This window comes from Triticum urartu, chromosome 7, assembly GCF_003073215.2.
Source record: "Triticum urartu cultivar G1812 chromosome 7, Tu2.1, whole genome shotgun sequence".
Taxonomy (NCBI): Eukaryota; Viridiplantae; Streptophyta; class Magnoliopsida; order Poales; family Poaceae; genus Triticum; species Triticum urartu.
The window spans coordinates 621,070,099-621,142,187 of NC_053028.1; the positions used below are offsets into that span (position 1 = coordinate 621,070,099).

General features: G+C 47.3%; 3 protein-coding genes across 3 annotated transcripts; 2 read left to right on the plus strand and 1 right to left on the minus strand.

The window, feature by feature from the left end:
* Positions 1–18,520: 18,520 nt before the first annotated feature.
* LOC125521055 (protein IRX15-LIKE-like) lies at positions 18,521–20,156 on the minus strand. The gene is made up of 2 exons (XM_048686116.1): positions 19,116–20,156; positions 18,521–19,007 (listed from the first exon to the last, which is right to left on the minus strand). Exons 1-2 carry the CDS (start codon positions 19,859–19,861, stop codon positions 18,728–18,730), a joined length of 1,026 nt encoding a protein of 341 aa, XP_048542073.1. The 5' UTR covers positions 19,862–20,156; the 3' UTR covers positions 18,521–18,727.
* A 9,564-nt stretch (positions 20,157–29,720) lies between these two features.
* Positions 29,721–30,997, plus strand: LOC125524423. The gene is made up of 2 exons (XM_048689478.1): positions 29,721–30,439; positions 30,572–30,997. The coding sequence occupies exons 1-2, from the start codon at positions 30,153–30,155 to the stop codon at positions 30,726–30,728; spliced, it is 444 nt and encodes a 147-aa protein (XP_048545435.1). The 5' UTR covers positions 29,721–30,152; the 3' UTR covers positions 30,729–30,997.
* A 23,709-nt stretch (positions 30,998–54,706) lies between these two features.
* On the plus strand, positions 54,707–57,706 carry LOC125521784 (F-box protein At5g06550). The gene is made up of 2 exons (XM_048686847.1): positions 54,707–56,093; positions 56,994–57,706. The coding sequence occupies exons 1-2, from the start codon at positions 54,802–54,804 to the stop codon at positions 57,235–57,237; spliced, it is 1,536 nt and encodes a 511-aa protein (XP_048542804.1). The 5' UTR covers positions 54,707–54,801; the 3' UTR covers positions 57,238–57,706.
* The last annotated feature ends 14,383 nt before the right edge of the window (positions 57,707–72,089 follow it).

Below are 72,089 nucleotides of genomic sequence, written 5' to 3' on the forward strand. Positions count from 1 at the left end.
GTGATTTGGCTTTCCAGATCGCAGATCATGTTTGCCTCTGTGTCTCTCCTATGGAAGGTACTCGTCGCTTCGGTATCAAAGGGAAGCTTGCCCCTAGATACGTTGGACCTTTCAAGATTGTCAGCAAGAGAGGCGATCTCGCCTATCAACTCGAGCTTCCTTCAAACTTTGCAAATGTTCATGACGTGTTCCATGTCTCTCAGCTCCGAAAGTGCTTCAAGACTCCTGACCGCACTGTCAACTTCGAGGACATTGAGCTCCAAGAAGATCTATCCTATCATGAGCACCCCGTTGCTATTCTTGAAGAGACTGAACGCAAGACTCGCAGCAAGTCAATCAAATTCCTCAAAGTCAAGTGGTCACACCATTCCGACCGTGAAGCTACCTCGGAACGTGAGGATCACCTCCGTTCTGAGTACCCGGCGTTCTTTCAGTCCTAGATCTCGGGACGAGATCCTTTCGTAGTGGTGGAGTGTTCTAACACCCCGGATGTAACTTACCTAATATGTATTCCAACTCTTGTCGTTTCCGGCGTTAAGTTATTTTATTTTCTCGGGTTCGGGTCTTTGTCTCCGTGTGTCATTGTCGTCATCATGCATCTCATATCATGTCATCATGTGCATTGCATTTGCATACGTGTTCATCTCATGCATTCGAGCATTTTCCCCATTGTCTGTTTTGCATTCCGGCGCTCCGTTCTCCTTCGGTGGTCATTTCTACCTTTCTTTCATGTGTGGGGACTAAACATTTCCGGATTGGACCAGGACTTGCCAAGCGGCCTTGGTTTACTACCAGTAGACCGCATGTCATGTTTCGTACCATTTGGACTTCGTTTGATACTCCAACGGTTAACCGAGGGACCGAAAAGGCCTCGTGTGTGTTGCAGCCCAACACCCCTCCAATTTGGCCCAAAACCCACCTAAACCTCTTCCATCATCTCGGTCGTTCGATCACGATCGCGTGGCCGAAAACCGCACCCCATTTGGACTCTCCTAGCTCCCTCTACCTATAAATATGTGCTCCCCTCCCGAAATTTGCGGATGAACCCTGACCATCTTCCTCCTCGCGCCGCCGTACAACGTCCGCGCCGAGTCAGACATGTCCGGCTAGCCGCCGCCACCACGTGTCACGCCCCCGTTGGCCCGGCCGCAACCCCCGCCGCCGGCCCGCCGAAGCCCGGGGCGGGCCCTCGTCGCCGCGTCCCCGCGCCCGCGCCACCAACTCGTCTTCCTCACCGCGCCGCCCGCGCCGGCCGGTCACTCCGCCGCGTCGCCGTCGACGAACCTCGTCGTCGTCGACGTGCCGAGCCCGCCTCCGTCCATCTCCCGCCGCCCAACCTCGCCGCGGTCGCCGCCAGCGCCGCCACTAGCTCCGGTCGACGACCCCGGCCTCCTCCTCCTCGATCTCGGGCCGGCCACCGCCGCCCCTGCCTTCTCCGGCGCGGATCCGGCGAGATCCACCGCCACCTCGGTTCGCGTGCCACCGAACCCTAGATCTGGAGGTCCAAATTTTCTTCTAAGTCCCCGTTTTCCCAGATCCATATGCCCTTTTTCATCATGCTATATCTCCGCATCCGTAGCTCCTTTTTGGGCATATAGCATATCAAAATGTTCGTCTCAGAGAGTACATCATTTCATTCCATTGCATCATTTTCATTTGAGTTCATCTTGATGCCCGAAATGCTGTTAGAAGAGGGCTACTTGAGATAATTGTCAGATCTGCTGCTCCATTTAGATATTTGTCATTTTTGCCATGATTATTGTGTGCATGATATGCCCATGAGCTCTACATATGTTTTGTTAAGGGTTTTGCCATCTTTCTAGAGGTGCAACCCATGTATTTTTGTGATGTGTCTGGTGACTAGCACAAGCTTGCAAAGTGGGGCACTTGGTAATTCTGATATCAGGGACTTCGCATTTCCACTAAGTCCTTGAGCTGTTTATCTCATATGGCCATATGTTCATGTTGTTTCCTAGTGATCCGTGCCTTTTTTGAGGATGATCAGTAAGGATGTTCTGTTAACCTTGTAGTGCTCTATCCATCCATGTCTTTGTTTGCAATTATGGAGCACCCTAGCTTGAGTCAATCGAGCTCTACTTTTGTCATTTCGTGAATCTAGGCAGATTGTCTACTTGTTAGCGATTTTGCCGATGATGTTGTAGTTGATCCGTGCATGCTATGCTATTGTTCTTGCCATGTCTAGCTTGCATTTTGTGTATTCTTGATGGGTGTATGCTTAGATGGTCATGACTTGCTCTGTGGTGAGTGCATCGAGCTCGTAAACATGCGTACTTGATATCTGTTTTCAGCATGCTCCAGTTTTCACAAAGTCTGAGAACTGATTATGTGTTTGCCATGTTCACATGCTTGCAATTATATTTTCTGATCCATTTTGGCTCAAGGTCACTAAGGAAATTTTGTTAAGCTCTTTGAGTAGCTCCATGCCATGCTTTACTTTGCCATGTTCAGGTCCTGTAGCATGTAGTTTTGTTGCTCCGAAGAGTGCTACCGATCTGAAATTCCAGACAAGTGTTAATTTCACTAAGTCTGAGATCTGTTTACCATATGCATTTTTGCCATGCTTGTTTAAACCTGTTAATGGATGAATTGGCCGTAGCTCAGTGCTAGACTTTTGTTAAGCATCATGAATGCATCCCTACCATGTATTTTGATGCCATGTTTGGGTGCTGTAGCATGTTCATCTTGTTGCATTTAGATGGCTACTTGCTGTAAATCGCAGAACGTGGTCATATTTGAATTGCTTGCCATTTCTAAACCGTAACTCCGATTCCGGCGTTCTTTATATCGTTTTCAAGCGATTTCATCTCATCTTTCCAGTGGCACACTTGGATTTCCAAGTGGAGGCCAGGTTCTTGCATCCCTTGTCAAATCTTGCATATGCGTCCCGCATAGCATACCATCCTTGCATCATATTGTTTGATCCTTGCACGTGGTTGATTGTTGTCCTTGTTGCTTGTTTGTCTTGTTTGGGTAGAGCCGGGAGACTAGTTCACTAACGAGGATCCCGTTGAGTTTGCTTTCGAGGATCCAGTCAACTCTGACAACTTTGCAGGCAAGATGATCATACCCTCGAAATTACTACTATCTTTGCTTTGCTAGATGCTCGCTCTTTTGCTATGCCAATGCTACGATGCCTACCACTTGCTTTTAAGCCTCCCAAATTGCCATGTCAAACCTCTAACCCACCATGTCCTAGCAAACCGTTGTTTGGCTATGTTACCGCTTTGCTCAGCCCCTCTTATAGCGTTGCTAGTTGCAGGTGAAGATTGGAGACTGTTCCTTGTTGGAACATTTATTTAATTGTTGGGATATCATTATATTGCCATGTTATCTTAATGCATCTATATACTTGGTAAAGGGTGGAAGGCTCGGCCTCTCGCCTAGTGTTTTGTTCCACTCTTGCCGCCCTAGTTTCCGTCATATCCGTGTTATGTTCCCGGATTTTGCGTTCCTTACGCGGTTGGGTTATAATGGGAGCCCCTTGATAGATCGCCTTGATTAAAGCTTTTCCAGCAATGCCCAACCTTGGTCTTACCATTCACCTAGCCTCTTTTTCCCTTGGGTTTCCGGAGCCCGAGGGTCATCTTATTTAACCCCCCCCCCGGGCCAGTGCTCCTCTGAGTGTTGGTCCGACTGAGCTGCCTGCGAGGCCACCGCGGGGCAACTTGAGGGCTGGTTTTACTCGTAGCTAGTCTCATCTGAGTGTGCCCTGAGAATGAGATATGTGCAGCTCCTATCGGGATTTGTCGGCACATTCGGGCGGTGTTGCTGGTCTTGTTTTAACCTGTCGAAGTGTCTTGAAGAACCGAGGTACCGAGTCTGATCGGAACGTCTCGGGAGGAGGTCTATTCCTTCGTTGACCATGAGAGCTTGTCATGGGCTAAGTTGGGACTCCCCTGCAGGGATTTGAACTTTCGAAAGCCGTGCCCGCGGTTATGGGAAGATGGGAATTTGTTAATGTCCGGTTGTAGATAACTTGAACCTTAACTTAATTAAAAGAATCAACTGAGTGTGTTACCGTGATGGCCTCTTCTCGGCGGAGTCCGGGAAGTGGACACGGTGTTGGAGTAATGCTTGCGCAGGTTGCCCTCTAGTTTCTCGCTCGCGCTTTGCCTCCTCTTCTCGCTCTCTTTTGCGAACAGGATAGCCACCATTTTTTTGCTAGTCGCTTGCTGCAGATCCACATATTTACCTTGCCTTACCTATAAGCTTAAATAGTCTTGATCGCGAGGGTGCGAGATTACTGAGTCCCTGTGGCTCACAGATTACTATTACACCAGATGCAGGGCCTGATGATTCCGCTCCAGGTGACGCGCTTGAGCTCAAGTGGGAGTTCGACGAGGACTCTCAACGATACTATGTGTCTTTCCCTGATGATCAGTAGTGGTGCCCAGTTGGGGGTGATCAGGACCGTGTCGCATGTTGAGTTATCTTTTATTTTGGCGCCGTAGTTGGGCCATGAGTGTTTGAATGATGTAATGTTATTTATGTACTTGATTGACGTGGCGAGTGTAAGCCAACTATGTTATCTCCCCTTTTATTATCTATATATTACATGGGATGTTGTGATGATTGCCTAACTTGCGACATATGCCTTCAATGCGATTATGTCTCTAAGTCGTGCCTCGACACGTGGGAGCTATAGTCGCATCGAGGGTGTTACAGCCGCTTGTGTCTCCTCGGCGGTACTACCACTGGGTACCACGGTACTACCACTGGGACCCTGACAAAAACCACACTCAAGAAAACCAGAACTGCCATAACTTCTGCATATGAGCTCCGAATTGAGCAAATTCAAGCTTGTCGGAACAAGACGACGAGTAGCATCAAAGCAGCAAAGAAGAGGCAGGGGAGGTATGCCTAACAAAAAGAGGAGTGAAACCTCCAACCGAGAAGAAACGGCAAAACCTCCAACATCGAAAACATCATAGAAGATGCATGCGAACTCCGTTTTCGATGAACTCAAGCTTGTCATCAAGATGACCATAAGCTCTAAGACTCACAAAGAGAACCAAACAATAACCAAGAAAGATGATGCAAGGATGCAATGGTTTGAGCTCTCAACGAACGATACAATCAATATACTCATCGAGAGCCCCCCTTGATAGTACGGCAATCGATCCTATAATCCGGTCTCCCAACTACCATCATGAGACCGGTAAAATAGAAAACCTATCAATCGCAAACCTTTGCCTTGCACATGGTCCACTTGAGCTAGATGATGATGATCTTGACTTCCTCAAGTTGGACCACCTTTCTTGATTGTGTTGGCTCGATGAAGACTAGTTGATTGCTCCCCCATACTTCACTATGGGTGAGCCACTCTTCCGCACATCTTCACATGTCCATTGTGTTGGAAATATGCCCTAGAGGCAATAATAAAATGATTATTATTATATTTCCTTGTTCATGATAATCGTTTATTATCCATGCTAGAATTGTATTGATAGGAAACTCAGATACATGTGTGGATACATAGACAACACCATGTCCCTAGTAAGCCTCTAGTTGACTAGCTCGTTGATCAATAGATGGTTACGGTTTCCTGACCATGGACATTGGATGTCGTTGATAACGGGATCACATCATTAGGAGAATGATGTGATGGACAAGACCCAATCCTAAGCATAGCACTAGATCGTGTAGTTCGTGTGCTAAAGCTTTCCTAATGTCAAGTATCATTTCCTTAGACCATGAGATAGTGCAACTCCCGGATACCGTAGGAGTGCTTTGGGTGTGCCAAACGTCACAATGTAACTGGGTGGCTATAAAGGTACACTACAGGTATCTCCGAAAGTGTCTGTTGGGTTGGCACGAATCGAGACTGGGATTTGTCACTCCGTGTGACGGAGAGGTATCTCTGGGCCCACTCGGTAGGACATCATCATAATGTGCACAATGTGACCAAGGAGTTGATCACGGGATGATGTGTTACGGAACGAGTAAAGAGACTTGCCGGTAACGATATTGAACAAGGTATTGGGATACCGACGATCGAATCTCGGGCAAGTATCGTACCGCTGGACAAAGGGAATTGTATACGGGATTGATTAAGTCCTTGACATCGTGGTTCATCCGATGAGATCATCGTGGAACATGTGGGAGCCAACATGGGTATCCAGATCCCGCTGTTGGTTATTGACCGGAGAGTCATCTCAGTCATGTCTGCATGTCTCCCGAACCCGTAGGGTCTACACACTTAAGGTTCGGTGACGCTAGTGTTATAGAGATATTAGTATGCGGTAACCCGAAAGTTGTTCGGAGTCCCGGATGAGATCCCGGACGTCACGAGGAGTTCCGGAATGGTCCGGAGGTAAAGAATTATATATAGGAAGTGCTATTTCGGCCATCGGGACAAGTTTCGGGGTCACCGGTATTGTGCCGGGACCACCGGAAGGGTCCCGGGGGTCCACCGGGTGGGGCCACCTGCCCCGGGGGGCCACATGGGCTGTAGGGGGTGCGCCTTGGCCTATATGGGCCAAGGGCACCAGCCCCAAGAGGCCCATGCGCCAAGAGAAGAGGGAAAGGAAGAGTCCTAAAGGGGGAAGGCACCTTCGAGGTGCCTTGGGGAGGAGGGACTCCTCCCCTGGCCGCACCCTTCCTTGGAGGAAGGGGCAAGGCTGCGCCCTCCCCCTCTCCCTTGGCCCTATATATAGTGGGGGAAAGGGAGGGCAATCCAATCTAAGCCCTGGCGCCTCCCTCTCCCTCCCATGACACATCTCCCTCCTCCCGCAGCGCTTGGCGAAGCCCTGTTGGAATCCCGCTACTTCCACCACCACGCCGTCGTGTTGTTGGATCTCCATCAACCTCTCCTCCCCCTTGCTGGATCAAGAAGGAGGAGACGTCGCTGCTCCGTACGTGTGTTGAACGCGGAGGTGCCGTCCGTTCGGCGCTAGGATCATCGGTGATTTGGATCACGACGAGTACGACTCCATCAACCCCGTTCTCTTGAATGCTTCCGCGCGCGATCTACAAGGGTATGTAGATCCACTCCTCCCTCGTTGCTAGATGACTCCATAGATTGATCTTGGTGACACGTAGGAAATTTTTTGAATTTATGCTACGTTCCCCAACAGTGGCATCATGAGCTAGGTCTATGCGTAGTTTCTATGCACAAGTAGAACACAAAGTAGTTGTGGGCGTTGACTTTGTTCAATATGCTTGCCTTTACTAGTATTATCTTGATTCGGTGGCATTGTGGGATGAAGCGGCCCGGACCAACCTTACACGTACGCTTACGTGAGACCGGTTCCACCGACAAACATGCACTAGTTGCATAAGGTGGCTGGCGGGTGTCTGTCTCTCCCACTTTAGTCGGATCGGATTCGATGAACAGGGTCCTTATGAAGGGTAAATAGCAATTGGCATATCACGTTATGGTTTTTGCGTAGGTAAGAAACGTTCTTGCTAGAAACCCATAGCAGCCACGTAAAACATGCAAACAACAATTAGAGGACATCTAACTTGTTTTTGCAGGGTATGCTATGTGATGTGATATGGCCAAAGGATGTGATGAATGATATATGTGATGTATGAGATTGATCATGTTCTTGTAATAGGAATCACGACTTGCATGTCGATGAGTATGACAACCGGCAGGAGCCATAGGAGTTGTCTTTATTTATTTATGACCTGTGTGTCAACTTAAACGTCATGTAATTACTTTACTTTATTGCTAAAGCGTTAGCCATAGTAGTAGAAGTAATAGATGACGAGACAACTTCAAGAAAACATGATGATGGAGATCATGATGATGGAGATCATGGTGTCATGCCGGTGACAAGATGATCATGGAGCCCCAAGATGGAGATCAAAGGAGCTATATGATATTGGCCATATCATGTCACTATTATTTGATTGCATGTGATGTTTATCATGTTTTTGCATCTTGTTTACTTAGGACGACGGTAGTAAATAAGATGATCCCTCATTAAAATTTCAAGAAGTGTTCTCCCCTAACTGTGCACCGTTGCTAAAGTTCGTCGTTTCGAAGCACCACGTGATGATCGGGTGTGATAGATTCTTACGTTCACATACAACGGGTGTAAGACAGATTTACACACGCAAAACACTTAGGTTGACTTGACGAGCCTAGCATGTACAGACATGGCCTTGGAACACAAGAGACCGAAAGGTCGAGCATGAGTCGTATGGTAGATACGATTAACATGAAGAAGTTCACCGATGATGACTAGTCCGTCTCACGTGATGATCGGACACGGCCTAGTTGACTCGGATCATGTAATCACTTAGATGACTAGAGGGATGTCTATCTGAGTGGGAGTTCATAAGATGAACTTAATTATCCTGAACATAGTCAAAAGGTCTTCGCAAATTATGTCGTAGCTCGCGCTTCAGTTCTACTGTTTAGATATGTTCCTAGAGAAAATTTAGTTGAAATTTGATAGTAGCAATTATGTGGACTAGGTCCGTAAACTGAGGATTGTCCTCATTGCTTCATAGAAGGCTTATGTCCTTAATGCACCGCTCAGTGTGCTGAACCTCGAACGTTGTCTGTGGATGTTGCGAACATCTGACATACACATTTTGATAACTACGTGATAGTTCAGTTAAACGGTTTAGAATTGAGGCACCGAAGACGGTTTTGAAACGTCGCGAAACATATGAGATGCTTCGAGGGCTGAAATTGGGATTTCAGGCTCGTGCCCACGTCAAGAGGTATAAGACCTCCGACGATTTTCTTAGCCTACAAACTAAGGAGAAAAGCTCAATTGTTGTGCTTGTGCTCAGATTGTCTGAGTACAACAATCATTTGAATCAAGTGGGAGTTGATCTTCCAGATAAGATAGTGATGTTTCTCCGAAGTCATTACCACCAAGCTGCTTGAGCTTCGTGATGAACTATAATATATCAGGGACATATATGATGATCCTTGAGATATTCACGATGTTTGACACCACAAAAGTAGAGATCAAGAAGGAGCATCAATTGTTGATGGTTGGTGAAACCACTAGTTTCAAGAAGGGCAAGGGCAAGAAGGGATACTTCATGAAACGGCAATTTAGCTGCTGCTCTAGTGAAGAAACCCAAGGTTGAACCCAAACCCGAGACTAAGTGCTTCTGTAATAAGGGGAACAGCCGCTGGAGCAGAATTACCCTAGATACTTGGTAGATTAGAAGGCTGGCAAGGTCGATAGAAGTATATTGGATATACATTGTGTTGATGTGTACTTTACTAGTACTCCTAGTAGCACCAGGGTATTAGATACGGGTTCGGTTGCTAAGTGTTAGTAACTCGAAATAAAAGCTACGGAATAAACGGAGACTAGCTAAAGGTGAGCTGACGATATGTGTTGGAAGTGTCTCCAATGTTGATATGATCAAGGATCGCACGCTCCCTCTACCATCGAGATTGGTGTTAAACCTGAATAATTGTTATTTGGTGTTTGCGTTGAGCATAGACATGATTGGATTATGACTATCGCAATACGGTTATTCATTTAAAGAGAATAATAGTTACTCTATTTATTTGAATAATACCTTCAATGGTCTTGCACCTAAAATGAATAGTTTATTGAATCTCGATCGTAGTGATACACATGTTCATGCCAAAAGATAGTAATGATAGTACCACCTACTTGTGGCACTGCCACATAAGTCATATCGGTATAAAACGCATGAAGAAGCTCCATGTTGATGGATCTTTGGGCTCACTCGTTTTTGAAAGGTTTGAGACATGCGAACCATGTCTATTGGTGTATATGCATGAAGAAACTCCATACAAATGGACCGTTTGGACTCACTTGATTTTGAATCACTTGAGACATGCAAATCATACCACATGGGCAAGATGACTGAAAGCCTCATTTTCAGTAAAATGGAACTAGAAAGCAACTTGTTGGAAGTAATACATTTTGATGTGTGCAGTCCAATGAGTGCTGAGGCGTATAGTGGATATCGTTATGTTCTTACTTCACAGATGATTTGAGTAGATGTTGAGTATATTTACTTGATGAATCACGAGTCTGAATTATTGAAAGGTTCAAGTAATTTCAGTGTGAAGTTGAAAGATCGTCGTGACAAGAGGATAAAAGATCTATGATATGATCATAGAGATGAATATCTGAATTACGAGTTTGGCACAGAATTAACACATTGTGGAAATTGTTTCACAACTAATACAGCCTGGAACACCATAGTGTGATGGTGTGTCCGAACATCATAACTGCACCCTATTGGATATGATGCATACCATGATGTCTCTTATCGAATTACCACAATAGTTTATGGGTTAGGCATTAGAGACAACCGCATTCACTTTAAATAGGGCACCACGTAATTCCGATGAGATGACACCGTATGAACTATGGTTTAGGGAAACCTAAGCTATCATTTCTTAAAAGTTTGGGGCTGCGACGCTTATGTGAAAAAGTTTCAGGCTGATAAGCTCGAACCCAAAGCGGATAAATGCATCTTCATAGGACACCCAAAACAGTTGGGTATACCTTCTGTCTCAGATCCTAAAGCAATAAGGGATTGTTTCTAGAATCGGGTCCTTTCTCGAGGAAAAGTTTCTCTCGAAAGAATTGAGTGGGAGGATGGTGGAGACTTGATGAGGTTATTGAACCGTCTCTTCAACTAGTGTGTGGCAGGGCACAGGAAGTTGTTCCTGTGGCACCTACACCAATTGAAGTGGAAGCTTATGATAGTGATCATGAAACTTCAGATCAAGTCACTAACAAACCTCGTGGGATGACAAGGATGTGTACTACTTCAGAGTGGTGCGTAATCCTGTCTTGGAAGTCATGTTGCTAGACAACAATGAACCTACGAGCTATGGAGAAGCGATGGTGGGCCCGGATTCCGATAAATGGCTCGAGGCCATAAAATCCGAGAGAGGATCCATGTATGAAAACAAAGTGTAGACTTTGGAAAAACTACTTGATGGTCGTAAGGCTGTTGGGTACATATGGATTTTAAAAGGAAGACAGACAATGATGGTAAGTGTCACCATTAAGAAAGCTTGACTTGTCGTTAAGAAGTTTCCCGACAAGTTCAAGGAGTTGACTACGGTGAGACTTTCTCACTCGTAGCGATGGTAAGAGTCTGTTGGAATTATATTAGCAACTACTGCATTATTTATGAAATCTTGCAGATAGGATGTCAAAGCATTGTTTCCTCGACATTTTCTTGAGGAAAGGTTGTATGTGATACAACCAGAAGGTTTTGTCAATCCTGAAAGATGCTAATAAGTATGCAAAGCTCCAGCAATCCTTCTAAGGACTGGAGTAAGCATCTCGGAGTTGGAATGTATGCTTTGATGAGATGATCAAAGATTTTGGGTGTATACAAAGTTTATGAGAAACTTGTATTTCCAAAGAAGTGAGTGGGAGCACTATAGAATTTCTGATAAATATATGTTGACATATTGTTGATCAGAAATGACGTAGAATTTATGGAAAGCATATAGGGTTATTTGGAAAGTGTTTTTCAATGGAAAGCCTGGATCAAGCTACTTGAACATTGAGCATCAAGATCTATAAGGATAGATCAAAACGCTTAATGGTACTTTCAAATGAGCACATACCTTGACATGATCTTGAAGGTGTTCAAGATGGATCAGTCAAAGAAGGAGTTCTTGCCTGAGTTGTAAGGTATGAAGTTAAGACTTAAAGCTCGACCACGGCAGAATAGAGAGAAAGGACGAAGGTCGTCCCCTATGCTTAAGACGTAGGCTCTACAGTATGCTATGCTGTGTACCGCACCTGAAGTGTGCCTTGCCATGAGTCAGTCAAGGGGTACAAGAGTGATCCAAGAATGGATCACAGGACAGCGGTCAAAGTTATCCTTAGTAACTAGTGGACTAAGGAATTTTCTCGATTATGGAGGTGGCAAAAGAGTTCGTCGTAAAGAGTTACGATGATGCAAGCTTAACACCTATCCGGATAGCTCTGAGTAGAGATACCGGATACGTATAATGGAGCAACAATTTAGAATAACTCCAAGTAGAACAGTTATTTCAAATGGCTCCAAATAGAGCGTGGTAGCTGCATCTAGGAGATGACATAAAGATTTGTAAAGCACACACGGATCTGAAAGGTTCAGACCCGTTGACTAAAACCTCTCTCACAAGCAACATGATCAAACCCAGAACTCATTGAGTGTTAATCACATAGTGATGTGAACTAGATTATTGACTCTAGTAAACTTTTTGGATGTTGGTTACATGGCGATGTGACCTGTGAGTGTTAATCACATGGCGATGTGAACTACATTATTGACTCTAGTGCAAGTGGGAGACTGTTGGAAATATGCCCTAGAGGCAATAATAAAATGATTATTATTATATTTCCTTGTTCATGATAATCGTTTATTATCCATGCTAGAATTGTATTGATAGGAAACTCAGATACATGTGTGGATACATAGACAACACCATGTCCCTAGTAAGCCTCTAGTTGACTAGCTCGTTGATCAATAGATGGTTACGGTTTCCTGACCATGGACATTGGATGTCGTTGATAACGGGATCACATCATTAGGAGAATGATGTGATGGACAAGACCCAATCCTAAGCATAGCACTAGATCGTGTAGTTCGTGTGCTAAAGCTTTCCTAATGTCAAGTATCATTTCCTTAGACCATGAGATAGTGCAACTCCCGGATACCGTAGGAGTGCTTTGGGTGTCAACGTCACAACGTAACTGGGTGGCTATAAAGGTACACTACAGGTATCTCTGAAAGTGTCTGTTGGGTTGGCACGAATCGAGACTGGGATTTGTCACTCCGTGTGACGGAGAGGTATCTCTGGGCCCACTCGGTAGGACATCATCATATGCGCAATGTGACCAAGGAGTTGATCACGGGATGATGTGTTACGGAACGAGTAAAGAGACTTGCCGGTAACGAGATTGAACAAGGTATCGGGATACCGACGATCGAATCTCGGGCAAGTAACATACCGATAGGACAAAGGGAATTGTATACGGGATTGATTAAGTCCTTGACATCGTGGTTCATCCGATGAGATCATCGTGGAACATGTGGGAGCCAACATGGGTATCCAGATCCGCTGTTGGTTATTGACCGGAGAGTCATCTCGGTCATGTCTGCATGTCTCCCGAACCCGTAGGGTCTACACACTTAAGGTTCGGTGACGCTAGGGTTATAGAGATATTAGTATGCGGTAACCCGAAAGTTGTTCGGAGTCCCGGATGAGATCCCGGACGTCACGAGGAGTTCCGGAATGGTCCGGAGGTAAAGAATTATATATAGGAAGTGCTATTTCGGCCATCGGGACAAGTTTCGGGGTCACCGGTATTGTACCGGGACCACCGGAAGGTCCCGGGGGTCCACCGGGTGGGGCCACCCGCCCTGAGGGCCACATGGGCTGTAGGGGGTGTGCCTTGGCCTATATGGGCCAAGGGCCCCAGCCCCAAGAGGCCCATGCGCCAAGAGATAAGGGAAAGAAAGAGTCCTAAAAGGGGAAGGCACCTCCGAGGTGCCTTGGGGAGGATGGACTCCTCCCTGGCCGCACCCTTCCTTGGAGGAAGGGCCAAGGCTGCGCCCCCCCCCTCTCCCTTGGCCCTATATATAGTGGGGGGAAGGGAGGGCAGCAACACCTAAGCCCTGGCGCCTCCCTCTCCCTCCCATGACACATCTCCCTCCTCCCGCAGCGCTTGGCGAAGCCCTGTTGGAAATCCCGCTACTTCCACCACCACGCCGTCGTGTTGTTGGATCTCCATCAACCTCTCCTCCCCCTTGCTGGATCAAGAAGGAGGAGACGTCGCTGCTCCGTACGTGTGTTGAACGCGGAGGTGCCGTCCGTTCGGCGCTAGGATCATCGGTGATTTGGATCACGACGAGTACGACTCCATCAACCCCGTTCTCTTGAATGCTTCCACGCGCGATCTACAAGGGTATGTAGATCCACTCCTCCCTCGTTGCTAGATGACTCCATAGATTGATCTTGGTGACACGTAGGAAATTTTTTGAATTTATGCTACGTTTCCCAACAGTTTGACCTCTGCAGACCGACGAGTCTTGATGCGTTGTTCCGTTCCAAGAAGACGAGCATAGAGATCACGAGGAGCAATCGGTGTCTCACGGCCATGGACCGCCTCAACAAGAGGGTCATAGTCACTGTCAAGACCGTTGAGCACAAACGAAGTAAACTCCTCATCGCCGAGCGGTTTTCCGATGGAGGTGAGCGTATCGGCGTGAGACTTGATTTTGTTGAAGTAGACCGAGGCCGAGAGATCCTGTTTCTTCAAGTCCTGGAGTTGACCACGAATAGCCATAGAGCGCGCCGTGGACTGAGATGCAAAACTCCCATCAAGAATGGACCACGCATCCTGAGACGTGGTGGCAAAGAGAACCATGCCGGACACAGCGTCGGTGAGAGAGGACCGGATGGCGGAGAGGATCGCTTGATCTTGGGCGATCCAGGCTCGGTACGCCGAGTTGAGCACCGTGACATGAGTACTGGCAGTCATAGTCTGTGAGACAAATAGCGTGGGGCACGGCAATGTCCCATCAATAAAACCCTCGAGATAATGGCTGCGAAGGAGAGGTTGGAGCTGCGCACGCCAGTAGATGTAATTGTCAGCCGAGAGCTTGACGGTGAGAAGATGGCCGAAGTGAAATGGAGGCGGCAGAGGCGCCTCGCCTGCCGACTGGACTGCGAGGTCGGGTAGAGCCGAGGCAGGCATGGACTGTCCGATCTGGGAGTTGGCATAGGCCCTCCCCCCGTGGTTTACGATGGCCGATGCAGCAGGTCCGTTGGAGTAGCTAGGCAGGAGTTGCCCGATCTGGGAGCTGAGCCCTTCGTGGTTGATGATGGCGGACGAGGCAGACCCAGTGGAGAGGAGTGTTGGCATGATGGTGTTGGTGTTGAAGAAAGCATGGCCCGGCAGCTGAGAGAACATCGGGCCAGCAGCAACGTTGGGAACGACGCGGATGTCCCAGCAGCAGTTGTGACGCCGGCAAGCAGCGTCGAGAGAGTTGCAGGAAGAGAAAACCCAGACGAGGAGCTTGAGGAGGGGCGGTAGTGGAGGACATCGCGGCGGCGGCGGCGGCGGTAGCGGCGGCGGCGGAAGCGTGAGTTAATCACGACCTAATCTGATACCATATTAGGTTTAGAATATTTTGGATGAAGGGTCGTACCCTCTAGGGGTGGCTTTTGTATTATATTTATAAGAGAATACATGTACAATTAGAAGGCAATACAATATAAGAGACCGTGTATAACTACAATTCTAACACCATGCCTGCTCCGATGAGATGCCGGCATGGACTGGTGTGGGCGTTAGCACTGGCTCGTTGTCGGCCGCCTCGTCCGTCGTCTCGTCGGCGTCGGTGTCCTCCGGAGAGCTAGCCAGTAGGTCAGACTGTATTCGGTTGTCTCGGCGGGCCTGACAGACGGCCACAATGTCGGATAACTCCTGCTTCTGTTCGGTGGAGAGGTTGCCCCACTATGCTTTCGAGCTCAAGGCCATGGCGAACGTGGTGCACAGAGGGGATCAGGAGTGAAGGTGTGGTGTGGATCTTGTTGGGAGCCTGTCCACGTATAAATAGTGGGTATCGGCCAGGCCAACCGTGCCACATATTAATATCAGCGAGCGGACGAACGTCGGAGTAGGTTTCTAGGAAACCGTGATTGTTTAATGCCGGCGAGCGGATGGGCGGGTGACGTTTGCATGCCAAGGGAAGGTGCCTACATAGGGATACGGCGTGGCGCGACGCTCTCACCCGGCGCGCCACTTCAACGTTGGCTCTAGTGCGAGGCCATGTCCGCTCTTGTCCGGCATCAATGCGGCGCTGGTGCTCTAGAGCGGCGCTGGCCGGCATAAATGCGTGACAATCGCTTCACAGGGGAGAGGACGTGAACGAGAGAGAGGCTTTTCTGGTGGGTCCGGGGTGTCGGACATATTTGTGGCATTGGCCCAGCCTCCTGCAAGCCCCGCCCCCTTATTTGCATCCAGTTTACGAGAAAATAGGCATCTGAATCAGTTCTTGAATCAATGGGTGCCACGTTGGATGATAAATCAGACTCGAACCTTCCAATCTGAATGATTGTGGGCGTTTTGAGGGTCTGTGTTGGAGATATCCTCAATACGGGAAAGCATCACGTGCTCCAAAGACTCATAGGTGTCCTCCCATCTTAAAAAAATGAATTTAAATTCCACAAACATGTAAAATAAAAAAATGTTGGTTTTGTCATTTTTATTTCCCTATGTATGTTTCCAATTTATATTTGACATTTTAGGGATTGTAGCCACGTGTCTAATGAACATTCACCTTTTAAAAAAATTGAAACATTTCACTTAACTTTTATTTTAACATTAAACCATGTGAGTATAGCGAATACTATATATTCTCCCGTCATCACACTGGAAAAGTTGATGGCCTCCCGAATAGTGAACTTTTTCACGGATCCTTTTCCTTTCTGAGAGCTGCTTAGATGTTCAAATTAGTTGAAATTTAGTACAGACCTCACACTCTAACACATCTTTCATGTATAAAAATAGATATTTTTTTTTTGAATTTTTCTAGTATTTCTTTTGATTTTACTGTTCATGCGCATAAGCAGATGAGCTCGGGAGCCATTTAGCCGCTCTCTCGATGAATTGATTATTTCTGAAAGAGGAATTTTCTATTGTTGATTATAAATTGGATAATTAATATCCCCCTAAAATGGGATAATTAATATTATACCGAATAGGATCTTGTTTTGGCATGGCAATACGTGTCTCATTTATATCATAAAGATCAAAGTACAAATCACGTAAGGACCAACGTGACAAAACTGAAAATATAGCAGAACATCTATGAATAGACCCAGAGAAATTTATATTCTACCGATCAAATACAGGGATTAGTACGACAAATGAGTAGACATCAAGCGAGGACTCTCTGCACGTACGTACATGTGGAAGGATTAGGGTATGTGTTGCTTAGTGGACAAATTTACCCTGCCAAATCTTACCTAATTTTTTTGTCAACAAAGGTTTGGCCAGCCAATGGTTGGCAAAACTTGGCAACGCATACGACGGCATGAACCAAACATACTTGGATGCATACACAACCGACCAAAGTCACACGGATCAAACAAATGAGCGGCTCGATCAAACCATATCATATCATACACATGGGATTCAACTCAGGATGCCGACTGCCGAACCTTGCTGGCTAGTCAGAAGAAGGAAGTTTCTGCTGAGCGGTTGCATGTCATGCATCGTTGGTGCCATGGATACACAATTGGAAACGCCAAACCTTCGTCGATCGTGCTTCGCCGATCAGACATTTTATATTGGTGAGGTTACATGGCGTGCGATTCCCGCGTGACCTGGAGGTTCGCCAGGCGGACTGACAGTGAGATGGCACCGACGGTACAGCATCCGATCCGACGTGCGTTGTTGGACCGCCGGAGCAGACGAGACCAGCAGCATACAACGATCCTCCCGTGCTCGCATCATACGTATCTGCCTTAATGCGTCCGGCCGATCTAGCAAGCTCAGGTTTCCCAAACTGAAGAAGAGGACAGTGGTTAGCTACATCGCACTCGGAAGCCGACGCCCCGCTCGGTTTGGCGGGAACCTGTTCTCCTTTTCTTCGCTTCATTTCGTAACTCGTCCTAGACGTGACATCGCGCATCTGCTCTCCTGAATGGGCAATGGCGTCCAATGCTCTTTTTATTTTCTGGCGGCCAGGTTTTTATCGTGTTGAGGTGATGCATACTTGTGTGTTTTTTTCTAATGAAAAGGCGCACATATGTTTCAGGAACAAAGCAACCAACACGTAGACACAATATACATAGCTAGAATGCTGCAGATTTCCAATCGAAACCTTAAACACAACAGGAGAAACAATGGTTAAGCTAGACCGGGCTGTGAACTGGGACCATCATCTGAAAGATTGTGTGCTTGGAATTTTCTGAAGATTCACAGCATGTGAACCTCCAAGATCGGGTGCACCACAACACCCTGTGTACAAGACGTTTGGCATCTCCGTCCATCAGCCCCGACCGAAGCAGACAGAAAACCACAGCGATTTCAGGCGATGCAGGCCCAGGATCCCTCTCTCTATCCGTGGTGCCAGCCAGCCAGCCAATACGCCCACTGCCGCCGTGCGTGTCACCGCTGCACGGCTGCCGGCCGATCACCATCCGCCCGCGTGACACACCTGCCCCCACGGGCCGGCAGCGCCTCGCGTACACTGTCCGCGTCAGCAGTTGGCTCCCCGTCACGAGTCACGACCATGTCGACGGCCGTGCTGCATCAGTAATGGCAGCACCGTGCCACCGGTCGCCACTCCCATCTCCGTGCTGCCGACTAGACCGGGCCGCCATGCGATCAATGCAATTCAATCCAAGACACCACTGCCCATCACATTTTGGGGGCAAAAATATACAGTAGTGCCCTCCGGTGTTAATCATTCCGGTTCACTTCTTGTCTTGTGCACATGCGACGTGAAAAACCGACGACGCGGAATAAATTCATAATAGAATATACACTGAGAAAAGGAGCAACGGAGGCCATGGCGTGAGCTGTGAGCACAGCAATTCATTCCTCTCATCACCGATTTTTACAGCTTGGTCGAGCTTTCACAGGCGCCCTTTTTTCACCACATGCCGACATCATCATTGGCTATCAGACGACGGTAAAAAAGACACCACTAGGAGAGAGAGAAGGGATGGGTTACCGGAGTAAAAAAAAGAGAAAAGGAAAACAAATCTCTCTCTAATCTACTGCGCGGCGGTGTCGGTGGCGGCGGCGGCGCGGCCGCAGAAGGCGTCCCGGCGGACGGCGCGGCCGCCGCGGATGACGAAGTGGGCGAGCGACCGCGTGCTGCTCGCCGGCACGCGGTTCTCCTCGCACAGGAACTCCCTGGAGCACGCCCGCTCCACCTCCCGCTCGTAGTCGTGCACCAGCACGTCCGTCGCCGCGCCCTCCTCCTTCCGCGCCCGCGCCAGCACGCCCGCCGTGAATATCGCCGACATCCGCCCCGGCGACGACGCCGTGTACCTGCCACCATCATTCAAAACCCGACGAGATTCAGTCAGGGCCCTGCTTCCTCTGCTCGAGCGAGAAATCTGATCCCCAAAAAACGAAAATTGGATCTTGGATGCCTACCCGCGCGGGCCGTCGACGAGGATGACGTCCCAGGCGACGTCGTAGAGCTGGTTGGGGAGGTCGTTGATGGCGAGGCGGCAGTCGGAGAAGAGGAGGTTCTGGACGGGGCGGCACTCGGCGGCGCGGGCGGCGCGGGCGGCCTCGAGGAGGTCCGGGAACTCGCGGACGGTGGTGGTGTAGGCCACGTCGTAGGCCTCCAGCCCCGGGTGCCGCCCCTCCAGGTGGGACACGTACCACTGGTTCTCGTCCAGGAACACGGTGCGCCCGCCGTGGTTGAGCGCGCGCCACAGCGGCGTCTCCCCGCCCAGCCCGAACACCAGCAGGTTGCAGGGGGCCCGCCGCTTCAGCGCCGCCGCGATGGCGCGCACGTCCGCCGCCGGCATGCTCCCGGACGTGTTGCCGCCCACCGCCGCGTACTGCACCAGCGCGTCGAACACGTACGCCGGCAGCCCCGGCCCCGCCGCCTCATCCCCCTTCGCAGCCGCGGCCCTCCGCGCGCCCGCCGACACTGCGAGCCTGGCCCCCGAAGCCGACCCCGTGGCCCTCCGCCTGGCGCCGACGGCCGAGGACGCGTCGCGCGCGGCGGAGAGCAGCGAGGCGAGGGACACGCACGCGAAGCAGGCCAGGAAGACGAAGAGCCACAGCCGGCGCCGCCCCATCCACGGCGACCCCGACCCGCCGCCGGACGGCTTGTTGGACGAGGAGTGCACCAGCAGCACCTTCGGCCCGCCCCCCAGCCCCTTCATCCCCCGCCTGCCCCCCTCCCCGCCAACCAGCCGCCCGACCAAGAAACGCGGCGGCGATACGGATTGGACTGAAGAACGGCAATCTGAGGCGGCCGCCCGGATCGATCTGCTCCGGGTGACAGCGAGTGGGCTGGGATAGTTATGGGGAGGGAGGAGGCGGTGGCGGTGTGGGTGGGGGTGGAGGTGGAGGGGAAGCAATGCCGGTGGAGGAGGGAGGGGAGGGGATGGGTCTGCTCGGCCGGCCGCGGGTGGGCTGGGTCGGGTTGGTAGGTTGAAGGGGAAATCGATCCCGCCGGGGGTTGCGGTGGGTCTCGGGTCTGTTTCGTGTGTGTTTCTGGCAGTCCGGCCCCAAGGTCTCCACGGAGTCAAAGATTTGTAGTAACCCAAGTACTGTAGCGGGCGGCAGCAAAAATGAGTAGTCTTTCGGGTAACAATTTGGCATAAGTTGACCTGGGCTTTGTACATTGCAAGGTGTTGAGGCTCTCTTTGATTTGCAGGATTTTCAAATCGTAGGAATAGGAAAAGTATAGGGTTGGAGTGGCATGCACACATGAATCCTACAGGATTAGCATGGAGTGTTTGATGGCACAGGAAAAACAAAAAAATTGTAAAAAGAGATTGGAGTGGATGTTAGATTTCCTATGAAATGTAGTACAAAAGATTCCATAGGAAAAATTCCTATGAGATCCAATCCTATGAATCAAAGGACCAACACAGGAAAAATTCTTAAGGATTTCAATTCTCCAAAAATCCTATAGAATTCCTTTGAATCAAAGAAGCCCTTAGAGGAGTGCTTGGTAAAATATATTTTTAAACATTGATGCTTACCTCTATAAAAGAGGTGCCCAATTAAATGTTTACCTCTACAAATAAACACCAGCGCTAGTATTTCTTTATGCACCTCTTCTAAGCACCTTACGTTCGACAAGGCCTTTGAGCTTTATTGATTTTTGCATGTGTGGGATAGTGGCTGTTGTTGTTTGTTGGGTGAGGAGTCATCGGCAGGAAGAACCGACCGGCTGGGCTAGATGATGTTAATCCAACAATTCGGTCAAATCGGCTGACACCAAGTCATTTTTGTAGACAACTTATAGATACTAGATGGTCCTACGATTATGCTCAAAGTTTTGATATCACCGTTTACACATGAGGAAACACGAGTCAATCAAAGTCATGGAATAGTATACAACAAAGATGAAGAAGGTGTAGCGCTTGTCGATGATGGGGTGCTATAGCGGCGAAGATAAGGATGCAAAACATGAGATGGACCGTCGCAACGAATTGACACTGTTATTCGAAATGCATGCTCGCCGAGGCAAGCGCATGAGCTCTGTCATTTTATAAAATAACAAAAGAGTTGTCCGGTTAATTGGGGACACAATACATACGCACCCGTGCACAACAAAACAAAATAAAATCAGAGCATGTACAATACTCGTGCCTTCGGGGACCAAGCGAGGTCTTTTGTGCAGGGGAATGCTGGTATAATAAGCTTTGTCCGGCTCCAGCTAGGAAGGGGCGACACCTCGCTCAAGTGCCTGTACTCACTCATCGTCAGGTGGTCTATAAATCTTGATGTAATGCTTAGTATTATTTTTGGTGTTCGTAGTATTGCCAGTTAAGAAAAGTGGCACTTGCTTTTTCTTAGACGAACACCTTGCTCTTATAACACGTACACATAAGTACAATAGGAATTACGCGGTGCCATATTTAGTATCTCCTCGGCGCCGAGGGCACGTCGAGATGGCAACGTTTTTTTTTTGAGCATCAGTACAGACACAAACGCTTATATACATATGCATACACTCATCCATATAAACGCACACACGCACGCCCTACCCCTATGAGCACCTCCGAGAGACTGAGCCGGCATATCATTTTGAGATTTATGAAGTCACCGTAGGCGCCTCGTCGTCGACGGGAACGTCTCCTCCCACTGAAAGCACATCGCCGAAAATCCAGAAATAAATCCAGAAATAATGCGAGCACCAGGATTTGAATCCTGATGGGTTGAGATACCACTGTCCACCTAACCATTTCAACCACATGTTGATTCGATGGCAACGTTTTGGCCCGTGGACGCGACCGGCGTTAATCAAGCGAGGACTTTGTGGGACTTTGTTGGGGTCTCGACTTTGGGTCCCGTCACCGTATAGTGCAACTTTTTGCTCCGTGGAAAATCACTCCCGTTCTGGGTGGCTCGTTGCGGCTTGGACGGGGCGGAAAGCTGATGTGATCGGCGCAGCGAAAATCCGTCGCTTTCTGCCTTCACTTGGGTTGCACAAAACCCAGGGCACCACCACGACAAGGATTTGGACGCTACACGCGCGGTCCAGGTCTACGTCGACTGACCGACGTATACGTAATCTGAAGCAACACCGCGCCGTATTTCATACGGCCAATACGGCCTCCTCTACATTTCGAGACGCGCAGGACCGAAGAGGAGCCACCCAAAACTGTCTCAGAAGCCGGCAATACATAGAGGAGCACGGCCATGGGTCATGTGGGCGGTCGCGTTGCTGCCGACGGGAAGGACGAACCGCCCTGTTGGGGAGTCGTCAGCAAAGGAAAGCTGTGCCATGCGCCCATCGGTACTACTACGAGTGAGCATTCAGCAATGAAGTTAGGGTGATGCGATGCCTTCAGTGTTTGGTGCCGCCTCCCAAAACATGCCCAAGAAGCTATCGGCGGCAGGTGGCATTGAATGGATGAATGCGGTTGGATGCGGAGACATTATCAGGGGGAGCGGCATACGCTTGGATTAGAATTAAAGCCACGGGACGCCTGACACGCCCGCGCCACCGCCCGGCCGGCCGGCGCCGCGTCGCCTTCAAGTGCTCCGCGGTCAGACGATCGATCGACGCCGGCACGCACGGCACGGACAGATGGGCGTACATGCGGATGTGCGATGTGGCTGCCAGGCCTCATGACGCTACATGCGGGTTCCTGAGCCATTTGGCATTACTAGTGCGAATTCTGCTCTACATCTACATGTTGCGTCGGTTTCGTCCTTTGGACCCGGCTCCTCCGTGGGTGTGCCGGCATTGTGCCAAACGCTTTTATATTCTTCCCAGGGAAGGGGGGAGGAGGAGGGCTTGTGTGGTTAGGAGTACAGTCTTTCATGTGGCTGATTAAGAATGATGATTCTCAGGGCCGTCAACGTCTCCGGTGACGGAGCCATGATGGAAACGAGCCCCGGGCCAAGACTAGACGCCTGTATAATATCCCCAAGAGTACCACCGAGCTAATTTGAACTGCAATGTCTGACCTTCCTTTTATGTGAACTAAGCAACGTGTGGGTTCCCTAATCCTTAGCTCCCTCCCGTCTAAATGTAAATTTCTAGCTCGCGCAGTTTCCGTCAGGTATTTCAGATAAACAGGCAAATAGGCAACTCTCTTCTTTTTAATTAATCAATCATGTCTACATATAGAAAAAATCTAACTCCCTGCACAAACGCGTCCAAGAAACAGCCAAACACCAACCCAAAGACAAAGAAGAACCTAACCTAGCTACCGGCGACTCCAACATTCCATGAGCGCGTACAATACTATGACAATCTCTGCAATTCAAATCCCACAATTTTTTTTAACCATACGAAGCAGTGGGTCCCCCCCCCCCCGCCTCATTGAACCAAGCAGATGTTGTCTAGCTCCGCCAAACATCTGGGTCTGGAGGCTAGCTTGAAGCCTTCAAATCCCACGAAGAGTACCACTAGCAACATACTAAAAGTTGGATTGACAGTCATCTGCGATGGTCTAGTCACAATTCCGGCTTCTACACTGTAAATGTTGTTCATAATGTTGGAAAAATAACAATTGATAGCTCTTCGACAGAGATATTTTTAATATAACTTTGTTATAAATATTTGGTTTATTTAGTACTGAAAATACCACATGGCCTTCGTTCTATGGTTCTGGGTTGAAAAAAACTTTCCATGTAACTTGGGATGTGTTTTAAGCACCCCCCCCCCCTCCTCCTCCTTGATTTTCATTGACTCCTCATAATAGTAGTGGTTTCATATGACTCAAAACATAAGTAAACGAGTGTATGACATTAAACACGTTATCTTTGTAAAATATATTGCTCGCCTCTCTTCACTAGTTGGGACTTTCGGAGCAACTGGCTGATGCACGGATTCAATATGATATCCGAGCCATGAGGTCTTGAGTTCACGACCCTGCCAACATAGTATTAAAAAAAGTATTATGCGGCCTACATCGATCACGCAAGTACTAAAATGACCTATATATTGCCCGCATCTCTCCATCAGTTCAAACTTTTGAAACAACTGGCTGGTGCATGAATTCAATAGTCTTGCTTTACCCTTTTTTTGCTTAAGAGGTCTTCAACCACACTCCTTGCATTGTACAAGACTGAAAACATGTCCATACACACTAGTAGAAATATCCGTTCCCTAATATTAAAATACACTCTAGGAATATGAATATTGTTTCAATGCCTATATTCTTTTATTCACATTTCACATAACTTCAGTGGGTTTTATAGGAAGGACATCAATGCTTGACCAACATCAAATACAAGGTCATTCCACAAATGCCACATTTGCCGGTTGTTCCAACTGCACCATGAGGAGTAGCTAGTCTGGCCATGTTGCCACAAAGCAATTTTCCGTCGATACTTTTCAATCCAACTGAAGAGGTGCTCAGAAGTCTCTTGCCTTAATTTGTACATTCAACAACGTTGTGGAATCCATCCCCTTTCCTTGCCCGCATATGGAACACTTGGCGTTTATGATCGAACCTCACGCTTATGTTGCAGTTTGGTGCCTCTTATACAATTTTTCCCAACAAATACTCCCTCCGTTCCTAAATATTTATCTTTCTAGACATTTCAAATGACAACTACATACGGATGTATGTAGACATATTTCAGAGTGTAGATTCGCTTATTTTGCTCCGTATGCAGTCATTTATTGAAATGCCTAGAAAGACAAGTATTTATGAACAGATGGAGTATATGTATATTTCGTTGCAAAAGTAGAGCACACAGATTTAAACTAGATAGACTTTTTATTATCTCCCCTTGTTGTTAGTCACATGGCGACTAGGGTACACTAGTAGAGATTTGTACATATAACTCAATCTGGTACCAAAACCACAATGAGAGTTGAAGAGCAAATCATAAGGGAGAGCCATAGGGATGGGGTAGGGGTAGATACAGTAACTCTTTTTTTATGCATGCCATAAATTGTCATATTTTTATTATGAAAACCACAAAAGCAAGTTTGTGCCCAATATGTTACAACCCTGTATTTTTTGTATCTTTTATGAACACACAATTGTGATTTTTTGCTAATGCAGACACGAGATTAATTGTATCCAAGTCCTAATTTTTACTTTGTCAATGGGGCTGAGGTTCAATGCTGCATCTCTACCCTCGAAAAAAGATAATGTTGCCCCTCAAATAGAGTTTACAGTTTTTGAAGCAAAAGTAGTTTATAAAACAAAGTAGTTAATGGTAGGTGAAGTCAAATCTCTACAAAGATTTATAACTAAGAAAAAACTAAAACTGTTGGATCTGGCAGAACTGGCGGTGCGTTTGTGGGTTGAGCCTGGCCCCTTGCAGGATATGGTAAAACTTTCTATCCATAAGAGCATCTCCAACAGAAGCGCTATATGAGCGCCGCGCGGTATAAAAACTGCTTTTAGCGTGCGCGGACCCGGTTTGGAATCTCCAGCAGCCGCACAAAGAGCGCGCGCGCTATAACTAATGCAGCGCGTGCATCAAAAAGGCAGCGCGCGCAGCATATTTAGTGCGCCCGGTCGCGCGCACTGCAAACTCTGGGCTGCTGCAGATGGGACCGCTTGATTGGGACCGTTGTACTCGCGCGCGCAGTATATTTTGCAGCGCTTGTTGGAGCAAACGTCTTCTAGCGTCCTAAAAAAATCTACTTGCGCGCTGTAAACCCGTTTTTTGGGCGCCGCGCATTGGGCGGCTGTTGGAGATGCTCTAAGACCAATCATGAATCAAGAGAATTTAGCGCCCTACCTGATACAGCCACTTTTCTTTAAAAATTCGCAATCTTTTCCAAAACATGCGTACCAAATCGCATTTGCTCATCCTAGACCCCAGAATGAAACAACTGTAGCACTATGATATTATCACTAGCCTTGCGGTAAAGGCTAAAGCCCGACAAGAAGCACCTAAAGGATAGGTATCTCCCACTGTCAGTTTAGTTTAAGCCATCTAGAATGCAGATCAAGGAAAGCAAGCGTACTATACGCATCAACAGCACTGATTAATCTGGAGCGGCGTAAAATACTGCTCGCCCAGAATCTTTGCACCGGGGATCGATCGACAGCAACGCAGCACGTGGACCATCAAAGCAGCACGGTGCGCCTTGGTGTTAACATTGACGGGAGTATTCTTATGGCGGCTTCCCAAGAATGTTTGCCGCCGTGCAAAGATGATGCTACCGGTGCTTAGTGTAGATTAACATAAGAAGATGCTACTTGGTGTAGTATGTAGGGGTACTAGGCTGCGTGGTGGTGGTGTCTGATGATAGACCATCATAGTCAATGGGTTTCAGAAGCGATGCAACGGCGTGGTGGGAACTGCAAAGGCTCGAGCCCTTTGCGGATCTGCTCTTGAATGGTGTTGTCGGTCACTGGTAGAGTGACAGTGTGGTGGCTTATCAGATCTTGAATACTGTTATCCTGTTGACCTCGTTGTTTATCTCGCAATGGAATCTTGTTGTGCGTAAATTGTTTGTGCGGCTCAGTGCTCTTGGCTGACACCACTGACTTTCAGTTTGCACCTCAAAGAGTGGATCGAGCAGTATTTCCTTTTTAGACCGAGGCAAAAGGCTTTGCCTCATCCGATAATTAAGGAGTTTAGGGTACGCAATACCGGTTTCATAACATAGCCCGTCAAAGGAAAACCACATACAGAATTACTCTCCGGGTACGGTCTTGCTCAAGCGCGTAACTCCCGCGGTGACCCATAGCTTGGCCTCATCTTCAATAAGTTTTAGGATGTGGAAAGACGCTGTTGATTTTTTCTTCTTCTGAAAACTCTAGCGTCTCTTTCGTTTCAGATGGTCAAACAGACAAGCATGATAAGAGAAGCCATCACCTTTTGATTTGTGGTATTTAGCCGGAACATGCCGGTCCGTTCATCTCAACTTGTCGAGTAAATAGCATAAAACTACTAGTTTACAGGTTAGGGTTCCAAAAAACTACCACTTTTTAAATTTTCTCAGAAAGCTACCAGACGCGCGGTCCGCTGTTTCAAAAAACCCAAACCCGCGGTGACTAGCGATTTAACCGTTTTTCTGACGGCCTGGGCCCATCTGTCAGCCCACGTGGCCACGCGCGCTCACGGCGCGGCAGTTGACGGTCGTTAGCCGACCGGCCCGGTCAGAACTGGGGTAAATATACCCGCTCGGTCGGTCGGGATCACACGCTCGCTCACTCTCTCGTGCTCGCTCACTCCCCTGCTCCCAGTCCCCTGCTCCAGTACGAGCTCGCCGCCGCGCGCCGTCTTCGAGGCCGGTGGCCGTCGACCTTCTTGCTGCAATGCCTTCCTGGAACGACGAGGAAACCAGCTCGGAGGAGGAGTGCGAGGTTGTCAGCATGGACATGGGACTTATGGTAAGTTCTTTGCCACCTAGGGTTAGGGTTAGGGTTAGGTGCTAGTAGCTTAGGCTTCAGCCATGGATGTTGCTTAGTGTAGTGTTGTTGTTGTGTGTGTGATACTGTTCTTGATTAGTGAGGGTGGGGTTTGATTGTAGGATTGAGGTAACCTAGGGTTCATCTCTGTACAGTGTTATGGTTCATGCTGATTTGGGGATTTAATGAACAGTGCAAGTTGATTCTGGTATTGAGTGCAGATTGAAACCAGTGTTTGTTGGTTATTATGGTTGTAGGAGGAACCAGACACCACTGTGGAGCCCCTTTTCTGTGGCCAACTTGAGCTTGCTCATCCCAAATGCATTCTGCACCAACTGAGGCCTATTAAGCGTGTTGCTTTTGAAGGGCCTGTAACAGGGAGGCGTTTCTATGGCTGCCCAGTCTAGGTTAGATGCCAATTAAGTTTTTTGCTATGGATGTTCAGTGATGTTTGATATGATGCAGCAGTTTGTTTGATATGACAGACACATATATATTTTTGTCACTTTGGAAACTTAATCATGGCATTGTAATAACTTATCATATCTCATTTATGTTATTAATAGTTAGAAAATCTTAAGTTTATCAAGTTAATCATGGAATTGAAATAAGGTACTAGTCCTTTTGTAATAACTTATCACATTTACAAATGCAGGAAAATGGTGTGAATTGTGGTGTTGTAGAGTGGGTTGATGGGCCTTGGCCAACTGTTCTTCAGAGATGTTTGTGCAAGCTATGGGAGATGTTCCATGAGCAGAACTTTGGAAGGGTACATGACAAGGAAAAGTTTGAGAAGGAGTTGGCCAGGCTTAAGAGTGAGCATGAAAGGGAGTTGGCCAAGCTTAGGACTGAAAATGACAAGCTTTGCATTGAGTACACCAAGCTTGTTTATGATGTATCCAAGATATTTGATTGGCAGGATGGTAGGGTGGACAAGTAGGTGTACCAGAAACAAGTGGAGGAGGAAGAACTTGAGAAGAAGAAGAAGGAGCTAGAGGAGAAAGCCATGTTGGAGGTGCAGATGGTGGCCGCCTGCTGGATCAGCGTGGATGCGCTTCGCCACTGCCCTGGCCGCGTGGATTTCCGGATCTGAGCTCGCCGGATCCACAGGAGCCGCGGGCGGTGATGGCTGCTGCGACCGCTGCGCCGGGAAGCTCGAGCTGCCTAGCCATTTGTCCACCTCTGACTGTCCACTGCCCTCCTGGCCGGTGCCGCCTTGGCTCAATAGCTCGCCGCCGACGACATTTGGCTGTGCCGCCGCCATCGCCCACCTAGGTCACTGCGGGGGAGAGGAGGGGGAGAGGAGGGGGAGTGAGAGAGTGTGTGGCCCGACCGCCTACTTTGGTTCCGACCGGACCGCGTCGGCTAACGACCGTTAACTGCCGCGTCGTGAGCGCGCGTGGCCACGTGGGCTGACAGATGGGCCCAATCCGTCAGAAAAACGGTTAAATCGCTAGTCACCATGGGTTTGGGTTTTTTGAAACAGCGGACCGCGCGTTTGGTATCTTTCTAAGAAAAATTAAAAAATGATAGTTTTTTGAAACCTTAGCCTGTAAACTAGTAGTTTTATGCTATTTACTCCAACTTGTCAAGTGCTTGAGGCCCGAGCCAATCTTTGACCATCCTCCAAATTCACAGCGTGAACCGGCATTTACGGAATAGGTGAGTCTCATTGGCCTCTTGCACGTGGTGCAAGACCACAATTCTCCCATCTATTTTTTGCTGCAGTCTATCCGCCGTCCAGATACGTATTATTTGTGCGGCTCACTGCTCTTGGTTGACACTACTCGCTTTCAGTTTGGGCCTCAGAGAGTGGACAGGAGCAGCAGTACGCACCAGCTCAGGCTCAGCTCCAACGGCGAAAGGCACAACAATCGGAGAGGCTGAACAGTCGGAAAAAAAGGAGCGTTCAGTTCAGCAGAACCATCATATGTAAGACGTGGCACCATATAAAAATGTGGCTGTACGTAGAGCCAGAATGCGCCACGACCATGTTTGGTTTTTTAGGCTTAGGATAAGAGACGGCGCTCCATTGTTACTGTCGGTACAGGTTTATGGACCACCTTACCTGTACTTTCATGCTTCTAATCTTCTCTGTTTAATTAACTTGTTTTATTGCTCCAAAGATGGCCATATGCTAGTGGTATCACCAGCTCCAGCAGATCTAGCAGAGTCATTTGGTTGGCTGGATGAACTGCTTGCTGAGGCGGAAGAATTGCTCGTCGTGCAGTGCTCGCGTACGTACGTGCCTACGGGAGCAACAGGCCAGCAGTTAACGCTGTGTGCTGACGATGGGGTCAGCGAACAGATGAAACCTCTGAACCTATTCCCCCTTTCTCTCTGAACCTGAACTCCGGCCGGTTGCTTTCTGTCTCTTCACAAACCTAAGATCGGATCGTAGCACTCTTGCCGCTATCGTTCGGCACGCGCCCTGCATGCCGAACGCAGGTGCAGTCTGGTTCGGTCTCCGAGCTGGTGCGGCCGTCGGTGGCGGACTCGGAAACACGGCCCGCCCTACCGGAGACGGAGTCGGAGTGTCGGACACCCCCATACAGCCGGCCGGGTATAAGTCCATGTACATGACCCAGCCTCCCCTCCATCGACAACAAGGATCGCTCGACAAAATCGCACACGCACGCACAGGAAGGTAGGGAGAGCGATGGCGACGGCGACGGCGCTTCGACACGCGGCGACGAGGCTGGGCGGCGGCGCATGGGCGAAGCTACTGCCAAGGAGGCTCGTCCACGGCGGCGCAAGACCCGCCGCGGCGGACGGCAAGGCCCGCGCCCTGAACCTGATCAAGCAGAAGAGGGAGGAGCTGTTCGACCTGATCGCCGACACGGAGCGGCGGTACGACACGCGGCTCACCAAGGAGGGGTTCCAGAACGCCCGGATGCTCCAGCAGCTCGCCGTGCAGATCGAGCCCAGGCCCAACGACCCGCTCTGGTACGTCACGCGCCCCTCGACCAAAGCATGGATACGCTCGATCGCCGGCTGATCTCCTTCCCTTCTTTGTGACGGCTGGAGGAAGAAGAAGAAGAATTTCTTTTGGATTTGCTGATATGAATTTCGTTGCAGGCGCTCGAAGCGGTTTTCGAAGCTGACCAACGATTTCCTGGGGTGGGCGGGGGCTTGCGTGGCGGGCTACATGCTCACGAAGGAATGGCTTCGTTCCGATAAGGAGGCGGCGCAGGAGAAGATGGCAGATTCCGCATGTGTAGTTAGCAATAACTGAAGCATTGCTTGATCATAGTACTTCCCCAATGTGGACTAACAGCGCCCAATCTATGCTCGTAGAATTCAGTAAATGTCGACCGTCGTTTCATCTTGGACGGTTCGTTCAGAGATGCAGTAAAGGAACGCATAACTCTATTTCAGTTTGCATGTGCTAGAGAGATTTAGTTGATAGGTTCATTTTCTTGCGTGTTTGGTTGATGCAAAACAGAACTTGCAGTTTTTAACTGCGTGGGATTCTGTACTCTGTTATGGTTGATCGAAATTGTATTGCCTTTTGTTCTAACTTCTAATTAATACACATTAAAGCTGCTAGCTTTACCCAAGTTGTCAAACAAAAACATCAGCCAAATAAGCCAACAAGTTAATATTTATTTATGCAATAAGGCGCTTGTGCCATGAATTCTGGCTTTTATACCTGCGCCGAATAGGCTATTATGTAATCAAAACAATCTTGTTGGTCATTTTTTTTTGAGAAGCAAGAGTAGGAAACTACTCTGCAGGGGAGACAAATTCAGCTATCATCAACTGCTGTAGCTCTTCTGGCACGTCGGAGACTTTCACATTAGAGCTTGCAAACATTGCAAGAGCTTGCTTAATGTCCTTAATCAGAGCGAAACACTGGGACCGATCCCCCCCCCCCCCCCCCCCCCCCCCCCCCCCCCGGGCTTCCAGCTCTTGTACGATTAGTTCCAAGATCAATGGACCTCTATAGTATTTTGCTAGCGAACGCAGTCCAGCAAGAGCAGCTTTTGCCTCGGCCTCCTCGACAGTTTGGCTGGGGTCAGATTTCTGCTGATTGACACGACCACATGTCCAGCCCTATCCCTTGCGACTGCACCTGCAGCAGAGACACCAGATTCAGACTGGAAGGCAACATCTGTATTCAGCTTCACAACATCTCCTACTGGAACCGACCACTTCGAGCATTGTGTCGTATGACATGAGGGGCTACTCCCTGCATTCTTGCTGAACCCATCCCCTGCCACCGCCACCTTTTGTAGATCTTCGGCATACTTCCTCAGAAAAATCACAAAACTCATGACTGACTCCCTGCCATTGTGTCTTAGCGTATCCTCTCTCAAGTGCCAACATCTCCAAAACAGCAGCAACAGTTTTGCTCGCATATCCTCTGGTTCCGTGTCCAAGAGCACTTGCAACCAATCATTCCCGGTGTTCCTAAAGGATTTCTCTGCAGGTAAGGGCCACTCTTTCCTCATAGCATCACGAAGAGCCCTGCTCTTTGTGCAAGTGATCACGGCGTGAAATTCATCTTCCTCTCCATTGCCGCGGATACTGCAGGTAGGTTCTAGCTCTAATGTTCTCTTAAACTTGTTTCTCTTTGTGGCCAGGGTATTTGTGGCGACTCTTCATCCAAAAATCCTCACCTTCTCGGGCACCTTAGCTTTCCAAATGAGATCCCAAATGTTACGATCCCCAGCCTCTCCGTTCGAACACGAGGGATTTGTTTGGACACTTTGACTATAGAAGGCTGCAAGCTTGTACGCACTCCTGACCGAAAAGATACCATTCTTCTCAAAATGCCATGCAATGCAATCTTTTGTGTCTGTGTTCGGAATGGGGATTTTGCATATTTCCTCTGCATCAAAACTGTGAAAAATTTGGCGGATTAGGTTCACATTCCATTCCTTCCTCTTTGTGTCCATAAGTTGGTTAACCCAACGCAGCCTAGACCTTTTAATAAACGCAGCCGATTTGAGACCTTCTTTCCTTGGTATCCATTGGTCCCGCTTGATCTAAATACTCTTTCCATCCCCCACTCTCCAGATTAAACCTTTTTTCAGCAACTCCAAACCGAATTCTATGGCTCTCCATACCGGAGACGCATCCGAGGCAAAAACAGTATCCAGAAGCTCACCATTGGGGCAATATTTAGATTTCAAAACTCTCGCGCAAAGGCCATCTGGATTCTGAATTAGCCTCCAGCCCTGTTTGGCTAGGAGCGCCTGGTTAAATAGGTGCATGTCTCTGAATCCAATGCCCCCATCACGCTTGGGCTTAATCATGCGCTCCCATGCCATCCAGTGTACCTTTCTCTGTCCTTCTTCGTCCTCCCACCAAAAGTCTCTAATCATTCTCTCATACTTTTCACAGAAGCCCTTTGAGAACATAAACACACTCATTGCGAAGGTAGGAAGTGCTTGGACTATGGATTTGACGTGAACCTCCTTGGCCGCATAAGACATGAATCTTTCTGAATAATCGTTGCAACGCTTTCCCAATCTATCCATGATGGGCTGGAACTGTTCATCCTTCATCCTCCCTTCCGGGGTAGGCAAACCTAGGTATTTGCTCTCGAATACATCTGATTGTACACCGAGTACAACCTTAATCCCTTCTCTGACTTCGGCAGGGCATTTCTCACTGAATAGGAGCGAGCATTTGCTTGCACTTAGCAGTTGACCCGTGCACTTTTGGAATAAGTCCAGAACCTTCTTAATTGTCTCGGCTTGCTCAATGGAGGGCTTGAAGAAGAGCAGGATGTCATCTGCGAAGAGAAGGTTAGATACACCTGGGCTATTGCGGACAATCTTGATGGGGTTTAAGCTGCCAGCCGTGATCTCTCGGTTTATGAGGTTTACCAGTCCCTCGGCCACAAAAAGAAAAAGGTAAGGACTAAGGGGATCTCCTTGTCGTAGTCCTCTGGATGGATCAAAGGGTTCTAGCAGTTCGCCGTTGCATCTAACTGAGTATCTTACCGATCGAACACACTGCATCACCTAGCTTGTCCATTTATTGCAGAAACCAGTCTTTAGTAGCACTCCTTCAAGAAAACCCCAATCCACTCTATCATATGCTTTGGCCAAATCCAGTTTGTATGCACAGTAGGTGTCTCTTGCGTTTCTGCTGTGCTGAATCTTGTGGAAGCACTCAAAAGCAATGATGGCGTTGTCAGTGATGAGTCTGCCCGGAATGAACGCACTTTGAGTCTCTGAAATGATTTTGTCCAGCATAGGCCCTAGTCGATTCACCAGGCACTTCGACACCACCTTATAGATGACATTACATAAACTGATCGGTCGGTAGTCTTTCAAGGTCTGGGGGTTCTTTCCTTTTGGAATGAGCACAATAACCGTGTCATTTGTACCCTCGAGTAGCACACCGCGCTCAAAGAAATCTAACACTCCTCTTGTCACATCATCCTTGAGCACTGCCCAATTTCTTTGATAAAATCGGGCTGGAAATCCATCTGGCCCGGTGCCTTAAGGGGTCCAATTTGAAACAATGCCTCGCTGATTTCCGTAGCAGAGAAGGGTTTTGTTAGCGTCTCGTTCATGTCCTGTGTCACCTTTGCCGCAAAGAGTTCCAATAATTTGTGTGGATTCACCCCCACCTCCTTCTTGTATAGTTCTCTGAAAAAAGACCTGGACATATCTTCCAAACCGGCCTTATCCTCCACCCAAACACCACTGGAATCTTTCAGTTTTATAATGTCATTCGTTTTCTTCCTCCAGGTCGCTTTCCTCTGAAACCACTTAGTATTTCGATCTCCTTCCCTAATAAAAGTTACTCTTGATCTCTGTCTCCACATGATTTCCTCTCATAGTAGAAGTTCATCAAGCTCTTTTGATAGTTTATTTACCTCATATTGTTGCTCGTGGGAGTTAGGGAGGCTCCATAATACACTTAACTTTCTCCTGATCTCTGCTGTTTGTTTGATTACCGAGCCAAAATCCTTCTGTGCCCAGTTCCTCAAATCCTTCTGCATAGCCATTAGCTTTTCCCCAACCCGCTTCAAATTCCTAGTAGGGCCCCCTCTCCTCCACGAGTCCTCTATCGCAGGTTGGAGTGTGTTCACACGTTCCCACATCTGTTCATATCTAAACTTTTTTGCACCACTACCTGCTTTCGGTCTCCACTTCCGTCTCTGTCCAAGCCGTAGGAGAATGGGCAAATGATCTGAACGTGATGAACAAATGTGCTCCAGTGTGGCGTTCCTGAAGTGATCAGACCAGTCCGGAGATGCAACCGCTCGATCCAGACGAGCCCGTACACTGTTTCTTCCATCTTGTTTATTATTAAAGGTCCAAACTGGACCTCTAAATCCCAGATCGAACAAATTACAGTCAGCGAGAGCCGCACAGAAATTTTCCATATATCTCTCTGATCTTTTTGAGGCCTAGATGTGTTCAGATTGCCACATGGTTTCGTTAAAATCACCGATCATGAGCCACGACAAATTAGCTGTGTCCTTTATCCTCCGTAACAATGTCCACATGTGGTGTCGTTCGTGGGCCTTCGGTTCCCCGTACACAAAAGTTGCACGCCATTGAAATCCAAGAGGGCTCAACCGAATCAACACATCGATGTATCTCGCCCCCACGGCAATCTTCTTTATTTCAATATTTTCATCATAAAATAGGGCAATGCCGGCACCTTTCCCAATGCCGGGTTGCGCGATACAGTGACGAAGGCCTAGCCTCCACTTTAAGTTTTTGACATACTTATTGTTTTGCCGAGTTTCGGAGAGGTAAACGAGCTTGTATGTGTGCACGAGACACACGAGCTCTTGAACTGTGCGAGGTTGCCCGAGGCCTCGACAGTTCCAACTTAGGAGCGTCATGGCTCCTGGCGGCTGCCTTCCTCGGCGTCCGCCAGTTGCGGTCATCTCTTTTTTCAATGCAAGTTTGCACACTCTACGTGGTCAGTCATCCAAATAGAGTCCAATTTGTATTCGTCCACAAGTGTTGCCAATATTTTTGGTCATTGGTTGGACGGCATTTCAAATAGGTTCAAAAATCTAATTCGGGTGGGAGCATATGCCTTATTATGGGCACTCTGGCTATGTAGGAATGATTTTATTTTCGAGGGCAAAAACACCTCTCCTTTGCAGGTTATTTTCCGATGTACGCACTCGCTTCGTACGTGGTCTACACTACACCGAACAAAGTATCAACCGCTATTCAAGACGGTGTGTACGCGGTTGGAGCGGGTGGCCAGGGAGGTCTTCACTCAGCATGGGTGCCAACATAATCTACGGATAGCCGCACCAACTCCTTCGACATAGGCGGACAGTCGGTCCTATATGATCCTACTGTTGCTGATATGTCGCTTTTTTATGTTCTTTCAATTTGTTTTTGTTTGGCTATGTGCATTTTAGTTATGCAAAGGCCGGGTGATGCTCATTATATTTTGTATCCGCTTGATGTTACATTTTGAGTCAATTAGAATGCCCTTTATCAGAAAAAATTGTAAAACGAGAGGCTGGAAGCGCATGCCGGGGCAGGGGCGCATTGCGTGTTTATATAGGCCAGACATGCGGCTAAGATTACAAAGGAGGTTAGGGATAGGTTAGGTGTGGATTGATCTCCAAGCTAAGCTAACTACCAAGATCTAATCACAACAACCTAACCTATCCTAACTACAACACGCACGCCACATATCTAGCCGGCACAGTTTACAACATAGCGTGGCAAGGCATACAATGATGTTTAACACTCCCCCTCAATCACAACTATCTAAGTTGAGATTGCGTCGAAAGACCTCCAGCTGCCGCAGCGATAATGGTTTAGTAAAGCCATCTGCTACTTGATCATGAGTAGGTACAAATTGAATATTCAAAAGCTTGTCAGCAACTCTTTCACGAACAAAATGATAATCAATCTCAATGTGCTTTGTTCTAGCATGAAAGACAGGATTGGCAGAGAGATAAGTAGCTCCAAGATTGTCACACCACAGTGAGGCAGCAGGCAAATGACGAATACCCAATTCTGTCAGCATATTTTGAACCCAAATAATCTCAGCAGTGGCATTTGCTAAGGCCTTGTACTCAGCTTCTGTGCTTGACCTGGACACAGTGGCTTGCTTACGTGCACTCCAAGAAATCAGATTGCCACCAAAGAATACTGCAAAACCTCCAGTGGACCGCCGATCATCAGGACAACCTGCCCAGTCTGCATCTGAAAATGCACTAACAAGTGTAGAGTCTGACTTGGAAAGTTTGAGACCATGGCTCTTGGTTGCCTAAAGGTACCAAAGAATTCTTTTTACTGCTGTCCAATGAGTGCTAGTGGGTGCATGGAGAAACTGGCATACTTTGTTGACTGAAAAACATATATCTGGCCTGGTTAAAGTCAAATATTGCAAAGCTCCTACCACACTTCTGTACCTGGTGGAGTCCTCGGCTCCAAGTACCTCTCCATCATAAAGAGACAACTTCTCTGAAGTGGACAACGGGGTTGGAGAGGGTTTGCAACCTTTCATGCGTACTCGCTCAAGGATATCTTGTACATATTTTTCTTGGGACAGAAAGATTCCACGAGCCACATGCTTCACCTCGATGCCAAGAAAAAAGTGAAGAGTACCCAAATCCTTGAGAGCAAAATCCATGCGCAGATCCTGAAGAAGAGAATCAACTACCCTAACGGAGGAGCTGGTGACAATAATATCATCAACATAAATAAGCATAAAAATGGTCACTCCATGCCGATGATAAAAAATCAGTGAGTTATCCCCCTTGGAAGCAGCAAAACCAAGAGACTGTAACTTGGAGTACAGGCGATAATACCAGGCTCTGGGTGCTTGTTTCAAACCATAGATTGCTTTGTCAAGCTTGCAGACATGTCGTGGTAAAGCTAAATTTTCATACCCAGGAGGCTGCCTCATAAACACCTCTTCTTCCAGAACACCATGCAAAAACGCGTTCTTTACATCTAGTTGTCGCATGCACCAGTTTCTAGATATTGCAGCTGAAAGAATCAACCTAATGGTAGCAGCTTTTACCACAGGGCTAAAAGTATCCTCGTAATCAATCCCGTACCTTTGCTTAAAGCCTTTTGCCATAAGGCGTGCCTTGTACCTGTCAATCGTGCCATCAGACTTGCGTTTTACCTTGTAAACCCACTTGCAATCGATCACATTTCTCCCTCTGACCGGTGGAACCAAGTGCCATGTCTTGTTTGCTACGAGGGCTGAAAATTCTTCGTCCATAGCCTGCTTCCACTTGGAGTCAGCAAGAGCATCATGCAGATTCTTGGGTTCACCTGTGGCACAAAAAGAACCCCAACGAACACAACCATCTTTATATACCTTAGGCTTGGTAATACCACTTTGTGACCGGGTATGTGATCGGGCAGGAGGCGGCTGAGGTGGTTGAGCTTGCTCAAGTTGTAGACGATTTTGCATGGAGGAGACCACGGAGTCAGATGCAGAAAATCCCGAAGCGCCCTCTTGCGGCAACCCAGGCTGATCCGGTGCGGCAGCCGATGGCGAACTGCCACTTGGCAGTTCTGGAGCGGCCACATCCCTCGAGGAAGATCGCGCCATGTCAGAGTCCGTGCGCCTCGCCTCGTGAGGGCCAGGTGGACCCCGCCCAGCCGGGCTGACCGACCCACCAGGAGACCGCACGCCCTCCCAGGCCGGGGACAGCACGATAGTGCACCTGGCGGGCCCACTAGAGGAGAGCGGGACAGGGCGCCCGCCTGGCCGCCTGTCTGTCGGCGCGGATCCCGGCGAGGATTCACCTGACGCTGCTGCGGGCGCGGATCCCGCTGCCGATTCGCCTGGCGCGGCTGCAGCAGTGGATCCCGAGGCCGCCGGATCTTCTGTGGCTGTATCAGAATCCCCAGGGTGCTGCATAAAATCATAAGAATTTTCACCAAAGTCTTCAATATTTTGCTGCCCTGTTTCCTGCACACTTTCAGCTGGGTCATTAGCATTGGACAAGGACATATTATCAGCAGTAAAATCAGCTCCCCCTTGAGCAAAAGAAGGAGACGGCAAGAGGTGAGAGGGCAGGAGAAGCAATTCTTTGCGAAGTTGAGCGCCGACATTTGAATGGAGACTTGCGAAAGGAAAAACTTGCTCATCAAAAATGACATCACGGGACACATACACATGACCAGAAGAGATATCAAGGCATTTGTAACCTTTATGAAGGGTATTGTACCCTAGTAAGGCACATTGCTTGGACCTAAATTCAAGCTTGTGCTTGTTAAAAGGGCGCAAGTTTGGCCAGACGGCACACCCAAAAATGCGGAGAAAAGAGTAGTTGGGCTTGGTGCCAAAGAGTCGTTCTAGAGGTGTTTGGTTCTTGATAACTCTGCCGGGGATACGGTTAATAAGATAGACCGCAGTGAGAAACGCTTCGTCCCAAAATTTAAGTGGCATAAATCCATGAGCAAGTAAAGAGAGACCAACTTCTACGATGTGCCTATGTTTTCTTTTTGTGGAGCCGTTCTGCTGATGAGCATGCGGACAAGAAACGTGGTGTGTGATGCCAATGTGCTCAAAAAATGAGCTCAACCGTTGGTACTCCCCACCCCAATCGGTTTGCATGGCAATGATTTTACGATCAAAGAGACGTTCAACATGAGCTTGGAAAAGGCGAAATTTGACATCAGATTTATTTTTGAGCAAATATATCCAGCTAAACTTGCTAAAATCATCGATAAAACTGACATAGTATTTCTGCCTTCCTACAGAGACGGGTCCAGGACCCCAAACATCTGAAAAAATCAGTTCTAAAGGAGCTGTGGATTCACTAGTTGAACGAGAACAAGGTAACTGATGGCTCTTGGCCATCTGACATGCATCACATGAAGGAAATATGCCCTAGAGGCAATAATAAAGTTATTATTTATTTCCTTATATCATGATAAATGTTTATTATTCATGCTAGAATTGTATTAACCGGAAACATAATACATGTGTGAATACATAGACAAACAGAGTGTCACTAGTATGCCTCTACTAGACTAGCTCGTTAATCAAAGATGGTTATGTTTCCTAACCATGAACAAAGAGTTGTTGTTTGATTAACGGTATCACATCATTAGGTGAATGATCTGATTGACATGACCCATTCCATTAGCTTAGCACCCGATCGTTTAGTATGTTGCTATTGCTTTCTTCATGACTTATACATGTTCCTATGACTATGAGATTATGCAACAAAGTTTGCCGGAGGAACACTTTGTGTGCTACCAAACATCACAACGTAAATGGGTGATTATAAAGGTGCTCTACAGGTGTCTCCAAAGGTACATGTTGGGTTGGCGTATTTCGAGATTAAGATTTGTCACTCCGATTGTCGGAGAGGTATCGCTGGGCCCTCTCGGTAATGCACATCACATAAGCCTTGCAAGCATTGCAACTAATGAGTTAGTTGTGAGATGATGTATTACGGAACGAGTAAAGAGACTTGCCGGTAACGAGATTGAACTAGGTATTGAGATACCGACGATCGAATCTCGGGCAAGTAACATACCGATGACAAAGGGAACAACGTATGTTGTTATGCAGTCTGACTGATAAAAGATCTTCGTAGAATATGTAGGAGCCAATATGAGCATCCAGGTTCCGCTATTGGTTATTGACCGGAGATGTGTCTCGGTCATGTCTACATTGTTCTCGAACCCGTAGGGTCCGCACGCTTAAGGTTTCGATGACAGTTATATTATGAGTTTATGAGTTTTGATGTACCGAAGTTTGTTCGGAGTCCCGGATGTGATCACGGACATGACGAGGAGTCTCGAAATGGTCGAGACATAAAGATTGATATATTGGAAGCCTATATTTGGATATCGGAAGTCTTCCGGGTGAAATCGGGATTTTACCGGAGTACCGGGAGGTTACCGGAACCCCCCGGGAGGTATATGGGCTTTAGTGGGCTTTAGTGGAAGAGAGGAGAGGTGGCCAGAGCTGGGCCGTGCGCCCCTCCCCCCTAGTCCGAATAGGACAAGGAGAGGGGGCCGACGCCCCCCTTCCTTCTCTCTCTCCTCTTTTCCCCCTCCCGAATCCTATTCCAACTAGGAAAGGGGGGAATCCTACTCCCGGAGGGAGTAGGACTCCTCCTGGCACGCCCTATCCTGGCCGGCCGCACCCCCCCCTTGATCCTTTATATACGGAGGCAAAGGACACCCCTAGACACACAAGTTGATCCACGTGATCATATTCTTAGCCGTGTGCGGTGCCCCCTTCCACTATAGTCCTCGATAATATTGCAGCGGTGCTTAGGCGAAGCCCTGCGACGGTAGTACATCAAGATTCGTGCTGACAGAACTCTTCCCCGACACTTTGCTGGATCGGAGTCCGGGGATCGTCATCGAGCTGAACGTGTGCTAGAACTCGGAGGTGTCGTAGTTTCGGTGCTTGATCGGTCGGGCCATGAAGACATACGACTACATCAACCACGTTGTGCTAACGCTTCCGTTGTCGATCTACAAGGGTACATAGATCACACTCTCCCCTCTCGTTGCTATGCATCACCATGATCTTGCGTGTGCGTAGGAATTTTTTTGAAATTACTACGAAACCCAACAGTGGCATCCGAGCCTAGGTTTTATGTGTTGATGTTATATGCACGAGTAGAACACAAGTGAGTTGTGGGCGATATAAGTCATACTGCTTACCAGCATGTCATACTTTGGTTCGGCGGTATTGTTGGACGAAGGGGCCCGGACTGACATTACGCGTACGCTTACGCGAGACCGGTTCTCCCGACGTGCTTTGCACAAAGGTGGCTAGCGGGTGACAGTTTCTCCAACTTTAGTTGAACCAAGTGTGGCTATGCCCGGTCCTTGCGAAGGTTAAAACAACACCAACTTGACAAACTATCGTTGTGGTTTTGATGCGTAGGTAAGATTGGTTCTTGCTTAAGCCCGTAGCAGCCACGTAAAACATGCAACAACAAAGTAGAGGACGTCTAACTTGTTTTTGCAGGGCATGTTGTGATGTGATATGGTCAAGACATGATGCTAAATTTTATTGTATGAGATGATCATGTTTTGTAACCGAGTTATCGGCAACTGGCAGGAGCCATATGGTTGTGGCTTTATTGTATGCAATGCAATCGCACTGTAATGCTTTACTTTATCACTAAGCGGTAGCGATAGTCGTGGAAGCATAAGATTGGCGAGACGACAACGATGCTACGATGGAGATCAAGGTGTCGCGCCGGTGACGATGGTGATCACGACGGTGCTTCAAAGATGGAGATCACAAGCACAAGATGATGATGGCCATATCATATCACTTATATTGATTGCATGTGATGTTTATCTTTTATGCATCTTATCTTGCTTTGATTGACGGTAGCATTATAAGATGATCTCTCACTAATTATCAAGAAGTGTTCTCCCTGAGTATGCACCGTTGCGAAAGTTCTTCGTGCTGAGACACCACGTGATGATCGGGTGTGATAGGCTCTACGTTCAAATACAACGGGTGCAAAACAGTTGCACACGCGGAATACTCAGGTTATACTTGACGAGCCAAGCATATACAGATATGGCCTCGGAACACGGAGACCGAAAGGTCGAGCGTGAATCATATAGCAGATATGATCAACATAGCGATGTTCACCAATGAAACTACTCCATCTCACGTGATGATCGGACATGGTTTAGTTGATTTGGATCACGTAATCACTTAGAGGATTAGAGGGATGTCTATCTAAGTGGGATTTCTTAAGTAATATGATTAATTGAACCTAAATTTATCATGAACTTAGTACCTGATAGTATCTTGCTTATTTATGTTTGATTGTAGATAGATGGCCCGTGCTGTTGTTCCATTGAATATTAATGCGTTCCTTGAGAAAGCAAAGTTGAAAGATGATGGTAGCAATTACACGGACTGGGTCCGTAACTTGAGGATTATCCTCATTGCTGCACAGAAGAATTACGTCCTGGAAGCACCGCTGGGTGCCAGGCCCGCTGCTGGAGCAACACCAGATGTTATGAACGTCTGGCAGAGCAAAGCTGATGACTACTCGATAGTTCAGTGTGCCATGCTTTACGGCTTAGAATCGGGACTTCAACGACGTTTTGAACGTCATGGAGCATATGAGATGTTCCAGGAGTTCAAGTTAATATTTCAAGCAAATGCCCGGATTGAGAGATATGAAGTCTCCAGTAAGTTCTATAGCTGCAAGATGGAGGAGAACAGTTCTGTCAGTGAGCATATACTCAAAATGTCTGGGTATAATAATCACTTGATTCAATTGGGAGTTAATCTTCCAGATGATTGCGTCATTGACAGAATTCTCCAATCACTGCCACCAAGCTACAAGAGCTTCGTGATGAACTATAATATGCAAGGGATGAATAAGACTATTCCCGAGCTCTTCGCAATGCTGAAAGCTGCGGAGATAGAAATCAAGAAGGAGCATCAAGTGTTGATGGTCAACAAAACCACTAGTTTCAAGAAAAAGGGCAAAGGGAAGAAGAAGGGGAACTTCAAAAAGAACAGTAAGCAAGTTGCTGCTCAATAGAAGAAACCCAAACCTGGACCTAAGCCTGAAACTGAGTGCTTCTACTGCAAGCAGACTGGTCACTGGAAGCGGAACTGCCTCAAGTATTTGGCGGATAAGAAGGATGGCAATGTGAACAAAGGTATATGTGATATACATGTTATTGATGTGTACCTTACTAATGCTCGCAGTAGCACCTGGGTATTTGATACTGGTTCTATTGCTAATATTTGCAACTCGAAACAGGGACTACGGATTAAGCGAAGATTGGCTAAGGACGAGGTGACGATGCGCGTGGGAAACGGTTCCAAAGTCGATGTGATCGCAGTCGGCACGCTACCTCTACATCTACCTTCGGGATTAATATTAGACCTAAATAATTGTTATTTGGTGCCAGCGTTAAGCATGAACATTATATCTGGATCTTGTTTGATGCGAGACGGTTATTCATTTAAATCAAAGAATAATGGTTGTTCTATTTACATGAGTAATATCTTTTATGGTCATGCACCCTTAAAGAGTGGTCTATTCTTATTAAATCTCGATAGTAGTGACACACATATTCATAGTGTTGAAACCAAAAGATACAGAGTTGATAATGATAGTGCAACTTATTTGTGGCACTGCCGTTTAGGTCATATCGGTATAAAGCGCATGAAGAAACTCCATACTGATGGGCTTTTGGAACCACTTGATTATGAATCACTTGGTACTTGCGAACCGTGCCTTATGGGTAAGATGACAAAAACACCGTTCTCCGGTACTATGAAGAGAGCAACAGATTTGTTAGAAATCATACATACAGATGTATGTGGTCTGATGAATGTTGAGGCTCGTGGCGGATATCGTTATTTTCTCACCTTCACAGATGACTTAAGAAGATATGGGTATATCTACTTAATGAAACACAAGTCTGAAACATTTGAAAAGTTCAAAGAATTTCAGAGTGAAGTTGAAAATCATCGTAACAAGAAAATAAAATTCCTACGATCTGATCGTGGAGGAGAATATTTGAGTTACGAGTTTGGTGTACATTTGAAACAATGTGGAATAGTTTCACAACTCACGCCACCCGGAACACCACAGCGTAATGGTGTGTCCGAACGTCGTAATCGTACTTTACTAGATATGGTACGATCTATGATGTCTCTTACTGATTTACCGCTATCATTTTGGGGATACGCTCTAGAGACGGCTGCATTCACGTTAAATAGGGCACCATCAAAATCGGTTGAGACGACGCCTTATGAACTGTGGTTTGGCAAGAAACCAAAGTTGTCGTTTCTGAAAGTTTGGGGCTGCGATGCTTATGTGAAAAAGCTTCAACCTGATAAGCTCGAACTCAAATCGGAGAAATGTGTCTTCATAGGATATCCAAAGGAAATTATTGGATACACCTTCTATCATAGATCCGAAGGCAAGACTTTTGTTGCTAAATTTGGAAACTTTCTGGAGAAGGAGTTTCTCTCGAAAGAAGTGAGTGGGAGGAAAGTAGAACTTGACGAGGTAACTGTACCTACTCCTTTATTGGAAAGTAGTACATCACAGAAACCTGTTTCTGTGAAACCTACACCAATTAGTGAGGAAGCTAATGATAATGATCATGAAACTTCAGAACAAGATACTACTGAACCTCGTAGATCAACCAGAGTGAGATCCGCGCCAGAGTGGTACGGTAATCCTGTTCTGGAAGTCATGCTACTAGATCATGATGAACCTACGAACTATGAAGAAGCGATGGTGAGCCCAGATTCCGCAAAATGGCTTGAAGCCATGAAATCTGAGATGGGATCCATGTATGAGAACAAAGTATGGACTTTGGTTGACTTGCCCAATGATAGGCAAGCAATTGAGAATAAATGGATCTTCAAGAAGAAGACTAACGCTGACGGTAATATTACTGTCTACAAAGCTCGACTTGTCGCAAAAGGTTTTCGGCAAGTTCAAGGGGTTGACTACGATGAGACCTTCTCACCCGTAGCGATGCTTAAGTCTGTCCGAATCATGTTAGCAATTGCCGCATTTTATGATTATGAAATTTGGCAGATGGATGTCAAAACTGCATTCCTGAATGGATTTCTGGAAGAAGAGTTGTATATGATGCAACCAGAAGGTTTTGTCGATCCAAAGGGAGCTAACAAAGTGTGCAAGCTCTAGCGATCCATTTATGGACTGGTGCAAGCCTCTCGGAGTTGGAATAAACGCTTTGATAGTGTGATCAAGGCATTTGGTTTTATACAGACTTTTGGAGAAGTCTGTATTTACAAGAAAGTGAGTGGGAGCTCTGTAGCATTTCTGATATTATATGTGGATGACATATTACTAATTGGAAATGATATAGAATTTCTGGATAGCATAAAGGGATACTTGAATAAGAGTTTTTCAATGAAAGACCTCGGTGAAGCTGCTTACATATTAGGCATAAAGATCTATAGAGATAGATCAAGACGCTTAATTGGACTTTCACAAAGCACATACCTTGACAAAATTTTGAAGAAGTTCAAAATGGATCAAGCAAAGAAAGGTTTCTTGCCTGTGTTACAAGGTGTGAAGTTGAGTCAGACTCAATGCCCGACCACTGCAGAAGATAGAGAGAAAATGAAAGATGTTCCCTATGCTTCAGCCATAGGCTCTATCATGTATGCAATGCTGTGTACCAGACCTGATGTGTGCCTTGCTATAAGTCTAGCAGGGAGGTACCAAAGAAATCCTGGAGTGGATCACTAGACAGCGGTCAAGAACATCCTGAAATACCTGAAAAGGACTAAGGATATGTTTCTCGTTTATGGAGGTGACAAAGAGCTAATCGTAAATGGTTACGTCGATGCAAGCTTTGACACTGATCCGAACGATTCTAAATCACAAACCGGATACGTGTTTACATTAAACGGTGGAGCTGTCAGTTGGTGCAGTTCTAAACAAAGCGTCGTGGCGGGATCTACGTGTGAAGCGGAATACATAGCTGCTTCGGAAGCAGCAAATGAAGGAGTCTGGATGAAGAAGTTCATATCCGATCTAGGTGTCATACCTAGTGCATAGGGTCCAATGAAAATCTTTTGTGAGAATACTGGTGCAATTGCCTTGGCAAAGGAATCCAGATTTCACAAAAGAACCAAGCACATCAAGAGACGCTTCAATTCCATCCAGGATCTAGTCCAGGTGGGAGACATAGAGATTAGCAAGATACATACGGATCTGAATGTAGCAGACCCATTGACTAAGCCTCTTCCACGGGCAAAACATGATCAGCACCAAGGCTCCATGGGTGTTAGAATCATTACTGTGTAATCTAGATTATTGACTCTGGTGCAAGTGGGAGACTGAAGGAAATATGCCCTAGAGGCAATAATAAAGTTATTATTTATTTCCTTATATCATGATAAATGTTTATTATTCATGCTAGAATTGTATTAACCGGAAACATAATACATGTGTGAATACATAGACAAACAGAGTGTCACTAGTATGCCTCTACTAGACTAGCTCGTTAATCAAAGATGGTTATGTTTCCTAACCATGAACAAAGAGTTGTTGTTTGATTAACGGGATCACATCATTAGGTGAATGATCTGATTGACATGACCCATTCCATTAGCTTAGCACCCGATCGTTTAGTATGTTGCTATTGCTTTCTTCATGACTTATACATGTTCCTATGACTATGAGATTATGCAACTCCCGTTTGCCGGAGGAACACTTTGTGTGCTACCAAACGTCACAACGTAAATGGGTGATTATAAAGGTGCTCTACAGGTGTCTCCAAAGGTACATGTTGGATTGGCGTATTTCGAGATTAGGATTTGTCACTCCGATTGTCGGAGAGGTATCTCTGGGCCCTCTCGGTAATGCACATCACATAAGCCTTGCAAGCATTGCAACTAATGAGTTAGTTGTGAGATGATGTATTACGGAACGAGTAAAGAGACTTGCCGGTAACGGGATTGAACTAGGTATTGAGATACCGACGATCGAATCTCGGGCAAGTAACATACCGATGACAAAGGGAACAACGTATGTTGTTATGCGGTCTGACCGATAAAAGATCTTCGTAGAATATGTAGGAGCCAATATGAGCATCCAGGTTCCGCTATTGGTTATTGACCGGAGACGTGTCTCGGTCATGTCTACATTGTTCTCAAACTCGTAGGGTCCGCACGCTTAAGGTTTCGATGACAGTTATATTATGAGTTTTGATGTACCGAAGTTTGTTTGGAGTCCCGGATGTGATCACGGACATGACGAGGAGTCTCGAAATGGTCGAGACATAAAGATTGATATATTGGAAGCCTATATTTGGATATCGGAAGTCTTCCGGGTGAAATCGGGATTTTACCGGAGTACCGGGAGGTTACCGGAACCCCCCGGGAGGTATATGGGCCTTAGTGGGATTTAGTGGAAGAGAGGAGAGGTGGCCAGAGCTGGGCCGTGCACCCCTCCCCCCCTAGTCCGAATAGGACAAGGAGAGGGGGCCGGCGCCCCCCTTCCTTCTCTCTCTCCTCTTTTCCCCCTCCCGAATCCTATTCCAACTAGGAAAGGGGGGGGGAATCCTACTCCCGGAGGGAGTAGGACTCCTCCTGGCGCGCCCTATCCTGGCCGGCCGCACCCCCCCTTGATCCTTTATATACGGAGGCAGAGGACACCCCTAGACACACAAGTTGATCCACGTGATCATATTCTTAGCCGTGTGCGGTGCCCCCTTCCACTATAGTCCTCGATAATATTGCAGCGGTGCTTAGGCGAAGCCCTGCGACGGTAGTATAGCAAGATCGTCACCACGCCGTCGTGCTGACGGAACTCTTCCCCGACACTTTGCTGGATCGGAGTCCGGGGATCGTCATCGAGCTGAACGTGTGCTAGAACTCGGAGGTGCCGTAGTTTCGGTGCTTGATCGGTCGGGCCGTGAAGACGTACGACTACATCAACCATGTTGGGCTAACGCTTCCGTTGTCGATCTACAAGGGTACGTAGATCACACTCTCCCCTCTCGTTGCTATGCATCACCATGATCTTGCGTGTGCGTAGGAAATTTTTTGTAAATTACTACGAAACCCAACATCACACACCAGAAGGTGGTCTTGTTTATTCGAGACAGGAAGATGGAAATCACGTAGAATCTTTTGAACGACCGGAAGGGCAGTGTGCCCTAGGCGCTTGTGCCACCGAGAGGTGGAAGGCTTGATGGCAGCAAGAACTTGGCGTGGAGGTGCACTTTGCCGTCCGGTCACGGGGAACAAGCCTCATCTACTCTTGTTTTGCAGAATTGTTCTCCAGGTGGCCTGATCCTTAACAAGAAAGAATTCAGGATGAAGCTCAATGAATACATCATTATCTCGCATAAGATTATAGGAAGAAAGAAGGCTTTGGTCGGCACTAGGGGCATGAAGGATGTTGTTGAGATGTAAGGAACCAGAGGGAGTAGATAATACTGAATGACCAATATGCGCTATGTCCATACCTTGCCCACTTGCCGTGTGAATTTGGTCGGTGCCGGTGTAGCGATCACGGACGGCTAGCTTCTCCAACTCGCCGGTGACGTGATCTATGGCGCCGGTGTCGAGATACCAATTGGTATCCACGCCGTAGGAGTGGGCAGAGTTGGCGAAGCGTGGGTTGCCACCACTACCGCCGCCACCACCGCGCCCACCACCGCCGCGTCCGCCACCACCGCTGCCTGCAGGGTTACGTACATTGTTGTTGAAGCCTTTATCGAACCTCTTCTTGCAGCGCCACGCACCGTGGCCTTCCTCCTTGCAGATTTGACAGCGTTCGCGGTCACCACGGTCACCGTTCTACTGGCGCGACGCACCACCGCCGCCACCATTGCCTGAGTTGTCGGAGTAGTTGCCCCCGCCGTAGCTACCGCGTCCACCACCCTGACCACCCTGACCACCGCGTCCGCCGCCGTAGCCGCCACGACCACCCTTCGCAGCGAGGTTGGCAGAGTGATGAGCGGGGAAGGCGGCGTGCTGGGCAGTGATCCGGGCCTCCGCAGAGAGCAACGGCGAGAAGAGCTCGCTGAGACCGATCGGCCGATCGGTGGCAGCGCCCGTGGAGATGGAGGTGACGAACCCGTTGTAGTCGGGCTCGTGCATGAGGCCCTCGAGGATGTGCGAGACGATACCATCCTCCTCGAGGGGCTTTCCTGCAGCAGCAAGTTCATCTGCTAACCCTTCATCTTCGTGAAGTAAGCAGATGCGGAGAGATCGCCCTTGCGGGCGTTGCCGATCGCCGAGCGAAGCTGAATTTGACGTGCTCGGGACTGCGCGGAGAAGCTCTCGACCAGGGCTTGCCAGACGCCCGCGGCCGTGGTGTGATTGGACACCTGCATCAGAACTTCACGGGATAGAGATGCGAGCAAAAAAGTTAGGACCCGTTGATCTTGAGTAACCCAGATTGCATGCTCTGGATTGGGCAGCTCGGTGATCTTCTTCTTCCCATTGGTCTCCTTCTCGGTGACGATGACAGCAGCGGGTTCCTTGATCGAGCCGTCAAGGTAGCCCATCATCGCCGCAGACCTGACGTGCGGAAGAACTTGGACCTTCCACACCAGGAAGTTGTCACGGGTGAGTTTCTCCGTGATGGTGTGGCCGAGGGAGGCGAGCGAGGGCATGGCCATGGCGTGGGAGGAGGAAGAAGATGACATGATCTAGATGTGTGGAAGAACTAGGCTCTGTATACCATGTAAAACGAGAGGCTGGAAGCGCATGCCGGGGCAGGGGCGCATTGCGTGTTTATATAGGCCAAACATGCGGCTAAGATTACAAAGGAGGTTAGGGGTAGGTTAGGTGTGGATTGATCTCCAAGCTAAGCTAACTATTAAGATCTAATCACAACAACCTAACCTATCCTAACTACAACACGCACGCCACATATCTAGCCGGCACGGTTTACAACATACCGTGGCAAGGCATACAATGATGTTTAACAAAAATGTAATCAAAATGATATTGTGTTTTCCCTTATTTATTTAAATACTCGCTCTGATCTAAATTTTGAACTAAAACCACAACACTTATTTCTGATCGGAGGGAGTAGCAATTTTGCCTTCCTACCTAAGGTTATGTACAACTCTAGTTATTTGGTTTGGAATGGTTTCTTTGCCGAGTTTCATTTGAAGACAGGGCAGGTCAGGCACATATTTCCCCCTAAATTCATTAGTAAGCATGCATCTATTGGAATACCTAGTCTAGGAGAACTGAAGAGTTAACAGCCGAAATAATTTGGTTGATTAACGAAGGAACAGCTTGTAGTGCACTATATATTTTTTCTAAGACGCGGATCAGTTAGGATCGGCCTTTTTCCCCTTTCCTCTAAAAATCTAATTTGGGTCCTAACTAACTGGATTGTATATAGCTTAGAGGACAAACAGTGGCAGTGCAATTGTGCATATCAATCTCAGATAAAGGAATGAATGGAAAATGTGATTCAAATCAAAGAGCACAATTGTACAGTTCGCGTTACCATGCTAAACTTCTAGGGTTCAAAGAGCGAGTAGAAGCAGAGCAGCACTTACAAGATGACCTTCCCATGGTTCGAAGCCACAGAGTATCACTTGGTTTTGTTTTTAATCAAAGCCACGGATTGATTGATTAACCACACATACATTTTGCTTCCCAGTGTCCATCCTACCACAAATGAAAAAGATGAGCACTATCGTCTACAATGACTGACAAGATGTTTTTCGAAGTGACACCAGATCCGACCAGTGCTGCACAAGGAGAGACAGTCGACAAGATTATGCGGCTGCAGCGCCGAGTGGGAGCTCAGGCTATCCCTGCTAATGGCGCTTCTGTCTGCAAGACGGTAGCCCTCAGTTCGGTTCCTCTCTGCAATGTCGAAGCTCAGGTAGACGGTGTCGCCTCTAATGGCGCCAGAAGGGAAGGCCTTGATAGGCACCGAGAGAGAGCAGTACATGCCGATGAACAAGGCATGTCCCCCGCCGCCGAAGCTGTTGGCTCGGCACAAAGTCCCGGCGCCCAGATCCAGTCGATACACGTCGTACCTCCTCTTGGCCGCGTTATTGTTGTCATGGTGTCGCGAGAACCTACGGTGCACCAGCGTCAGCTCTCCGGCACTGTCCATCAGGTGCAGAGTGTCTGCCATCGGGGAAACCGGCATAGGCAGCTTGGCAGCCAGCTCCAGGCGTGGCGGCTGATCCTCCAGCACCATGACGCCGTCAATGGTGGCACAGTAGAACCGTCCTGCGATCATCGAGGAAGCCGTTCGCAGCAGATTGTGGAAGTTCAACACCGTCCAGTGGTCATCGCCGGGCTTTGCCATGCCGAGCATGTTGAGCCTGTTGAAGGAGAGCACCACCGTGGAATCATCGCTGAGAACGCCGGAGCCCCAGGCCGGAAAGTGGGTGTCGAAAGCGGCGGTGAAAAGGAGGCCGTCGTTCCCCTGATGGGACACCAGCGCGGTGAGCGGCGGGAGCTGGGTGAGATGGCGCGTCAGCGGGTTGAGCAGGTGGACCTTGGTGCTCCGCGGCCAGTCGAGCACGACGAGCAGGCCCTCGGCGGTGAGGGCGAGCACCTCCTGGTTGTGGAGCTCCGGGAGGTGCACCTGGATGCACTCGCCGGTGGAGGAGTTGAGGAAGCGGCGGCGGTTGGGGGCGTCGATTCGCTCCCGGGGTTCCCGGAGCATGAGCCACCGCCGGGGGTGGAACCGGCGGTCGAGGCCGCCGTGCGCGCGCGGGTCCGCGCAGCACCGCCGCCACGGGCCGCACGCGGCGCGGAAGCGGAGGTAGTCGGCGACGTCGTGGGCGAGGACGCGGTCGGCGATCGTCCCCGCCAGCCCGTCCCCGAGACCAGCCCAGTCCCTCAGCCTATTTTCAGAGGGAGGCATGGAGACGGCGCGGCTCGCGGGTGCTCGCTTTGCTTCGACCCCAAATTAGCGCGCCGGGAGGGAAGAAGATCCGACCGCGCACCGCCGCCGCCGTCGTCGCCGGAAGAGGTGCGGGGAGGGAGGGCGGCTGGTCCAGATCCGACAGCCGCCGTGGCCGTGGCCGCGGTGAGCAGCACCCCGGCGGCGTGCGAGGAAAGAAGAAAAAGAGGAACGCCCAGTGCGGCAGCGTGTGGCCACTGGCCAGCGACTGGAGTAAAGAGTACTGTATGAAGGTCCTACATGAAGAGTCAGCCTTTAAGATTCGGAAGATTGATATACAGACGGTTGAAAAGACATACAAATCATCAGGAGGGCATATGCTCTAGTTTAGGGCCTCTTTGATTCGGAAGATTTTCAAAACACAGGGATAGAAGAAAAAATATAAGGGGAGATCCGCCGCCTCGCGAGCCATCTGATTTGACACAACTCTAGCGCCGAGTGCCCGAGTCTTTCTTCACTTTTGCAACATACATTATATTGCAGTTTTTTTTTTTGCAACAAGGGTCGTACTGTAGAAAATATTTGAAAAAAAAGGGTGTGTTGTAAATTTTATTTTGCAACACAAGTTATGTAGCAGATGTTTTTCTGCAACAGAGCTTATGTTTCCGAAAAACTGCATTGTCGAGTTGCCACCGCAACATCCCTATATTTTGGAAACATGAATGATGTTGCAAAATCTTGAGTTACGGTGCGTGGGATTAGACTGACACTTGGTTGGCTCTTGATGCAGCGGACATGGAGTGTAGAATCGGCCGGATGAATGTAATCATTTTCCAAAAAAAAGAAGTAGAGATTAGAGTTGCATGCCATTTTCTTCCCTTTTAACAGGAGAACCTTCTAATATATTCATCAACTGTTAAGATAATACAAAGAACATCATACATAAAAATTACATTCAGATCCGTTGTCGGAGTAATGGGCCACAGATAGGCTAACGCAAGGCCCAAAACCTTTCAAGACATCGGGGCTGACTACGCCCCTCGAGACGCCAGATGAAGAGCCGCCTTCTGGAGGACGGCTGAAGGAACAGTCGGCTGCCCGCATGCAGCCGAGTCCTAGAGGCGAGGTCAAGACCGGCCGACTCCCGCCTGGCGGCTTCCAGAGAAGCCGGCCACGGGGAGTCAGACCACGGCACCAACAAGGCCCATGCCCTCATCAGGGGGGTGGGTGGGACGGGGAGTGGCAACAGTGAAGCCCACTCCCTCCCCTTTTTCAGGAGATGGCTAGGCCACAGTGCGCTGTACCAACGGAGATCTCCGTCTGGCGCGGCACTGTTGCCATGCCATCCCTGACATCAGCAACAGTGGGCGGAGTCCTGTACCCACGACGGCCTGTCAGTACGGTCCATGGACGACGGGCTCTACCGGTCAGCGAGAGTCCAGAAGACGGCAAGAGCGCCACCAGACGGACCTGTAGGGAGCCGGCCACCGGGAGTCGGCCTGCCCCTCCCACGGGTTCCCCGCGCCGTTAACCAGACGAGACAGGGAGTGGCTACAGTGATCACCCGCCAGACGGCGGGGCTGTAGCCACGACCCCATGACCAAGCCTGCGTCATTAGAAGCACGGCTACAGTAATCAGCAGCCGGCAAGACCCGCAAGCGGCGGGTACGGCCTGTCGGCTCCGTACCAGACTAGTCGGCGGGCCCCAGCAGTCGACTGAAGGGCCGGCAGGCGAAGAGACTGACGGCTGGGCTTTGGGCCTAGTCAGTTTACCGTTATACCCCTGGGGTAGGCCTATATAAACCCTCGAGGGCACCCATGCAAAGGGTTCCGACCCATTAGAACTAGACCAGATCATAGAAGGAGGAGAGAGCTAGCCCTGCCTTCTCCTACCTTCAGCATACAGCTCGAGGAGCGCCCTTGTATTCACTTTGCCTTAGTGATCATGCGGAGACCCCGCAGAGCAGGACTAGGGGTGTTATCTTCTAGGAGAGCCCCGAACCTGGGTAACGTACGTCGGCGTTCGTGTCTACGCCTTATCCCGCTTCCGGGCACCGGCGACGTTCTACTCACCCGCACCATGATAAGCCATCCATTGGCATATGTCGCACCCAAGCCCCCACATTCGTAGACCACCTAGCGACGACTACAAGCACTGGAGCGAGCCGAAGATGAGCCGAACACAGATGAACGAAGGTCGGATCCACGAAAACAAAACGTCGGCCGAATCCTACAAGATCCGCCAGAGACAAATCTTCACACGTCCCCAATGACACTGGAAGCACCGCCTTGACAGAGACTGGTCCGAGAGAACCATATTCTATCGTCAGATAGCCGCCGTCGCGTCACCTCTTTGGGAAGGACACAAACCCTAACAAACTAAAAAAAGCCCTTCCACCGGCAAGGGTCAGGATCCACCGCATCTCCAGGCCCTAAGGCGAGACGAGGTAGATCTGCGGCAGCGGCGCTGGCAGGAGGCACAAGAAACCTTGTCCATCGGGTGTCCTCCTTAGAAACGTATTCAGCTATCCACACATGCCATTTTATTGTATCGTGAGGATGTTTAACTATGCATAATGCATTGAAGAAATACATGGTTGTTCATAGAGGTTGGATGGATGAAAAACTACCAATGAAATCTAGTGCAAATGAATGTAATGAAAAATTCATATGGTTGTTGTCTTACGAATCAAACAACCCATGTAAAAAAAATCCGTAAGAATCAAAATCCTTTCAAATTTCTTAGCAAATTCTTTCAATTAAAGAATCCTTTAATAGTACTTTCTTCGTTCCAAAATAAGTGCCTAGTATTTAATCAGTGACCATAATTGCGACACGGTGTCGGAAACCAGCATTTTCATATGAACAACCCTCACGAACCAACTCGATCGCAGGCGTCCGTTTATGACCGAGCTGCGACCCTAGCCGTGCGATTGCCCATCTGCTTCGCAAAGGGCACTCCAAAACCTTAACCCCCGACCACTCTTCTACCTTTCCTTCCCTCCCGCCGCCGCCGCCGCCGCCCGTACGAGCGAGCATGCCCAGCGCGTTCCACTCCCTCCGCCCCTCGCTCATCAAGCGGAAGCACAAGCACAAATCCACGCGCCGCGGCGGGAAGCGCCCCAAGAAGACCGGCGAGTCGACGAGCCCCGCCGCCGGAGGCGAAGACGCCTCCTTTGACCTGAAGGGCTCCGCCTCCGCGTCCACCGCGGCTGGGCGCGGCGGAGGAGGCAGCCTCGTCCAGCCGCTCGGGAACCTCCTCCTCGCGGCCGCCGGGCGCACCAACCTCCGGGACGCGAGCCTCGGCGGGCTTCGCGAGCTCCCCGACGACCTCCTCCTCGACGTCCTCGGCCTCCTGCCCGCCCGCGACCTCGCCGCGCTCTCCGCGGCCTCCAAGGCGCTCTACGTCATCTCCTCCCACGATCCGCTCTGGCGGGCCATCGTCCTGGACGAGCTCGGCGGCGACTTCGCGTTCGCCGGCTCCTGGCGCGCCACCTACATCGCCGCCGTGTCTGGCCGCCCCCATCGCCCCCCGCGGGCCCTTGAGATCAGCGGCTTCTACTCGGACTACCTCTTCCAGAGCTGGCTGTGCGCCAACATGGAGATGCGGGCCGAGTGGCTCGAGCGAGACACCATTGACCGCCGCCGCGGCTTATCGGTGGAGAAATTCATCGCAGAGCACGAGGAGCCGAACTGGCCGGTGCTGCTTGAGGGGTGCCTTGATTCCTGGCCGGCGCTGCAGAAATGGACGAGGGAGTATCTGCTGGAAGTCTCAGCCGGCAAGGAGTTTGCCGTCGGTCCGGTGAGCATGCCACTGGACAGGTACTTCCAGTACACCGACAATGCGGAGGAGGAGAGGCCATTGTACCTCTTCGACGCGAAATTCGCCGACAAGGTTCCGGAGATGGGGAGGGACTATGAGGTGCCGGCGTACTTCCAGGAGGACCTGTTCAAGGTGCTCGGGGAGGAGAGGCCGGATTACAGGTGGGTCATCATCGGTCCGGCTGGATCAGGGTCATCGTTCCATGTAGATCCTAACTCGACATCGGCGTGGAATGCTGTGATCAAAGGGGCCAAGAAGTGGGTGATGTTCCCGCCGGAGGTGCCGCCACCAGGGGTGCACCCAAGTTCGGATGGGGCAGAGGTCACTAGCCCTGTGTCTATCATGGAGTGGTTCATGAACTTCTACGGAGCCTGTAGGACCTGGGAGAAGAGGCCGATTGAGTGTGTGTGCCGGGCTGGGGAGATTGTGTTTGTGCCTAATGGGTGGTGGCACCTGGTTATCAATCTTGAGGAGTCCATTGCCATCACTCAGAACTATGTGAGCAGGTTAGATTTCAGATTCCATACAGTTTCTCTGTTTTTCCACTTCATATATGTGTTAGTACCTATTATGCTTACTAAGCAACCATCAGGAAGCATAAATACAGGAGCTTCTACAATATGTATCATTTATCTAGGGCGAACGACTGTACTATTTTGTACCTTTTGTATGGACACATTCCCAAAACTATTATCTCCATGCCACTTGAACAATTAAGCGTACACAGCCTGAATTGCAAGAATTTCCAATAAAAAAATCAATTCAAAACCAAGGTTCTGAGCTTCTAACTCTATATTTGTTGCTTAAATAAAGTATGTATACTACATTTTGTTGACAGAAATTTGGGTAGTATTCCTCAAATTAGTTCTATGCATATCACTTCAGCACTGTGAGATAGAGGTGGTCTTGCCATTGTGTCAGTTACGAATTATGATCAAGTATAAAAAAATACTTGGTCTTCCAAAAGAGTATCTTTGGTTTAAGAACCATGTTTCCTAGTTTATACTCCCTCTGTTTCGAATTATAAGATGTTTTGGATATTTCAATATGGACTAGATACGGACTAAAATGAGTGAATCTACACACTGAAAAATGTCTAGATACATTCAATTTAGAAGAAAGCTAAAACATCTTATACTTCGGAACGGAGGGAGTACATGACACCTTCTTCATGATCACATAATTTTGATTAAAATTTAGCCTTTAAATCAACGAAGATTAAGATGAATCCTGGCTTTAGCTCCATATCTCTGTTTCTGGGGCAGTTACATGGTTGAATAGATATGCAAAATTCTTTAACTGGATGATTTTAGCATAGTGTAACTTTTTTTATGAGTGAACATGCTATTTTCATGAAAAATATATATCTTAATAAAACGGTTTCTCTTTCCTTATGAAATATCCAGGAGGAACCTGTTGAATGTTATTGACTTTCTCAAGAGGCCCAATGCAAGCGAGCTTGTGTCAGGGACCAAGGACAGGGTGAACCTGCACGACAAGTTCCGGAAGGCCATTGACACAGCTTACCCTGGGACGATTAGTCAGCTTGAAGTTGAAGCTCAGCAGAAGGCTGCTGCTCGGAAGAAGAAAGTCGCATTCTGGGATTCTGCTGTTGACGCTAACACTGGAGGATTCAAGTTCTCCTTTTGATTTTCTTGCAGCAGCTAGGTCTGTGGACTTAACATTTGATCTTCTCCTGTTTACATGAGCAATCACATTCGATTTGCTTTGAGAACCTGGGTTCATGGGCCTTTGCATTCATCTGCTTGCAGTCAAGCAGATTATTTTGATTGTACAAGGCTATGAGCATCCTAGAACTTGGAAGTTGGTCCCGGTTGTTATTGTAAGGTTTGTACCATGTATTACATCATGCAAATTTTGATCTTTGATCTTCAAAAAGTTGGGCTGAAAATTGTTTGCATATTGCCAAGTTGACAGTGCACTAAGGTTATAGCACATTCGATGCTCAAGTATGCGTCAGTACCTATGTTCATGCATTATAGATCACTCGTACCGAACATTACGGATCACTCGTACCTTGATATCTCTGCGAACATCAATGTAATAGTAGCACTTGGCATTGTAATTCCTCCAGAATGGACTTGCGCTCTTAATATCATTGCACTTATGTTCATCCTAAGCTTTGGAAGAGCTTGGTCTCAGATATCATTGTTCCCATTGTTGTTGCGAGGCTGTACCATGTACTGTAATTTACATCATGCAAAATTCCTCTTAACTTTATTGTGCCCTTCTGAATAAGAAGATGTGGTTCGTATCTTCTGGTTCTCTGCGAAGCGTGCGAGTGGCACCCCCAATGCCCTGCCTCTTTTAGGAGGTAAATACATAGTGCTCGTACTTGCACGCATGTTCAGTTTGGTGCTGTGTAAAATACAGAGAACTGGTTTCAAAACTTGGCTTTCATTTGTTTCCAAAAAAGATCTTGGCTTTCGCATACCATACAGTGCCTTGATAGAGTTAACAGCGCTGATGTGGCACGTGACATGGGGCCCATTTGCAGCGGAGTAGAAATAAATATTGAAAAAATGTTGGCACGACGGCGAGGGCAGGACCGACGAGCCGAGCATGAACTATGCTACCTCAACAACGAATACTCCAACGCCGCCAAGATCGACGAGGCACGACGGCAAGGGCAGGCATGGCCGCCGCAAAGGCCATGCTACTTGCGGCGCGTGTAACGATAAGGACATGGGTGCTGCCGCCGTCCACACACACACACACCACCACCACCACTACCACCATCATCATGCATGGAGAATGCGAAACAAAGACGACAAAGACGACCACACAACTCAATCAGAGGTATCCTGCGGAGCAACCCACGGGTCATTAATCGTGAGCCTTCCGAGGCACAGTCAGCCTGGCTGGGCTAGTAGGCCACAGAGCGCTTTTTTTTAATGAGATCTTGTAATTTTATTTCTCCAATGAGATTAATGAAATACCTGTTTCCGTACCTTTTTTCTTTGTGTATTTCATACACTGTTACGCCTGCATACTTTTTTTTTCTTTCCCCGACGCATGAGAGAAATACACTCCCTCTTCCCTTCACCCGGGAGTTCTAGATATTTTTCTTGTGTCAAACAACCATCTTCGGCTGATTTTGTACATACTATCCTTTAGAGTCTGGGAAGGTTTATGGAACCACATACATAAATAAAATGCAATTTTATCTTACCTTCTAAAAATTTATTTTTATGTTAACCTATGTTTTAAAAACTATTTTATAAAATGTTAGTAAATTTGTATAAACATCAAAAACAGCAGGGAATATTTGGAATCAATTTATTTTAACTATTCCACCGAAGGGTCTCATATTTTGAGACAGAGGCAGTATTTCCATGGGTAATTTTTTTCCAATAAAGACTTTAGCAGAATGGCTGTAATTCAGTTCGTTCTCTCCCTATTATTTTTTCTAGTTTTTATTTTCATATACTGGGCTCGAATATTATCATTTTATTGCGGGAAAAAGGGCTTGAATATCCATAGCACGGTATCACGCACACGCAGTGGGATCCAACGCATCTGATTCTGATGGGTGCTGCTTCGGGAATGATCATTATCACCCGGTCACTGTCACGCCTTAGTTAAATCGCTCTGGCGTCGCATATGAGCGTTCAGCCAGACCAGAGGTTAGCCACCAAGGCCATGGGAATTTGGCCTTGCCATTAGGAGAAGGGCAGGTGGCCTGCAGCTCAGGGCACATCTCTGACCAAGTTGACTTGCCCTCAAACCCAATCCTTATAATGGAATCTTTGTCCTTATTTTTCAACCCTTAAAAGTGTTAAAAATGGCCAATTGTCAACCCTTAAAACTAGTTTTAGATTTAAGGGGTTTGAGGGCTCTACTAGACATGCTCTTAGTCAGCTTGAAGTTGAAGCTCAGCAGAAGGCTGCTGCTCGGAAGAAGAAAGTCGCATTCTAGGATTCTTCTGTCGGGAGGGCCTGGAACTAGCTCTTTTCCGTACGGACGCGCCTATTAAAGTCGAGTTTGATTGTGCAGAGGCGGTGACAATGATCATAACTTGTGAGCTGGACCGGTCGGCTCATCGCACCTTCATTGAGGAAATCAGGAGACTGGCATCGATGGAGGGGAGGGAGGTCTCTTTTAGTCCTTTTTGTTGTTCGCAGAACAAAGTTAGTCATGAGCTTGCCAAGCATGGCAGGAGCACCCCTCGCACCGCTGTTTGGTTGCATTCGGGGTTAGACTTTATTGTAAACTTGACTCTGGCTGAAAAACCTCCATGAGTAATGAGAATCCCCTTTTCACCCTAAAAAAAGAAAATTTGGGTGGTATCTCTATAGATTGATATCTTGATTTTTTTTCCTTTTTTGAGGGGGATACCTTGATTTCTTGTCTGAGTGGAACGATGCCACCTGCTGCAAATTCTTGCACCATCTTGGGCTGATTTTGTACAAATTATCCTTTAGAGTCTGGGAAGGTTTACGGAACCACATACATATATAAATGCAATCTCACCTTCTAAAAAATTATTTTTATGTTAACCTATTTTTCAAAAACTATTTTGTAAAATGTTGGTAAATTTGTATAAACATCAAAACCAGCAGGGAATACTTGGCATCAATTTATTTTAACTAGTCTACAAAATCGTCTTATATTTTGAGACGGAGTAGTATTTCCATGGGTATTTTTTTCCAATAAAGATTTTAGCAGAATGGCTGTAATTTAGTTCATTCTCTTCCTATTATTTTCTAGTTTTTATTTTCGTATACTGGGCTCGAATATTATCATTTTATTGCGGGAAAAAGGGCTTGAATATCCGTTGTTGGATTATGGATGGGCTTAGGCCCATATACGACACTAATCCCTGGTTAATCTTGAGGCCCATGTATGAGATGGCAGGTAGTGGGAAGTTTAGTCTCACCTTGCTAGTTGAGGAGAGTTGGGACCCCTTTATAAGGGCTGCTCTACCACTTGCCATTGGAAGTTTGGGAAGAGGAGTGGTACACGCGCGCTCCTCCTCCGCCGCCGCTCGCCTCGCCACGACGCGCGCGCCGCGGGTTGCGGGAATGAGCCGAGCCGAAGTTTATTTTGTTAATTAATTACGAGTCGGACCGTGGGCTGTTCGCGGACTCGGTCGTGGGCCTGGCTCAGGCCCATCTATCTGACGGCCTATATAAGAAGGCACTGGTGGAGTGAACCCTAGTTCAGCTCACTCACTCCCTCTCGTACAACCCTAGCCGTCCTCTCTCTATGCTGCTTCCGGCGATTTTGGGGAGCGTCTCGACGCGACTGCTCCCGATCCGTCCCCAACTTCGTCCGCCTCTGCTTCCACTACTTCCCCTGCATCGACACCATGGCCGACGCCGCCGCCTCCAAGAAGAAGGCCACGGACGACGTCGAGGCTGCTGCTGCCGCCGCCGTGTTGGCCTGGCCAACCGGAGGGTATGATCTGTTCATCCCTCGTTTACTCATACTTATGCTAGCCGTATATGTGCTGCTCATAGATGGTTCGATTCTATGTTCTGTACGTGCTAGTATGCTTAGGTATCGGTATGAGATGCATACCTTTTATGCCATGCTTACTGTTTACTCGTGGATAAGTCTAATCAGAAAAGTGCTAATATTTCCAACAATCCAAAAACCTTATTTTAGGCACTTTTCGATTCAAGGCTTTGCTGCTACTCTAAAACCGGAAAAGTTTACCGGGACGCATTTTAAGCATTGGCAGACTAGGACCACCTTGTGGCTCACAGCGATGAACGTGTTCTGGGTTGGTGGTGTGTCCCTCACAGAAACGATTGCTCCTGAACAGGAGAATGCGTTTAGGGAGGCAACCATAATCTTTCTGGGAGCAGTTCTGAGTGTGATTGGAGACAAGTTGGTTGACGCCTATATTCATATGGGCGTTGCCAAAAACTTGTGGGATGCGCTCGAAGTCAAATTCGGCGCAACTGATGTTGGCAGTGAGTTGTATGCCATGGAGCAGTTCCATGATTACAGGATGGTTGATAACCGTTCTGTACTGGACCAGGCTCATGAGATACAGTGCATTGCTAAGGAGCTGGAGCTCCTGAAGTGTGAGTTACCGGACAAGTTTGTCGCGGGTTGCATTATTGCAAAACTCCCTCCTAGTTGGAGGAACTTTGCTACTTCTCTCAAGCACTTGAGACGTGAATTCTCTGTTGAGGATGTCATTGGTCATCTCAGTGTTGAGAAGAACTCGAGAGCAAAGGACTCGCACGTGAAAGGGGCAGAGGGTTCTTCTAGCGCCAATGTGGTGCAGAAGAACTTCCACAAGTTCAAGGGAAAGAACTCTGTCCAGCAGAATACTACCTTTAAGAAGAAGAGTAAGAAGAAAGACAAAAAGAGAGATGGATGCTTTACTTGTGGTTCAGATGAACATTGGGCGAACAAGTGCCCAAATAAGTATAAGAAGCCAGCATAGGACTCCAAGTCTGTGAATGTCACTCTGAGCAACAATGATGCGGCATCTAGGTATGGTAATCTGTTTACCATACTTTCAGTCTGTCAGTCCACCGATTGGTGGATTGACACTGAGGCCAATATTCATGTGTGTGCTGATGTGTCTTTATTTTCTTCTTACCAGGTCGCACGAAATTGTTCCGTCCTGATGGGGAATGGCTCGCATGCTTCTGTTCATGGTGTTGGCACGGTAGATCTGAAGTTTACTTCGGGAAAGATCGTGCAACTGAAGAACGTGCAGCATGTCCCCGCCATAAAGAAGAATCTCGTTAGTGGCTCCCTTCTATGTAAAGAAGGGTTTAAGTTAGTATTTGAGTCTAACAAAGTAGTTGTATCTCGGTATGGACTATTTGTTAGAAAAGGATATGATTGTGGTGGTTTGTTCCGCCTTTCCCTGGAGGTTTCTGTAATAAAGTCGTGAACCAAATTCATTCTAATGTGAACGAATCTGAGGTTTCACATTCATGTCTTTGTCACATAAATTTCGGTTGTATGACGCGGCTAGCTAAAATGAATTTAATCCCGAGTTTCACTTTAGCCAAAGGCTCTAAGTGCCATGCGTGTGTGCAAGCTAAGCAACCTCGTAAGCTTCACAAGCCTGCGAAGGAGAGACACCTGTCACCTCTAGAGCTCATACATTCAGATCTCTGTGAGATGAATGGTGTGTTGACTAAAGGTGGAAAGAAATACTTCATGAATCTGATTGATGATTCCACTAGATTCTGCTATGTGTATTTGTTAAATACTAAGGATGAGGCTCTGCACTACTTTAAAGTCTATAAGGCTGAAGTTGAGAACCAACTTGAGAAGAAAATAAAACGAGTCCGATCTGATCGTGGTGGAGAGTACTTTTCTAATGAGTTTGATTTATTCTGTGTGGAACATGGCATTATTCATGAGAGGACGCCTCCCTACTCACCCCAGTCAAACGGGGTTGCCGAACGGAAAAACCATACTCTAATTGATTTGGTTAACGCCATGTTAGATACATCGGGTTTATCCAAGGCATGGTGGGGGGAGGCTGTATTGACATCTTGTCATGTCCTGAATAAAGTTCCCACAAAGGATAATGGGACTACTCCCTATGAGCAATGGGAAAAGAAAAGAACTACACTCTCTTACTTGCGCACTTGGGGCTGTTTGGCGAAAGTCAACGTGCTGATAATCAAAAAGCGCAAGTTGGGACCAAAGACCGTGGACTGTGTTTTTCTTGGCTATGCCAAGCATAGCGTTGGCTATAGATTTCTAGTGGTGAAGTCTGAGGTACCTGACCAGAAGGTCGGTACAATTATAGAGTCTAGGGATGCTACATTCTTTGAGAATATTTTCCCCATGAGAGATATGCAGAGTGTTTCTAGACTGGAATCTGATGAGACTCCTGAACCTGCTATTCCGATGGAATACTATGAACATAAAAGTGATGAGAGTTCCACGGAGGATGACGGCGAAGTTCCTGTTAGGAGCAAGAGACAGAGGACTGCAAAGTACTTTGGTGATGATTTCCTCGTGTACCTCGTGGATGATGATACTCCCAGTACCATTTCAGAAGCTTATGCATCTCCGGATGCTGACTACTGGAAGGATGCGGTCCGTAGTGAGATGGATTCCATCTTGGCTAATGGGACATGGGAGATCACTGATCGTCCCTATGGTTGTCAACCATTAGGATGTAAGTGGGTGTTCAAGAAGAAGCTTAGACCCGATGGTACTGTTGAGAAGTACAAGGCTAGGCTTGTGGCCAAGGGTTATACCCAGAAAGAAGAAGAGGATTTCTTTGACACTTATTCACCCGTGGCTAGACTGACAACCATTCGAGTGTTACTCGCTTTGGCTGCCTCGCATGGTCTTATCGTTCATCAGATGGATGTTAAGACGGCTTTCCTTAACGGAGAGCTAGACGAGGAAATTTACATGCAACAACCGGATGGCTTTGTAGTAAATGGTCAGGAAAGAAAGGTGTGTAAGCTAGTGAAATATTTGTATGGCCTGAAACAAGCGCCTAAGCAATGGCATGAGAAGTTCAACACTACTCTGACATCTGTTGGCTTTGTTGTGAACGAAGCTGACAAATGTGTATACTATCGCTATGGTGGGGGCGAAGGAGTTATACTGTGTCTGTATGTCGATGACATACTGATATTTGGGACCCACCTCAAGGTCATTGAGGAGGTCAAGTCTTTTCTATCTCACAACTTTGAGATGAAGGACCTGGGTGTGGCTGATGTTATCCTGAACATCAAGCTACTGAGAAATTCTGAGGGTGGAATTACACTTTTGCAATCCCACTATGTTGAGAAGATTTTGAGCCGTTTTGGATATTCGGACTGCAAACCTTCTGCAATACCATATGATCCTAGTGTGCGGATTCGAAAGTTCGAAGGCACGGCTGTAGATCAATTGAGATATTCTCAAGTGGTTGGTTCACTGATGTACCTAGCATGTGCTACTCGTCCTGACATCTCATTTGCTGTGTGCAAACTGAGCCGGTTTTTTTCCAATCCGGGAGATGTGCATTGGCATGCTGTTGAGCTAGTGATGCGTTATTTGCAAGGTACTGCGAACTATGGAATTCACTATTCTGGGTACCCGACAGTACTTGAGGGGTATAGTGATTCGAATTGGATATCTAATGCTGATAGAAAGCCACAAGTGGACATGTCTTCACACTTGGTGGTGGTGCTGTTTCCTGGAAGTCTTGCAAGCAGACGATCTTAACCAGATCGACTATGGAAGCAGAACTCACAACATTAGACACATCATGCGTCGAAGCAGAATGGCTTCGAGAGCTTTAATGGATTTTCCGGTGGTTGATAAACCAGTGCCGACTGTCCTTATGAGACAATCAAACAGTGATTGCCAAGGCTAAGAGTTCAAAGGACAACATGAAATCCACAAAGCACATAAGAAGAAGATTGAAATCTGTCAGAAAATCAAGAAACTCCGGAGTAATAGCGCTGGATTATATCCAGACGGCTAAGAATCTGGCAGACCCTTTTACGAAAGGGCTATCACGGATTGTGATAGAAAATGCATCGAGGGAGATGGGTATGAGACCCACGTAAGTTTCCATGGGGGTAACCCAACCTATGTGATCGGAGATCCCGTGAATTAGGACCTGGGAAACAATCCAGCGGTCAACTGAGGAGAGTATCCTTAATAAACCCACTCCGTTGGAGATGCAGTAATACTCTCAATTCTGTAAGGCAGGCTGCCTTTTGTCTTAATGTGTTCCAAAGCTTATGTAAGCAAGAAGCTAACCTACAGAGCATTCTTTGGAGGAACACACCTATGTGAGCCCGACTGCTGGTCACAGTCTATGAGATTGGGTAATCTCTAGTAAGCTCATGAGATGGTACGGAGTATGACTAATAGGCTCTGCCCGTGGGGTTTAGCCTTCGGCAGCCATGTATCAGCTGACAATAGGCGAAACTTCGGCATGCCAAACTAACAATTCAAGGCATAGTCCATTGTTTAGTTGTGAAGAAGTCTAATCCTGTTGCTCTAGGTGGAAGTTCAACTTAACAGTCTCCACTGAAAATTCTGGTATATCAAACATTGTTTGGAACAGTTGACAAACTTATGTGCCTTGAGATCTGGTGGGGGATTGTTGGATTATGGATGGGCTTAGGCCCATATAAGACACTAATCCCTGGTTAATCTTGAGGCACATGTATAAGATGGCAGTTGATACGTCTCTGTCGTATCTACTTTTCCAAACACGTTTGCCCTTGTTTTGGACTCTAACTTGTATGATTTGAATGGAACTAACCCGAACTGACGTTGTTTTCAGCAGAATTGCCATGGTGTTGTTTTATGTCCAGAAAACAAATATTCTCGGAATGACCTGAAACTCCACGGAACATCTTAGAAAAAATAATAAAAAATCCTCGCCAAAGATGAAGACCAAGGGGCCCACACCCTTCTCAGGGGGCACGCCCCCTACCTCGTGGGACCCCTGGATGCCCTCCGACACCAACTCCAACTCTATATATTTGCTTTCGGAGAGAAAAAATCAAAGAGAAGAAATCATTGCGTTTTATGATACGGAGCCGCCGCCAAGTGCTGGGGAACGTAGTAATTTCAAAAAAATCCTATGCACACGCAAGATCATGGTGATGCATAGCAATGAGAGGGAAGAGTCTTGTCTACGTACCCTCCTAGACCGGACGTGGAAGCGTTAGCACAACGCGGTTGATGTAGTCGTACGTCTTCATGGCCCGACCGATCAAGCACTGAAACTACGGCACCTCCAAGTTCTAGCACATGTTCAGCTCGATGACGATCCCCGGACTCCGATCCAGCAAAGTGTCGGGGAAGAGTTCCGTTAGCACGACGGCGTGGTGACGATCTTGATGTTCTACCGTCGCAGGGCTTCGCCTAAGCACCGCTACAATATTATCGAGGATTATGGTGGAGGGGGGCAACGCACACGGCTAAGAGAATGATCACGAAGATCAACTTGTTTGTCTAGAGGTGCCCCCTACCCCCGTATATAAACGAGTGGAGGAGGGGGAGGGCCGGCCCTCTCTATGGCGCGCCCTAGGGGAGTCCTACTCCCACCGGGAGTAGGATTCCCCCTTTCCTAGTAGAACTAGGAGCCCTTCCAAGTAGTAGGAGTAGGAGGGAAGGAAGGAAGGGGGCGCCCCCCTCCCTAGTCCAATTCGGACCAGACCAAGGGGAGGGGTGTGGCCACCCTTGAGGCCCTTTTCCTTCTTTCCCGTATGGCCCAATAAGGCCCAATACGTATTCCCGTAACTCTCCGGTACTCCGAAAAATACCCGAATCACTCGGAACCTTTCCGATGTCTGAATATAGTCGTCCAATATATCGATCTTTATGTCTCGACCATTTTGAGACTCCTCGTCATGTCCCCGATCTCATCCGGGACTCCGAACTCCTTCGGTACATCAAAACTCATAAACTCATAATATAACTGTCATCGAAACCTTAAGCGTGCGGACCCTATGGGTTCGAGAACAATGTAGAGATGACCGAGACACGTCTCCGGTCAATTACCAATAGCGGAACCTGGATGCTCATATTGGCTCCTACATATTCTACGAAGATCTTTATCGGTCAGACCGCATAACAACATACGTTGTTCCCTTTGTCATCGGTATGTTACTTGCCCGAGATTTCGATCATCGGTATCTCAATACCTAGTTCAATCTTGTTACCGGCAAGTCTCTTTACTCGTTCCGTAATATATCATCTTGCAACTAACTTATTAGTTGCATTGCTTGCAAGGCTTAAGTGATGTGCATTACCGAGAGGGCCCAGAGATACCTCTCCGACAATCGGAGCGACAAATCCTAATCTCGAAATATGCCAACCCAACATGTACCTTTGGAGACACCTGTAGAGCACCTTTATAATCACCCAGTTACGTTGTGACGTTTGGTAGCACACAAAGTGTTCCTCTGATAAATGGGGGTTGCACAATCTCATAGTCATAGGAACATGTATAAGTCATGAAGAAAGCAATAGCAACATACTAAACGATCGGGTGCTAAGCTAATGGAATGGGTCATGTCAATCACATCATTCTCCTAATGATGTGATCCCGTTAATCAAACGACAACTCATGTCTATGGTTAGGAAACATAACCATCTTTAATCAACGAGCTAGTCAAGTAGAGGCATACTAGTGACACTCTGTTTGTCTATGTATTCACACATGTATTATGTTTCCGGTTAATACAATTCTAGCATGAATAATAAACATTTATCATGATATAAGGAAATATATAATAACTTTATTATTGCCTCTAGGGCATATTTCCTTCAGTCTCCCACTTGCACTAGAGTCAATAATCTAGTTCACATCAGCATGTGATTTAACATCAATAGTTTACATCACCATGTGATTAACACTCATAGTTCACATCGACATGTGACCAACACCCAAAGGGTTTACTAGAGTCAATAATCTAATTCACATCGCTATGTGATTAACACTCAAAGAGTACTGAGGTGTGGTCATGTTTTGCTTGTGAGAGAATTTTAGTCAATGGGTCTGCCACATTCAGATCCGTAAGTATTTTGCAAATTTCTATGTCAACAATGCTCTGCACAGAGCTACTCTAGCTAATTGCTCCCACTTTCAATATATATCCAGATTGAGATTTAGAGTCATCTGGATCAGTGTCAAAATTTGCATCGATGTAACCCTTTACGACGAACCTTTTGTCACTTCCATAATCGAGAAACATATCCTTATTCCACTAAGGATAATTTTGATCAATGTCCAGTGATCTACTCCTAGATCACTATTGTACTCCTTTGCCAAACTCGGGACAGGGTATACAATAGGTCTGGTACACAGCATGACATACTTTATAGAACCTATGGCTGAGGCATAGGGGATGACTTTCATTCTCTCTCTATCTTCTGCCGTGGTCGGGTTTTGAGTCTTACTCAACTTCACACCTTGTAACACAGGAAAGAACTTCTTCTTTGACTGTTCTATTTTGAACTACTTCAAAATCTTGTCAAGGTATGTACTTATTGAAAAAACTTATCAAGTGTCTTGATCTATCTCTATAGATCTTGATGCTCAATATGTAAGCAGCTTCACTGAGGTCTTTCTTTGAAAAACTCCTTTCAAACACTCCTTTATGCTTTGCAGAATAATTCTACATTATTTCCGATCAACAATATGTCATTCACATATACTTATCAGAAATGTTGTAGTGCTCCCACTCAATTTCTCGTAAATACAGGCTTCATCGCAAGTCTGTATAAAACTATATGCTTTGATCAACTTATCAAAGCGTATATTCCAACTCCGAGATGCTTGCACCAGTCCATAGATGGATCGCTAGAGCTTGCATATTTTGTTAGTACCTTTAGGATTGACAAAACCTGCTGGTTGCATCTATACAACTCTTCTTTAATAAATCCATTAAAGAATGCAGTTTTGTTTATCCATTTGCCAGATTTCATAAAATGCGGCGATTGCTAACATGATCCGGACAGACTTAAGCATAGATACGAGTGAGAAACTCTCATCGTAGTCAACACCTTGAACTTGTCGAAAACCTTGTTGCGACAATTCTAGCTTTGTAGATAGTAACACTACTATCAGCGTCTGTCTTCCTCTTGAAGATCCATTTAATCTCAATGGCTCGCCGATCAATGCGCAAGTCAATCAAAGTCCATACTTTGTTCTCATACATGGATCTCATCTCAGATTTCATGGCCTCAAGCCATTTCGCGGAATTTGGGCTCATCATCGCTTCCTCATAGTTCGTAGGCTCGTCATGGTCAAGTAACATGACCTCCAGAACAGGATTACCGTACCACTCTGGTGCAGATCTCACTCTGGTTTACCTACGAGGTTCGGTAGTAACTTGATCTGAAGTTACATGATCATCATCATTAGCTTCCTCACTAATTGGTGTAGTAGTCACAGGAACAGATTTCTGTGATGAACTACTTTCCAATAAGGGAGCAGGTACAGTTACCTCATCAAGTTCTACTTTCCTCCCACTCACTTCTTTCAAGAGAAACTCCTCTAGAAAGGATCCATTCTCAACAATGAACATCTTGCCTTCGGATATGTGATAGAAGGTGTACCCAACATTTTCTTTTGGGTATCCTATGAAGACGCACTTCTCCGATTTGGGTTTGAGCTTATCAGGTTGAAACTTTTTCACATAAGCATTGCAACCTCAAACTTTAAGAAACGACAGCTTAGGTTTCTTGCCAAACCATAGTTCATACGGTGTCGTCTCAACGGATTTAGATGGTGCCCTATTTAACGTGAATGTAGATGTCTCTAATGCATAACCTCAAAACTATAGTGGTTAATCGGTAAGAAACATCATAGACTGCACTATATCCAATAATAGTACGGTTATGACGTTCGGACACACCATTATGTTGTGGTGTTCCTGGTGGCACGACTTTGTGAAACTATTCCACATTGTTTTAATTGAAGACCAAACTCGTAACTCAAATATTTGTCTCTGCGATCAGATCGTAGAAACTTTATTTTCTTGTCACGATGATTTTCCACTTCACTCTGAAGTTTTTTTTGAACTTTTCAAATGTTTCAGACATGTTTCATCAAGTAGATATACCCACATCTGCTCAAATCATCTGTGAAGGTCAGAAATTAACGATACCCGCCGTGAGCCTCAACATTCATCGGACTGCATACATCAGTATGTATTATTTCCAATAAGTCAGTTGCTTGCTCTATTGTTCCGGAGAACGGAGTCTTAGTCATCTTGCCGATGAGGCACGGTTCGCAAGCATCAACTGATTCATAATCAAGTGATTCCAAAAGCCCATCAGTATGGATTTTCTTCATGCGCTTGACACCAATATGACCTAAACGGCAGTGCCACAAATAAGTTGCACTATCATTATTAACTTTGCATCTTTTGGCTTCAATATTATGAGAATGTGTATCACCACGATCGAGACCCAACAAACCATTTTCATTGGGTGTATGACCATAGAAGGTTTTATTCATGTAAACAGAACAACAATTTATTCTCTTACTTAAATGAATAACCGTATTGCAATAAACATGATCCAATCATATTTATGCTCAACGCAAACACCAAATAACACGTATTTAGGTTCAACACTAATCCCGAAAGTATAGGGAGTGTGCGATGATGATCATATCAATCTTGGAACCACTTCCAACACACATCGTCACTTCACCCTTAACTAGTCTATGTTCATTCTGCAACTCCCGTTTTGAGTTACTACTCTTAGCAACTGAACCAGTATCAAATACCGAGGGGTTGCTACGAACACTAGTAAAATACACATCAATAATCTGTATATCAAATATACCTTTGTTCACTTTGCCATCATTCTTATCCGCCAAATACTTGGGGCAGTTCCGCTTCCAGTGACCAGTCCCTTTGCAGTAGAAGCACTTAGTCTCAGGCTTAGGACCAGACTTGGGCTTCTTCACTTGAGCAGCAACTTGCTTGCCGTTCTTCTTAAAGTTCCCCTTCTTCCCTTTGCCCTTTTCTTGAAACTAGTGGTCTTGTCTACCATCAACACTTGATATTTTTCTTGATTTCTACCTTTGTTGATTTCAGCATTACGAAGAGCTTGGGAATCGTTTCCGTTATCCCGTGCATATTATAGTTCATCACGAAGTTCTACTAACTTGGTGATGGTGACTAGAGAATTCTGTCAATCACTATCTTATCTGGAAGATTAACTCCCACTTGATTCAAGCGATTGTAGTACCCAGACAATCTGAGCACATGCTCACTACTTGAGCGATTCTCCTCCATCTTTTAGCTATAGAACTTGTTGGAGACTTCATATCTCTCAACTCGGGTATTTGCTTGAAATATTAACTTCAACTCCTGGAACATCTCATATGGTCCATGACGTTCAAAACGTCTTTGAAGTCCCGATTCTAAGCCGTTAAGCATGGTGCACTAAACTATCAAGTAGTCATCATACTAAGCTAGCTAAACGTTCATAACGTCTGCATCTGCTCCTGCAATAGTTCTGTCACCTAGCGGTGCATCAAGGACATAATTCTTCTGTGCAGCAATGAGGATAAATCTCAGATCACGGATCCAATCCGCATCATTGCTACTAACATCTTTCAACTTAGTTTTTCTCTAGGAACATACCAAAATAAACATAGGGAAGCAACAACGCGAGCTATTGATCTACAACATAGATATGCTAATACTACCAGGACTAAGTTCATGATAAATTTAAGTTCAATTAATCATATTACTTAAGAACTTCCACTTAGAAAGACATCCCTCTAATCTTCTAAGTGATCACGTGATCCAAATCAACTAAACCATAACCGATAATCACGTGAAATGGAGTAGTTTTAAATGGTGAACATTATGTTGATCATATCTACTATATGATTCACGCTCGACCTTTCGGTCTCAGTGTTCCGAGGCCATATCTGCATATGCTAGGCTCGTCAAGTTTAACCTGAGTATTCTGCGTGTGCAAAACTGGCTTGCACCCGTTGTAGATGGACGTAGAGCTTATCACACCCGATCATCACGTGGTGTCTGGGCACGACGAAC

Excerpts from the sequence above, each read along its gene's own strand:
- LOC125521055 (XM_048686116.1), bottom strand. The coding sequence starts at position 19,861 with ATGAAGGGGCTGGGGGGCGGGCCGAAGGTGCTGCTGGTGCACTCCTCG. Across the intron at positions 19,008-19,115 it reads CTCGTCGACGGCCCGCGCGG|GTACACGGCGTCGTCGCCGG; the intron begins GTAGGCATCCAA and ends TGATGGTGGCAG.
- LOC125524423 (XM_048689478.1), top strand. The coding sequence starts at position 30,153 with ATGGCGACGGCGACGGCGCTTCGACACGCGGCGACGAGGCTGGGCGGC. Across the intron at positions 30,440-30,571 it reads AGGCCCAACGACCCGCTCTG|GCGCTCGAAGCGGTTTTCGA; the intron begins GTACGTCACGCG and ends ATTTCGTTGCAG.
- LOC125521784 (XM_048686847.1), top strand. The coding sequence starts at position 54,802 with ATGCCCAGCGCGTTCCACTCCCTCCGCCCCTCGCTCATCAAGCGGAAG. Across the intron at positions 56,094-56,993 it reads ACTCAGAACTATGTGAGCAG|GAGGAACCTGTTGAATGTTA; the intron begins GTTAGATTTCAG and ends TGAAATATCCAG.